The sequence below is a fragment of the Cavia porcellus genome, unplaced genomic scaffold, assembly GCF_034190915.1.
Source record: "Cavia porcellus strain 051 isolate PalLab524CR breed Dunkin Hartley unplaced genomic scaffold, mCavPor4.1 scaffold_30, whole genome shotgun sequence".
In the NCBI taxonomy this organism is placed as follows: domain Eukaryota; kingdom Metazoa; phylum Chordata; class Mammalia; order Rodentia; family Caviidae; genus Cavia; species Cavia porcellus.
Genome location: NW_026947513.1, coordinates 7836365 through 7908082, shown reverse-complemented (window position 1 = coordinate 7908082; position 71718 = coordinate 7836365). Strand labels below are relative to the sequence as shown.

Genomic DNA, 71718 nt, shown 5'->3' with positions numbered 1-71718 from the left:
GCTTTTCTGAACATCATATGAGTACTTATAAAGCTGTCTGTTTAAACACAGATGAAGTTAGGAATACAGACCTTCACTGTCACTGACGCAGAACCCAGACCTTAAGACGCAAGCAACAGAGAATCAGAGAGATGCAATAGGCCAGAGAATCAAGACAGGAAAAAGACTCTGTGGGCCCATCAATATCCAGCTTTTGGTAAAAAGATCAGCACAGGCAGAAATGAAACTGCATGGGCAGATGCAGGATCATTGTAACACAGATATTTACCGTCGTAGCATCTTGGGGTGGAAGGAAATAAAACACTCTGCTTGCATACTGCAGTAGAGTAATGGCTGTGGATGTGGGTAGATTCTGGGTTTAGTACAGGCTTGTTGCCCCTGGGAAATGCCAGCTCCAAACTCTCTTCATGATTTTGGGCTTTTCTGCTTCTCCATAAAATGGAGCAAAGAATTAGCATCCAAATCCCTAAAAGTGCTTCCATGGTGACTGTGTTCATCAACTTTTTCATTGCTGTGGCCAAATGCCTGAGACCAATAACTTGAAGGATGCAAGATGTATTTGGCTCATGGTTTCAGAGGTTTCAGTCCATGGTCCTTTGCCTTCACTGTCTTTGGGCCTGTTGTGAGGCCGAGAACCGGGGTGGCAGCAGTGGTGAAGGAAGCTGCTCACCTCGTGGCAGCCAGGAAGCAGAGAGACAGGAAAGGGCCAGAGACAAGGAATATGCCCCATGGAGACATTCTCAGAGTACCCTCTGAAAGGGTTTTGGCCCAGACAGGACACTGTAGCCAGTGAAGCCTTACAGGCGGAACCAAGGAGCTCCTATCTCCCCCACCCCTAGGAATTTACCTGTGACTCCATCTTCCCCGCCCCCTAGGAATTTACATATGGTGCCAAACCAAGACCAATGGGCTACCCGTGCATCCCTGATGCTCCTTTACGTTCCACCCCAAACCAAGGCTACTTACATACTCCCCACGCCACACGTCTGCCAGAGAGAAAGCCGGACTCCAGTGGTCGGGGTGTTTTGGTTTTCTCTCTCCGTGTTCTCAGAATAAAGGCCTCTTTTGTTTTATACTTCTCATCTTTTGGATATAATCTTATCACCCTCCCTTCAAGTAGGCCCCACTCCATTGTTTCTATTATCTTCTAATAATATTATCAAACTATGATCAATCAACTGACTGATGAAATCAGAGCCCTCGTGATCCAAACTCCTCTTGAAAGCCCCATCTCTGAACACATGAGACTCTGAGGCACGTTTTAGATCCAGACCGTAAATAGTGCTCAACTCTTCCAAGCTGTTTTCAAATGTCACCAGCACAAGCCTCTGAGTATCCTGCTTAAGCACAACCTTTGCACAGGAAGATGTTTCCTAGTAAGAAAGCTGCCCTTTGCTCAGCTGCCTTCTACATTAAAGAAAAATATCCTCATCAAATGGTCAAGAGAACAGACCAGCTAGTGACCCTGTTATAGCACAAATGGCCACCATGGTTACATTACTCAGTAACATACTCAGTTCCTCAGCTTCCTCACTGTGAGGTGGTGATGATGGTGGTGGTTATGATGTTATGGTTTAGAGGGTGATTGGATTATAGGGGTGCTATAACTGACTTGCTCTTAGGAGGCAGGATCTGTGAGTCACTGGAAGTGTGACTGGGAAGACTGTATCTCCCTCTTCAGCTCCTCTCTCTGTCTGTCTGCCTGTCTGTCTCTCTCTCTCTCTCTCTCTCTCTCTCTCTCTCTCTCTCTCTCTCTCTCTCTCTCTCCCTATCTCTGATTCCTGGCCACCATGATGTGAGCAGTTTTCCTGCAGGAGACTCTTCCCCTACACTTTCTGCCGTAGAGCAAACTGACCATGGACTGAAAATGTAAGCCACAGTAAGCCTCTCCTCCTTTAATTTGTGAGTGACAGGTGTGTTCTAGCCATGAGGAAAGTGACTGAGTCAATGACATTAGTACCTATCACATATAGTTGTCATAAAGTTTAAATTAGATGATATTCACAAGGCACTTAGAAGATAGCCTAATGTATACCAGAACCTCAACAATTAACTATTATTGATACAACTTTCATCCCTTGATTAAATCACACTTTCATCCCCGTTTGTTTTTAACTTCATTAACCTGTACCTTAGTCATCCCAGTGATCCATCAAAGCACCAGCCACTGCCCGGGTAGGTCTGGCCTCCTAGATCTCTAGCCTGGGCAGGACTCAAGGCCCACTCTTGCTCAGGGCACTCACACTTGGTTTAACACTCTGAAGTCTCCATTTGTAGTTCCAGGAATTTTGTAACTTGGGGCCATACTATTTCATTTTGCATTGAGTCTTACTGATTGTGTAACTGTTCCTCCCTAGAATATGGGCAGTGCTGGCCCATTGTCTTCACAAGTCAGCGAGAATGGGCAGGGCGGCTTCCAGAAGACACCAGTCTTCCCTCCAGGCATCTTCCGCTGCATGCTGCAGGTGGCTGAACCTGGGGCTCCAGTATCCAGGTTATGACCTTCCACCTTCCCCATCCACACTGTCTCTCCTTACCCCTGACCTCCCCAACCCCTCCATCTCTTCCTACTTCTGCTTGGCAGCCAAGCTGAGAGCTGTATCTCCTGCCTCCAGATCCATGCCTGGCCCACAGAAGGGCTCATCTCTTCTTTAGGGTTATCTCTCTCGTTTCCCACATGGATGGTGGAAGTGTTCCACATTATCTTCTTGTTCACCTGAGGTGGTGAGCATGCACATGAAGTCCCAAAGACTGTGGAGAAGAATTCCAGTTTCCTGTACCTATAAGTGGGGTGTAAGAGTTGGCAAAAGCTTCTTGATCCCCACCCCTGAGAGAATGACCAGGGGCATGGGGCTTTGCTCTTGACCATCAAGAAAATAGAAAATAATCTATTATGGTCACCAAACTAGAGAACTTACTCACCCATTATTTCTGGAGGACATTTCCTGAGGGTCCATTGCAATCTCACTGTTCTTGTGACTAAGAAGGTAAGAAAACTGGGTTAGTCTTAAGCAAATACAGCGGCCACCAGGAAACTGGCTTTAAGTGCCATGTTAGAAAATCTGTAGGAGAAAAGAAGTGGAGTCAAGTTGACACAAGTTGGCATGGCTTTTGTGAAGCAGAAAAGACGCTAAAGGCACACACACTCACACAAGCATGGAAAGATCCGCATTTGGAGAAGACTGCCCCCACCAAGTGGGAGAAGACAGCCACCAAATAGACAATGAGAGTATGTCTCTAAGCTCAGCTGTGGGTGAGCAGGAAGGAACTGCCTCAGTGGCTCCTAGAGTAGGAAGAGGAGACCATGCAAGCTCTGCTACACCTCATGCTGGGCAGCAAAGCCAGAGCTTCGCCAGAATTTAGCTAGCACTTACATAGACTCTATGAAGTGGGGAAATAATCAGGCACGAGGCTGAAGAGGCCTAAGAACTGCAGCGGGAGGAAGGAAATTCTCTTTCTCACTCGAAGGGACTATTTCAGCTGGAGAACTGCTCCCGAGGTACACTGCATGCATGGCTCCATTGACCATGACAAGGCAAAGTTGTCTCCAGATTGCCCCAGTAACCAGAGACTCCCAACATGGGCTGGGGTTTATGCTAGGGAATGTCACAGACTCTGGGGTCTGTTCTTGCCACTATGACCTACTCCCATGGACCCAAATGGTCAGGGGTTCAGGATGGCCTTTGCAGCCAGCTGACAGTCACCACAGTCCAGCAGGCTCTACCTCAGGAAGGCTTGATGTCAGCTGCTGCAGAGCCAGGAAGGCAGCTGTGCTCAGCATACCACACCCTGGGATGCGAAACTGGGACTTGGTCCAGAAAGAGGCTGTGGGTGGATGGGCAGCTGGGTGGGCAGGACCACTGTATTGCCCAAGGTCAACCCTTGGGCTGGAGCTTTTGAGCTGTCAGATCCTTCCTGGTGTTCAGGGATGCTTGGGGACCTAGCCCGGCAGGACAAGGGATAGGGGAACTCTAACTCCTGGCAGGCATTGGGGTGGGGACAAAGAGACAGGGCTCAGCCACAGGCTACAAGGACACAGCTCAAGGAATGTTGACCTTGCCGCTGACTCCTTGGCAGAGCATAGAACAAGTCACTTCCCCTTCTTGCCCTGGTTCCTCATTCCTACTCAGCAGGTCTGCAGCAGCTTCCTAAGGGAGCATCCAGCTCTGGTTTTTGATGATTTGAGTTTATGGTGTCCTGAGCCATGGATAGCTTCTTGGGAATGAGGAAGCTATAGAGGGCTGACTGGTGATTTCCCCTGAGAGTCTGGGGCACCAGGGAGGATCCCTCTGCAGTAGACAGCCAGGCCCTACATGGCAGCTGTCAGCATAGGATTAGCTGAAATTTTGTAGAGGAAGAGAAACAAGCTCATTAGATTTACCCGTATAAATCGGTGCCTTTCACAGCTGAGTGTCCTGGAGAGGGGAGGGTTTGGAAGGCAGCTCAGCAGGGCACAAAGCCCTGTGTCTCAAGGCCAGGCTGCCATCAAATGAGGCTATAGAAGCAGACTTAATGACACAGAAAAAATGTTCAGTGATAAGGTGAAAAAAGCAGTTATAAAAAGCAGCATATGTAAGATGATCCTCTTATTACAGGGAAGAAATATTTGCCTTTAAAAGTACACACACACACACACACACAGAGAGAGAGAGAGAGAGAGAGAGAGAGAGAGAGAACCCCTAAAATTCAAGGAGTGATTATCTCCAGGTGCTGAGATTTTCTGTGGCTTTTATTTTCTTCTTTTGTGCTTTTTCTATACTTTCCAAGCTTTTTATAATCACGTAGAAATACTTTTGCCACACAAAGCTTCGGACACCAACCCACGGAGTACACTGGCCTTGTGTACAGGATGTACACTACAAGAGGAAGCCCTGTCAAGGGGCCAGTTCTTAGGCTGCCTAATCTTCATTTAGACACACCCATTTCGGCATCAGAATTGCAGAATTGGAGACTTGGGGACAATTGCATTGGAAAGGAGAAATTGAAGCTATATTTAAAACAGAATTGAGACCACATCAACTGGTCACGTAAGAGTGGACAAGGGTTAGAATTGCCACAGTCTTCTCCTTGGGGTCCGCCATTAAACTTCTCCCACTCTCCTGCCTGTCTCTTCCCGGGCAGAGCTGATTGGACCAGGGGTGATCAGCTGACCCAAGCACAGCCAATCACTGGGTTAGTCCATGCCCTGAGCAAAAAAAAAAAAAAAGATATCTGGACCATCAGATTCCTCCCTAGTGATTTGCAATGAGAAATCAGTAAACAAACAGCCAGGCAGTTAGCAGCGGGAATAGTAAACGAAAGGATATTTAAGGAGAGACTATGAGGAGCTGCAGATGGTGCATGTTAAGCAGAAAAAAGATGTGAATATTAAAATGAATAAGCAAAAGACATGAAAAAGCAGCCAGAAGGTTTTAAAAAGGTTGTGCACATTAATGGAAAGGAGATGTTGAATCACTGCAAAAAAGAGAAGTGAGCAAAGCTGAAGAGAGCAGTTGTTGGGTTCTTGGTTTGAATTCACCCTCATGCTGACTCAGATGACAGTGACTGAGTGCAAGAGACCAACTGGGAAGAGGTCCTGGGAATATCCAGGAGAGGAGCTGGGGTGGACACAGAGAGGGAAACGGTCAATAAAGGACAAATGGAGCATCACTGAGCCAGCTCAGGCAACGGGGAGCTTTATCCTGAGAGGAAACTTTAGCATGCACACTTTGGACTTATACTTAGCCAAGTGAGTTAGGACATTGGTACAGTGACTCAGAGAGTCCTTGGTTGATGGCTGCTTGTGAAGCATTAGATTCCCTGAGTCCCCAACCTCATGCTGTGGGAAGAGCTGCCTTTTAGAGTTTTAGAAAAAGTTCACAGATACAGACACTAGTGGCTGCAATTATAGGATGCTCATCATGCAGGCTGCAGGATAGAGACAAGGCAAAAGGAGAGAGAGAGAAGCAGCCAAAGGGGGAGAAAGCAGTCAGCTCCCGGATGTGCTGTTTTCACAAGGCTTCTTCCTCCTTGAGCTTCATCACCATAAGCCCCAGGGCTTGAGCTAAGTGTGGTGAGCCTGACTAAAATACCACTGAGGAAAGAGGAAGGAGCCGCATGTTTTCCAGACCTCCAGGCTTCCTTGGCATTCCACAGGGAAAAGACTGTTCTGGATAGATTATCTAAGCCTGGGGGCCATAAAAGGTTAATTTCATCTTGGATTGATTCTTAAATAACAGAGTTGTGATTACTTACATAATCCCTCATTCCCTCCCCTAATTTGCAATGACCATGCTAAGAAATTGCACAGCACTTCCCCAGCTATGGGTAAAGAAGCTCTAAAAGGCTCCTATTCCTGTTTCCCATCAAATGCACCATGATGGTTTCACTGGACAAGTATCATTGTTTGGGTCTGCTGCAAGCCTGGCATGTGTCTAGTAGACATAATGGGACCCCATAGTCTAACGGCGCTGGACACTAAGCATTCCCTCATAATGCAGTGACTGTTAAAACACAGCTGTGTTCTCAGTGATAGGAGAATCAAAACAGAAGAAACGAATTCTGTTTATGGGAATCCAAGAAGTCTTCGCAAAGGAGACGCCTTTTGTATCAAGTCTTGAAGGAAGAGTAGAAGTTTACCAGGAGAGAAAGATGGGGTTAGATTCAGCCAGGGAATATGGTGCAGCAAAAACACCAAGCTAGGAGTCAGTCCAGGTGGTTTGATAAAGACAGCCGAGGCCAGAGAGGAGAACCCCTCAGACTGATTGTCAAGAGCTTCCCATGTTTCACTTTCACTCCGTGATGACTGGGAGCCCACAAAAGTTTGCCCAGGGACAACTATAAAAAGCCAACGCTCTAGAGGGTAGCAGCCATCAGATCTCAGAAATAACAACTGTGTCACAGCACTTCCCCAACTGAACACTGGAGAGAGCAGGGCACCGAGCAAACACCCGTAAGCACAGCATGCATCACATTGAACCCCACAGCACTGGGATGTAAACAGTTATTACACACCACTCTCTAGCTTAATGTTACATCAGAAAAATTAGAGAGACCAAACCCATAAGCCTAAGATTCAAGAATGACTGTGGTGACAGGGAAATTTGTTATTTGAAGAGCTAGAAGTGAATTCTTAGGAGAGAACTCATCTTTGTTCAGTAGAATATTATGTGAATCCTATATACTGAGCTGAACAGCATCTGCCCAACATTTATATAAGGGGCTGATGATGTAGCTTAGTGGCATAAGTGCCTATCTGGCAAGCACAAGGTCCAAGTTCGATTCTCGATACCCAAAATAAAGAATATGAGTCCAAAGTTTACATCCACCTAGAACCTTGCATGGTGACTTTATTTGGAAATAGCATCATTGCAGATGTAATCAACTTAAAATGAGATCATAATAGGTTAAAATGGGCTCTAATGCATTGATCCTCATCAGGACAGGGAGACACAGAGACACACTAGAAGGCTAGGGGATTGTGCAGGGAGATATGGAAAGATATGAAAGGTCAGGAATTGCCAGCAATCTCCAGAGTGCAGAAGAGGTAAGAAAGGTTTTACCCCCAGAACCTTTCAGAAGGGCAAGCACTGCTACAGCTTGCTGATCAGATTTCTGGCTTCCACAACTGAGAAGGAGTAAATCTTTGTTTTTGTTTTGGGGGGTTGTTGTTTTCGGGGTGTGTGTGTGTGTGTGTTTGTACCAGAAATCGAACTCACAACCTTGCACTTGTCAGGCAGGCACTGTGCCAGAGCTGTATCCCTGGCCCAGTCTCTATCATTGAAAGGCACTCAGTTTGTGATAATTTGTAAATTAATACACAATTTGAGTGGAAAGAAAGGGCTTGGACAACATATGAAAGGCGGCTGAAAATTGAAAGAGATGAACTGCTGTGCATGGAAAAAGGAGAGTCAGAAGTGAGGTGGCGGAGTGTGTGGGAGGGAAAAGGGGTGGGCACTGCAGTGGGAAGGCAGCGCCTGAAGCTAGAACACACTTGGGCACACCAGTGCCAGTGACAGCTGAGGGACTTGAAGGAAAGCAATGCCTAACTTGTTTGCTAAATGCTAGGATAGCCAGGTGGATGGCGATTGCATTTCCTTCTTGTGTCAGGAAACATCCTTGGAAAAGGGAGATGAAAACTATCTAACAGACATGTCTTGTGCCCAGTCTGAGGACACCTTGCACCCTGAACTGCAATATGTGAAAACACAAAACAGACGCAGGAAATCGAAAGGGATAAAAACCAGCCTCTTGGTTGAAACAGGGAAGGTAGACTTCCAGGAGAATATGGTGGATAGATAACAGCAGCTATGGAGGCTCATGAGATAGCCAGCTTAGATTCCAAGAATGGTGCGGTGTGGGGAGTCCTAAGCAGGGGGGATATACCCTGCCAACCCAGGAACAACCTAAGCTGAGGGAAACCAACTGGAAATGCAATCCTGGTGCTACAACTAGAACAGTTAAGGCCTCAGTGCCAACCGAAGCTGGAACCTCATCTCTAGAAACCACAGCTTGAATTTCCTACCACCGCTGCTGCATCTGAATCGGCACAGCAGGGATAGAGACGCAAATGCTCTGAGAGCGGGAATCGGCAAACCGAATTGAGAGCAGAGCTGGCGGGGAGCCCTGCTTGGACCTGTGGTGAGTGAAAGGAACGGGGACCCTTCCATAGACTAGGAGGCTCCAACAGAGGACATTCTGGGACTGGGCAGACTAGTTGGAACAAGATGCTGCAGTGACTACAGTCACAGATTCCCCTTTCAAGCAGGATTGGTGGGGAGTGCTTGACCTGGGTGACATCGCAGACTAAGACCCAGTAGGCTAGCCCAAACCAGGTCCCTGCACCTGGCAGTGCACCCTAATGCATTGAAGCCTGCAGCAGGTTGACTGACCTGGAGGGGAAGGCCCAGCATAGACTTCCCAGGTCTGTGTCTCCCTAGTACACTGCAGTGGGTGGGAACACCTAGCTGACACAATTCAAACAAACTGTAACCCACAAAGAAAGAAACTGGGCCTCCTATATACACTTGTACAAAAGGAACAAAAAGTATGGGAAGAGAGAGCAATGAGAAAGGGTCCTCAGTCCCCAATCCTGAGAACATTGATCCAGGAAAGATAAAAGCAAAGGAGAATGAGGGCAGAAAACATGCAATATCAGGCACGGCACCAATAGACATAAAGCGATATCTCCGGGACCTCATAGATGAGTTCAAAAGTGAAGTATTTAATCAAGTAAAGCAAGATATAAGTAGAATAGTTAAAGAAATGCTAAGCACCTCTCAAGAAAAAAACAGATGGTGGAATGGAAGAACAGGAAAAAAAGGGGAGAATTGTTTGATGGAGAAAACAGAGAAAATGTAGAATACATGAAGCAGGTTCAAAGAGATTACCAGGAAACTAAAAACTCTATTGAAAGCTGGCATAACAGCTTGAAAGAAACTAAGGATAGATTATCTGAACTGGAGGACAGATTTGTAATGTGGGAGCATGAAAGGAAAAACTTCTTAAAAATAACAAGGAAACAAGCAGTAATAATACAAAGGCTAGAAGATGATACGAGGATCTATAACTTAAGAATTAAGAAGGTAAAGGAAGAAGCAGGGATACAAACAAATGAACTGCAAAGGCTATTCACAGAAATAATCAAGGAGAACTTCCCTAATATGGGAAAAGGTAAAGATATTCAGATCTATGAGGTATACAGGACCCCAGCCACGTACAACCCAAACACAACTACACTCAGGAATATAAAAATCAAAATTCTAGAAATCCAATATAAGAATAGAATATTAAAAGCTGTCAGAGACAAGAAACAGATCACTTACAAGGGAACACCCATCAGAATTACAGCAGACTTCTCGGCACAAACCATCAAATTACCAAGAGCGTGGGGCGAAATAATACAAGCTTTGAAAGACAATAACCTCCAGCCAAGATTGATATATCCTGCACAACTGTCCCTAGAAATTAATGGAGAAACAAGGTGCTTTCAGGATAAAGAGGAACTAGGGGAATTTGCAAACACCAATTCAACACTACAGAGAATACTGCAGGACATTCTAAAAGAGAAAAATACCAAGATTCCAGAAACAGTGGCAGAGAGGCCACAATGAATGGAGTAGAAAGTGAAATGAAGAAGACAAACTGACAACTAATGACAGAAAAAGAACTCAATAGAATTGAGGCAGAGAAGGTTGGATGGTATGAACAGCTATTTTGGAGAAAACAAGACATCATAATAGCTAGTGCTGATTTAATATCATCTTGTTTTGAAGTCCCATCAAGCTTTTGTTCTTCTGTCTCCATCGGTCTTAACAAGTTGTATCTTATTGGATTTTATTATATGTGATAACACAAACAAAAACTTTTATAGACAAGGAGATAATACAGAAACCATTGTTCATTTTCTGTTAGTTGTTCTAAATACCCTGTAATACTGTCATTCTCTTGAATGGCTTTACATTGTCTTGATATGTTTGATGCTATAGTATATGAAATTATACTCAAAGATTTCAAGGAAAGAGACACTATGGTAACTACTTTTATGTCAGGGTATCTTGTGGTGAAACACTATTTTGCTTACATGGTTATGTTCTGACCTGTGCTGTTTTGTTGTTATGTCCTCTTTTATCTCAATCTCCTTTATTTATCTATTTTTTTATTTTTATCTTTTTAATTAAGGAAATAAATAAATTTAAAATAGCAAGATATTTTATAGTAACCCACTTTGATTTCCTATTAACTTGATTTGAAACCCTGTATTGCTCTCACCATCTTGTTTTGACTGATTTTACTCTATTCTGTTTTGGTTTGTATTACCAAGTTTGAGAGTATAGGCAACAACTGTGAAGACAATAAGATTCACTATGATGCCCATTCTGGTTTGACTATTATCTTCTTTTGAAGTCCTGTAATGTCTCCAATGTTTTGGTTTTATTGGTTTTGTTCTTTACTGTTTTGTTCAATTTTATTATAACTGATGATATAGGCAATTCTTTTTAAGATAGCAAGAGGCATTATAGTAACCATTGTTGATCACCTTGTATTCTGTTTTTACATTATGTTCTGTGTGCATCCTTTTGATTTGACTGACAGTTTTGTTATGTCACATTTGGTTTTATTCTCTTCAAAAAAAAGTAATAAGAACTGTGGGAGTAATAAAACCCAAAATGTATAATTATCATTGTAAAAAAGAGAGGAAAAGAAAGTACGCTAAAGGATATAACTGCATGTATATTTAAGCGTGTAAGATAGATAACCATATTACTGAGTTTTTGTTGGATCATTGAACAGAACTGTTTGCAGTCTCACTGATTGAATGTCCACTTTATATGCTTTAACTTTGTAACTTGAACAACTATTTCTAAGATGACAATATGTAATCTATTAACTAGGGATTTCCCTACTGTTTATTTTTTTTTTTTAAATTCTGTATAACTTGTACCCTTTTTCTGTTTTTTTTTTCTTTTTCTCCTTAAATAAAATTTTTAAAAAACAGGGAAGGTAAAGCTGGGGGCCTGAGGCGGATATTGCTGAAAATGGGTCTACTGACCACTCTGCACACAGGGAAATATGTGAGCAGGAACAGAAAGGAAGACCATGAGTTAAAATGTGACATTTCTTCAAAAAGATAGATAAGAAACAGTTAGACTTCTAGATCCCTCTCCTGCTTTAACAGTTAGACAACCATCCCCAACTCTCTCTCCAGGATAGGCAGCTCTAGAAAAAGTGAGAGATCCTGGAAAACAGGAGGTGGAGCTCAGATGCAGGACTGAAAACAGGAAAATGACACCTGTTGGATATGATATTCTCAGCTCCTCCCCTTGCCCACCTCTGGAATGGGCCCGCAGACTCTGCTGTTGAACATTCTTCATTGAAATAAGCAACGGCTTCTCATTCACACATAAGTAAATCCCAGTTTGAACAGAGATGTTAATAATTTTTGACATGTAATGAACTTTTAAAAACTCTGATCTTAAGACAAGTAGTCAAGGATTATTAGACCTTCATATTTTTTTAAAAAAGAACTCTGAGAAATTAAAAATATAAGACCAGAATTTAAAAATTAATTAAAAATATTGTAGGAAAAGGTCAAATTTCTTATCAGAAAGTTGATGAAAAAGATAAAATGGAAAATATAAGTTTAAATTTTTACAAATAAAAAATGCAGCTAAGAGGTGACATATAGTTCCAGTATCAGCGTTCCCAGGCTGAGGCAGGGAAATCCCAATCAAGTGAAGTAGGGAGACCCTGTCTCAACATAAAAAAAAGTTAGAAGATTTTGAAAGAGCAAAATGCAGATGTATCAACATAAGAAACCAAGATATAAAGCATTAAATTGATTGAATCAAGAAACAGTAGATCATGGCTCATGTGAGGAGAAAAACCCAAAAGACTGGCTGCCTTTCCAGAGAAAAATATGATGGACGTGAACAAGGCATGACTACTTCTTTTGTTTTCAAATTTTTATACTTTTATCTTTTGGTTCCTATTGACCTTTAAAACAATGATGTGATATTTTGATTTTTAAAAAGTAATTTAAAATATAATGTGTAAAGCTAGGCATGGTGATGCATGCTTGCAATCCCAGCACTTGGGAGGCTGAGTCAGGAGGATCACTGTGAGTTTGAGACCAACCTGGGCTGCATATGAGTTTGAGGCAGCCAGAACTACACACTGAGATGATGTCTAAAAATAAAATAGATAGATAGGGAGAGAGATAGTAATTTTTCCCCGTACAAGTACTATAAGACCAAAGGCTTCCACCCTGTGCATGCTGCTGTGAGGACCAGTAGGGCAGGAAGCACACAGCGGCTGGTGAGCAGGAGGCAGGAGCAGGGCAGCAATAGAGGGCGTCCTCCCCTCATGGCTGACGTGGCCAGCCTTGAGTTGGCTAGCTATTGGAGAGCAGGTGGCACAGAGAGTGACCACCACGTAGCTTGGGGAGCAGACCCCTGTGTGCTTGTTGCCTAGGGAAGATGTGGGTGCCATAAGATGTGGGTGCCGTTCAGTAGGGTTGAGCATCTCTCTCAGGCTTGCAGGGGATGCTCAGGCTGCTGGGCTGCAGTCACACAAGGAGTGGCTGATGAAGTCTCAGAGGGGAAAAGGGACCAGGCCTGGCACCTTGAGGAGGGGAAGAGTTTGCTGCAGCCAGGCTTGGGTTAAGCCAGGAGGGAAGGAAGGTAAGAAAGGGAGAGGTGGATGGGGGACGTCACAGACACCCCTGCCTCCTCCAGGTTGTTCTGGCCAGCCCTGGCAGGGTCTTCAGTGTTTTTCTCTGGGCACAAGTGTCCCAGTTAGCGAGAAGCCAAAGGAAGAGCCGCTGGTAGTACCATGGCCCTGTAGCCTCAGCCAGCCCGAAGGCAGCCCTCTGTGATCCACAGCAGGAATGAGTGCTGGAAACCACCTCTGCAGGGGGAGCCTGACCTCTGGGGTGCTGGGGGTGGGAGCTGAGCCTGGGGTTTCAAATGCCTGCCTGCCCCACCCACTCAGGTTTTGCACACCAGCTTGGCCTCCGTGTCTCACATCTGACCTGCAACCCATCAGCCCTTAGCAGCGGGTCCCGGGGCTAGAAACAGGTTCCTCCCAGCCTTCTACCCAGGAACAGTCTGAGCCAGTAATAAGGGCTCCGAGGCCACTCAGCCAGTAGGAACAGTGTGAGCAACTCCTATTTAAAAGCACAGGAGTGCTTCACGCATATCGACTCATTTATTCCTTCTAATAGTGTTACTGCCCTACTTTACAGATTCAGAGACTGAGGCAAAGAGAAGCAACCTGCTGGAGACACACGATTACAAAGTGGAACTCAGACTTGAACCAGGCATCTGGTGGAGGTTTCAGTTCCTCCAAGAGGCTACGTGCCTACAAAATAGTGAAATTGCATCATGCGTGAGTTTTGAAATTTATATAAGAGAGAGATACAGAAAGAGAGAAGGAGAGAGAAAGAGGGAGGGAGAGACTATTTTAAAAAGCAGGCAATTATCTGCCATTCTCAATTAGCCATGCTGTAGAGAAAATGTACCATATCTGAGAGTCTCTTGGTCCGTTTCAATTCCTTCTGGTTTCTCAGATCTAATGGTGCAATATCTCAGTGCACTAAATTCCATTCTCATTTAAAGACGTGTATCTTTTCAGGCAGGACGAATCCTTCTGCGCAAGCCAACTGCTGCTTCCTGTGCTCCACTAAAGAAACAGCGATCTGTTCCAATGCTGGAGGAAAAGCTGGTGCGTGGGACTTACTGAAGGATGATGTAACTGTGACTCTACTCGGGTATCACTTCTCCTGTTGTTCCTCTCAAATGTACAGCATTTTCAGTTCACACCTGATCACATGCGCTGGCCCTGGCATCCACCGCACACCTTTACCTCCTCGGCTGGGTGGATTTTGATTGCTGTGACTTCTCTTGTTCTGTTGTCTTTTGAAACCCAGCTCAGCAGGCATCAGCCCTCCTGGAAGCCTTCTTAAGTCCTGATGCTGTTTTCCCATAGAATCCGTTGCTCTGCCTGGTCAAGGTCTAACTTGTTTGGTTCCTGCACCATTAGGGCCCATAACTTGAAGGCAGCTCCAAAATCTCAAAACTAATGTAGGGCCAGTTCCACTAGGCTTTCAAGCAATGTTTATCGGGGGTAAAGAGACCAAGCATGTGCCACCTTCCCTATGGGGCTTCCATTGTCTGGCACACGTGTGGGTGTGCACACACCCACCCACATACACACTTTGTCTGCAGTCCAAATCCCATGCCTCCTGCAGTCCTCACTCAACCTCTTCTAGGTCCTTTGGCTACACACACATCCTACACCGCACCTCCTTTTTCTAAGACATGGCGCTCAAGGGCTTTTTATAGTGTTTGTGTTCTTGCCAGGCTGTGGGTCTCTTGGAGACAGAAACCTCATCTGCTGCCACCTTCAACACTGTCATGGCATGGGCACTGAGGAGGCACTCAACACTGCTTAACAAATGATCAAAAAAGTTTGAGGACGATAGTTGGGAGTTCCCCGAGATTCTTTATGGAAAATCAAGACTTCCATTGTCACCAATGCTCTGCTTGCCTTCAAAGAGCTGAGCAAGAGAAGTGCCAAGGACACATACTTTAAGAAGGTGGTCACCCTGGGTACCAAACCTGCTCTCTCACGAGCCTGAGAGTGGAGCCTCCTTCCTGTGAGCTGCTGGGTACCCTATTGGCTTAGCCCCAACCCTGGCCTGCTTCCTCTTCTCTCCCCAGATAACTCAGGCCTTTTAGATGTAGGTAACAGAAATCTAACATACACTTACATGTAGAAAAAACCCAGTTTTTTCTCCTCCCGTGAGTATTCTTTTCTGACAGCGTAACACAGGGCACTTCTAGAGCAGCAAGCGAGCAGTTCTGCAGGGGTTCTCCAGCAGCACAGTTGTGTGTCCTCTGATTCAATTTATTTCTGACCCTGTCTGCTCAGAGACATCATCAGACCTCTCAGAATGAGAGTTCAGCCCTCCAAAATCACCTCCTACCTACTTCAGGTTGGTCTTTCAAATACTTCACCAACTGGCTATAAATTGGGGTTTCCAAAACGCTCCCGCGGGTTGTATTAATTTGCTAAAACAGCTCACAGAATTCAGGGAATTGTTTTGCGTAGTTTATCCATTTATCGCAGAGGATGTTTTAGAGGACACAAAGGAGCAACCAGATGGGCGGTCCATTGCACAAGCCAGGTGGGAATGGAGGAGCAGACTCGTGCCCTGCATGCAGCCACCGCCCTCCAGGGACAGCCACGTGGCCAGTGCTCCAGAGCTCCCAGCTCCTTGTCCTTTGGGGACTTATCAAAGTGTCACTCCCAACAGCAGTAGTTAAAGCACTGTCATTGGTGATTAGCTTAATCAGCAGTCCCCTCTCCATTCCTGGGGGTGGGGACTGAAGAGCCCCTACCTTCTCCCTGAATCCTGCCTTAGTCTTTTCTGGGAGCAGCCCGCTCCTGCAGCTACCTGGGGGCTGCCAGCCAGCTGTCCTCTCATCAGCACGCAGGGCACTCATCTCTCCAGGTATCCCAAGGGGTTTAGGAGCTGCTCGTATGCCATGAAACTGGGACAAGGTCTAAATATATATACTTTATTCAGAATCACAGTATCACAGCCTATTAAGCCAGAAACTGGAAACTATTGTTTCATGTAGTGAAACCACAGGAAGGGCAGGAGCAGAGTGTGGCTTAGGGGCCCTGGAGCCAAGATTCCAGCATTGCTGGCGCTTTCTCTGTTTTCTCCCCATCCATGTCCCCATCTACATCATTCTCTCAGATCAGCTTATTTCCTGCAGTAAGAGACAAAATTGCGTATAAACTCACACATTCTCACACCTCCTTAGCCAGGGCAGAAAGCCATTTCTGTTTGCCAGCTCCAAGGCAAAAGTCTTGGGGAAGACTGATTGGCCTGGCTCAAGTCAGCTGATCAAGATTAGGGCCAATCACATGGCCAGAGGCTCAAGGGGCTCTGGTTGGCTCAGCTTGGCTCTCCTGTCCTGCCCTGTAGTCAGGGCCAGCAGCCTACTACCTGGAGGGAGGAGAAGGGTCACAGAGATCACGGCCCCTGAGGAATCAGGCAAGAGGCCCAGGATTTGCTGTATTACAGTTCAAACACAGAACTTGGATGTGTGATTCTAACCTCATGGTAACACCACTGCCTAGCTAGCATCCTCGAGCACCTTCCCTTGGGTGTTAGTAAAGTGCCTCCCAGCTTCTGAGCAGCCCTTGCCAAGCTGAGGTCACTAGCAAGCTGACACATGTGAATTATTGAAAGCATGGTTTCCTGGCCTGCAGATCTACCATGGTGGTTATTTTCAACCAGAAATAACCCTTCTCCCAGGAAGCCTGTAGTAATGTCTGCAGGCATTTTTGCTGTCACGAAGTGGGACAGATAGTGCTGGCACCTAGTAGGTGCTGTTAAAGATCCTACTATCTGGAGGACAGCCGCCCACATCCGAAATCATCAGCCCAAATTATCAATGATGTCAAAGGCATGGAAGCCAGCTGTGCAGGAAATCCAGTAAAACAAGGATGTTAATTAATTTATGTGTCAACTTGATCAAACCACAGGGTGTACAGATGGTGGCTGTTATTTGGGGTGTGGCTGCGGGTTTCTGGCCAAGATTAACATTTGAATCAGTGGACTGAGAAGAGCAGATAGCCCTCCAGATGCAGGCGGGCCTCCCCAGCAGCTGGAGGCCTACTCAGGGAGTACCTCTTAACTGGTGGCCCAGCTGGGTCACTGGTCTTTTCCTCCCTCAGACTCGCACTTCGAAACCAGTCTTCTAGGGTTTCCAACCCACTGGCCTTTGGATTGGCACTAACACCATAAACCTCCTGGGTCTCGGCCTTCACACTTGTCCTGAAGTTTCAACCTGGCTCTCCTGGCTTGCTGAGTGCACATTTTGGGATTTCTTAGACTTCATGATTGCATACAGATCCTTTGGTCTCTGGAGGATCCTGATACAGTGCTGATAGAAGTTTGGGGAGAAGATGGGGTCCTGGCACCAGCCCCTTCTCCTGTGGGAAGCATTCAGTGTATAGAGATGGTGGGAGTCGCTCCCAGATGGCCCCTGCTCTGAGACACCCCCGGTCCCCTCTTTTCCATTTCAGGATGTGATGTGCAGACGACTGAGAGGGCAAAGGGGGCCCTGTATGCTGCAAAGGGGTGCAGAAGGCCCCCCTCCCAGAACACCTGTTCCAAATATTGCAGGGAGCAGCCGGGGCGGGGAGGGAAACGGCTACAGATGAAAAGCAGCAGCTGGCACTTTTCAGAGGCGCGGTGTCAGGAGGAGCAGGCTGGTTAGTCATTCTTAGCAACAGACCCGAGCTCATGGAGCACTGTGTTCTTTGCAGACAATGGGGTCTTCAGGAGAAGAAAGCAACTGGGAACACACAGCAGCCCAGCTGTGCCAGCCTCTCCTGCCCTTGCACCATGGTTCGTTCAGGGTATTTCCAGACTGTGAGAGAAAACCAAGCCCCTCCCTCACAGTGCTGGGACCAGCAGAGCTCTGGCCAGACCCAGGAAAGCTCCAGCTTCCAGTCCTAGCAGCTGGCGTGTCATGAGACAGCCTCTGGAAACCTCAGTTTCTCTCTCTGTGGGATGAAATCACCATGGCTCCCGTAGAGATGCGATGTGAGGTTCCTTAGACAGGGCAAGGTCACAGCGGGTTCTCAGCAATGTCAGTGAGGGCTCCTGAGCTCGCCTCCCCGATGATGGGTCAGAGGATGCAATTGACTCAGGGAGGTTGAGGAGGCTCCGTCCTCAGTGCTCCTGGAATCATCTGGAGATATCAGAGAGTCTGAATCAAGAGGTCTGGGCTAGGGCCTGGGAAGACGTATTTCCAAGTCACCTTCCTATCTGAATCAATCAGGCTGCCAAAACAGGGTATCCTAGACTTGGTGGCTTAAAGCTTTGGGGGCCATCAGAGTCCATGTCTGGGAAAGGTCCTATTGTTTTCTGCAGACAGTCTGTCTTTTCTTTCTGTCTTCACATGGCAGAAAAAGAGCGAGCACATCTCCAGGGGTCCCTGGAAACTAAGAGCACTAATCCCAGCCACATGACCTAATTACCTTCTCAAGGCCCCAGTGTAAGACCACCACATTGGGGTTCAGCGCCAATGTGTCGATTTGGGGTGGGGTGGGACTGGGCACCACGTTGGGTCCATAGCACAGCCACAGGCAGGCGATACAGATGCTGCCACCTGGGGGATGCACTTTGAGAACAGGTTTCCCATGCAGCAGTGTCCAGCTCCAGCCATACATTAGCATCACCAGAGAACTTAAAGCCCCGCTCTCCTGCCCCCCATCCTGATGGAGTGGTTTCCGGTGTGGCCTAGGTATCAGGGATTACAGCTCCCCCATTACTCCCATGTGAGGCTGGAGGTCCTGTACTGACTGCATCTTGCTATTCAGTTCTCTCTGTGGGGGTTTCCAGGCCAGGAACACCGCTGTCCCACAGGCCCCAGCCCAATGTGGGACCATCTGTCCTCCGGCGCCCAGGACGGTGTCTCCCAGCTCGGCCTCGCTCAGTACCTACTGCTGCAGGTCCAGCTCACAGCTCTGGCCTTCTGCTCCTCTGCATCTTCATCCCGAGATGCCACAGGCATGAATTTAAAACACCAGCAAGAAGCTGAGAGCTAAAGCCTGACATGTAAATCACAGAAAGGAACTCTCCTTACCCTGATGTGTGTAACACAGACGGATGGGCACCAGGCCTGGTGCTGACCTCGGCACCGCAGTGCCTCAGAGAAACCATGCTGTGAGGCTGTAGTGCTTCCTGTCTCTTTAGAGCTGTGCCCGGCGGAGGGCGGTGTGAAAACTGTCCCCATCCCTCCATGTCCCTTGCTCAGTCCCTGGTCCACTGCCTGCCCCATGCCTTCAGTCTGGTTTCCCCACTGCTGCCCCTAGTGCTTCTCCCCTGAGACCTAGGCACTCAGGTGGCCCCGCTGGGACCCTGGGGCACAGTCAGTCCCCAGGGATGAAACAGTAGGCAGTCACGTTTTTATTTCCTTGAATTTGCTCCTTATTCCCAGCTCTCAGTGGGGCCATTTTCTCCACTGCCAAGGACTTCCTGGGCCCAGGCCATCTCATTCTGCATGGATCAGGGTGTCCGAGGCCATGCTGCGCAAGTGTAGATCTCCCCAGATGGCCCAAGGATTAACCCAGCAAAGGTTTCTTCTCACATTCTATCAGGTACAAGTTGTGCATTCCTCCTCCAACTCAAGTCACTGCATTATGGTGTCACAGGGACCAAGGGATGGACAGAACATGCTCATGCTGGGTCTTCACTGCTCTAGTCAGCAAGCGATACATGCATTTCTGCTCATAGCACCTCGATCTGAATGCATCATGTAACCCCACTCAGACTGTGGGAGGGACCCGGTGGATGCTGACTGTTATACCTGCCTGGTTGGGCAGCCTGGGGCACATGGTACCGTGCCCTGTCAGTGCTGCCCTGGATTCCACGGTAAGGTCAGTGATAGGGGAATGCCATGGCTCTGTGGTGGTTTGTCCCCCCAAATGCCATGCTGCAAGCTTGGCCCCCAGTGTGGGAGGTGAAGAACTTCTAAGAAGAGGAGCTTGGTGCACTGGAGGGCACTGCCCTTGCTATGAATTAATGCAGTTCTTATGGGACCCTACTTACTTCCCTCAAAAGTGAGTTATCAATGAGGGAGCCGGAGTCCCCTGAATTTCTGCCTTGAATGTGACCCTTCGTATTCAAGCTCCACCATGATGCCATAAGCCATAATGACATGCAGACAAGAGAGCCCTTACAAGAGGTAAAACTAATTGGGCTACTGATCTCAGACTTTAAGTCTCCAAAATGTAAGCAAACCTCTTTTCTTTTCAACCTCAGGTATTTTGCTATAGTAACCGAAGACAGACTAATACAGAAAGTGTGCTATTAATTTTCCACTTACTCCTAGGACCCATAATTTGTCTGAGACCCGGAATCCACTGGATTTCTCTGCTCTTTGACTACCATTTTGGTGTAGCCAGTGGAAAAAGACCCCCGGGAAGCCACCAGCAGGAAGTTGGAGGAGTGGGGTGGGGTGAGGAAGATTCTGTTACCTCTATTCTCTCCCTCCTGAGCCTTGGTTAACAAGTAGCTGCTTCCTCTCTCTACTGCTACAGCACTGGTGAAGCAGCCTCATTTCCTAAACTCTAGCCAGAACTCCACCTCCCCACCTAGCTTCTCCCAGGTTCCTGCTGGGCCAGTTTCTGGCACTTTTACTATCCTTTACCTCTGCTCAAGTTTCTGAAAGTAGTATCTTCTTTAACTTTCCAATTTGCACTTGAATGAACTGCCTTGCTACTTGGAAAGAATCATCGCAGCAGGATTACTGCCCAGCTCCACCCCAAGAAGAATAATCACTAACGTGCAGCTACTGGGATCATTTGAATCTCTATTAGAAAACTTAATTCCCCTGATGACCTTGTGAGGCCCTAATATCATCTCCAGTTATCAGATAAAGAAACCAAAAAAAAAACAGAGCAGCCAAGTAACTTACATGAGATCACACAGCTATGAATGATAGCATTTGGATCTGAACCCAGAAAGTCTGGCTCCAGAGCTTCCGTTCTTACCTACATCTGCCCCACAGCCACACACCGAGCCACTGGTTGGAGAGTAGGCCCTCATTCCTGTTGGAACAGTGAGTCCCAGCCCCTTGGGGAGCTTGCCCTGTGTTCTTCAGTTCTCAATCTTCTAGTTTTGTTAATGGCTCTGACTTCTAGGTGTGGAGAGACTAGAGCTGTTTTGACTTCTGAGCCTTTTCCCAGAATGTGACCTCAAATGCACACTTTTTTAATCTCTGGAGTTAAGCAAGGTATCACATTTGTTGTGGGTTGAAAATGTCTTCCCCTCATAATATGTAATAGTCCTAATCCGAGTAACTCAGAATATGCCCTTCCTTGGAAATGGGGTGGTTACAACCCTGACCTTCTGGGAAATAACAAAATTCTGCCCTACAAAAGCCAGTGCCCCAGATCAGTTTAAACATGGTCAGCATGGAGTAGGTGGGGAGCCATCACCCCAACATGAGCAGTGTCTCTAGATGGAAAAATAGGGACACACTGGAAGACCATCATGTGCAGATTGAGTGCTCTATATGCAAGCCAAAGAATGCCAAGGACTGCTGTCACCGAAAGCCAGGTGCAAGGGTCAGGGAACAGTGTCATTTCCCACAGCCTTCTGAAGGACCCAGCCCAGCTGACATGCTGGTGTCAGATGTTTGGCCTTCAGAACTGTGAGGTAATAAATGTGTGTTGTTCTAAGCCCCTCTGTTTGCATGGCCCTGAGAAATGAATCTATTGTTTATCACCATGGTTACTATCTCCCTCCGTATCCTCTACACCTTCCCTTTTTCTGAGTCCTCCATTCATCTTGCTTTTTGTGGGGACCCTAAGAAAGTTTCTGCTTTAAGGTCTTTGAGTGGCTTGACCATGGGTGACCTCTCCGGGGTGTTTACATGTCCCTTTCCTAAATGATAACTTCCTACATGGTGCAAGTTTTAAAGAGTACACTCACTCTCAAGCAACCCCATCCCTCCGGGAAATTACTGGTCTGTCCTATAAAAATCAGTGCTTAAAAATCTCAATGAACAGTCACTAGAAAAGGCAAAGGCACTGTGAATATGCCACAGAGGAGCCCACATCCCAGAGCTGTGTCCATCAGCCTAGCCTCCCTCGCTGTTTGGAATTCTTCGCTGCACTTCTTCACGTCAGAAACCGGCTGCTGAGAACTTGAAAGTTTACAATATGCCTATCAGAAGAGTGTCTGGCTTCAGTGTAAAGAGAAGCCAATAATGAACATCGCGGTACACTTGGAAAACACAAAACCTTTAAGAAACTGGCAAACTTGTGAAGGGCTATAGCAGGAAACTAGGATTGAAGACAATGGACCAAGTCAAGAAGAAGAAATGGGACATCAGGGAAATACAAATTGAAACCACAATGAGATACCACCTCACAATAAAAAATAAAGCAACAGAAAACAGCCAGTGTTGGTGAATATGTGGAGAATTTGGGCCCTAGGCACTGCTGGGAGGAACGAGAAATGGTGCAGCTGTTGTGGAAAACAGTATAGCAGTTCTGCAAAAGATTAAACATTGAGGGGGAAGGAGCAAAGATGGTGGATAGAGAACAGCTGGCTACAGAGGCTCCCTGAGATAGTCAACTTAGAATTCAACATAATACAGCATGGGGAGTCCCGAACAGAGGGAGATGAATTCTCTCGTCCCAAGAAGAAACTAAGGTGGGAAGAACCAATCGGAAACAACATACGTTCCTGGTGCTACTATTAGAACAGCTGAAGGTTCAGTGCTCCTGCTGCAGCACCCAAATCTGAGTGGTGGCGACTTACCAAGCCATCAGAAATCCCGCCACTATGACTCACTGGAAACCCACTTGCACTGAGGACAGGAGTCAGTAGCCAAACAGAGAGCTGAGCTAGCAGGGAACCTGCATTGACGTGTGGTGAGTGATGGGAATGAAACCATTCCACAGAGAAGGGGGTTCCAACAGACGACATTCTGGGACCAGGCAGGACTGGCAGGAGCAAGGGGGTCACTGAAGCAGTGACTTCAGTCAGTTGTTCCCTTCCCAAATGAGATTGGTGGAGTGAGCTTGGCCTGGGTCACATGACCTGGCTGAGACCCAATAGGTTATCTGAAATCAATTCCATATGCACACTAACACAGTGAAGGCCTCAGTAGACTGACTGATCCAGAGGGGAGGGGCCAGCATACGCTGCCCCTGTTTGTAACTCACTAGCACACTGCAGTGGAAAGGGTCACCTAGCCAGCATGCTTCAGAAGAATTGTAACCAACAAAGAAAGAAACCGGGGCCTCCTGGAAGAAACAAAAAAGATGGGAAGAGGAAGCAACAAGAAAAACTCCCCAGGTCCCAATCCTGAGAACACTGACCCAGGACAGGTAAATACAAAGGAGAATGAGGATAGCAAACATACAATATCAGACATGGCACCAGTGGACACAAAGAGATATCTTTGGGACCTCATACACAAGTTCAAAAGGGAAATATTTAGCCACATAACACAAGATATAAGAAGATTAATAAAAGAGATGCTAAGCACCCCTCAAGAAGGCACAGACAGAAGAAGAGAGGAACTCAAACAAAGGAGAGAATCATTTGATGAAGAGTATAAAGAAAATATAGAATACATGAAGCAGATTCAAAGAGATTACCAGGAAATTAAAACCTCAATGGAAAGATGGCAAAACTGCTTGAAAGAAACTAAGGAGAGAGTATCCAAACTGTAGGACAGGTTTGCAATGTGAGATTATGAAAGGAAAAACTTTTTTAAAATAACAAGGAAACAAGCAGTAACAATACAAAGGCTAGAAAATGACAAAAGGATCTATAACTTGAGAATAAAGAATGTGAATGAAGAAGCAGGGGTACAAACAAAGGAACTACAAAGGCCATTCACAGAAATAATTAAGGAAAACTTCCCAAACATAGGAAAAGGAAATGATACGCAGATGTATGAGTATACAGAACTCCAGCCACCTACAACCAAAACAGAGCCACACCTAGGCATATAATAATCAAGATCCCAGAAATTCAATATAAGAACAAAATATTAAAAGCTGTTAGAGACAAGAAACAGATCACCTATAAAGGAAGGCCCATCAGAATCACAGCAGACTTCTCAACACAAACCATCAAGTCAAGAAGAGTCTGAAACGAAATATTCCAAACCCTGAAAGAAAATAACCTCCAGCCCAGATTGATATACCCTGAAAATCTCTCTCTAGAAATTAATGGAGAAACAAGATACTTTCAAGACAAAGAGGAACTTGGGAAATTCACAACCACCAATCCAACTCTACTGAGAATACTCCAGGGCATTCTAGAGAGAGAGAAAAGTACTAGAATTCCAGGAACAGTAGCAGAGAGGCCTCAATGAATGGAGCGGAAAACAGAATGAAGAAGACAAGCAGACAACTGATGGCAAAAAAAGAGCATAACAGAAATGAGGCAGAGAAGGTTGGTTAGAATCTCTAATATAGATGGGCTTGATACACTAAATTTAAAAAAAAAAAAAAAAAAAAGAACCACACTTAGAGTAGATCAGGAGGTAGGGTCCCCCGAGATCCTATTTTTAGGAAATATAATTAACATGAAAAAGAGTACATGGACTGAAATCAAATGTGAGAAAACAATGTGACAGAGAACCAGAGAGTAATAGGGGCAACTAGACCAGTATTTGTGGATAGGTTGGAAACACAGGCTTTAATAGGTAAAGGAATACAATGAGAGATCAAGTCCAGGAGAGAGAGGGTTTGGAACCACTTAGGTAAATAGCAGGTTGCCTCCCCCCAATTTAAAACCAAGGGTCTTGGTAAGACCCAAAAATGCACAGCATACCCTAGGGAAGTGAAAGAGGAGGGAGAGTCTTTAAAAAGATGGAAGAAGATATTGTTAATAGTGTATCGGGATTTAAAACCCATATTACTTGCACCACTCTGCTTAGATAGATTTTATTCTGTCCCAGTTCGTCTATTTACATTAGATTTGAGGGCACAGACAGCTATTCAAAAAACATCAGGATATAGCACAGTAATCATCTTTAATTTCCTATTAACTTAATCTGGAGCCCTGTATGCCTTATACTGTTTTATCATGACTGATCTTAGTTAAATCTGTTTTGTTTGATTGCTGTTTGGTATTGACAGATTTTATTCAAAACTGATATGATTGATAGTATCAAGTCTGAGAGTATAGGCAACTACACTGAAGATGACAAGACTCTACAATACACATTCTGGTTTGATAACTGCCTGTTTTTGAAGTTTTATACTATATATGAAGTTGTGCTTTTATTAATACTGTTATGTAATGATATATTCAATTATACTGTGTCTAATGATATAGCCAATTCTATTGAAGATTACAAGAGACAACACAGAAACTATGGTAGAACTCCTTGTACAATGGTCTTATATGTCTTTTTCATTTCATGTGTTTATAGGAACGTTTTGTGTTGTCTTGCTTTGTTTTGTTTCTCCCTCTAATATAGAAAGGCTAGAAATACATGTTAAGATTCATGCATGTGTATAATCTATAAATCTATAATCTATAAATCATAAAATGAGAACAGATCTTATGACACATGATGAAATGAACAAATACTTTGAAGAAAAGGAGACACTAAAGTACCCAGTGCTGATCCTGGAGTGGCATAATGTGAAACCCAGGGATAGTATTATTCTTTGTTCAGAGTGATATTAGCCTGCTTGGGTTTGTTCAATCTCAACATAATTGAAGATATGGATAACTGCATGTATGTAGGATTGATAACCATATTTCTAAGTTTTTGTTGGATAGTTGAACAGAACTGGTTGCAGTCTCACTGTTTGAATCCCCATCTTATATGCTCCACTTTAGTATCTTGAATAACTATTTGTAAGAGGACAATCTATAATCATCAACTAGTGATTTCTTACTGTTTATGTTTTCTTTGAATGTATGCATTATTTCTTCCCATTTTCTGTTTTGTTTAGTCTTTCTTTACATAAAAATTTTTAAAAGTTAAACTTCAAAAAAAAAAAGGTTAAACACAGAATTTGGGCCTGGCATGGTGGTACACGCCTGTAGTCACACACTCAGAAGGCTGAAGCACCAGAGTCACTTCAAGTTTGAGGCCAGCCTGGGCTATAAAGTGAGCCCCTGGCCAGCCTGAACTGCAGAGCAAAACCCTGTCTCAAAGAGACAAAAAAACACCACCAAAAGCAAAAACAAAAACAAAACCATAGAATTAATATATGATCCAGCAATTCTGCTTCTGAATATATATGCAAAAATTAACTGAAATAAGCGTCTCAAAGAAGTATTTGTACATCATATTCATAGTAATATTATTCCTAATAGTAAAAAGTAACCCTAGCACCTACACTGCATGAGTGGATCAACAAACTGTGAATAACTGGTGTACATATAGTGGAATATTACTCAGCCTTAAAAAGGAGGGGGATTTTGAAACATGCTGTAATAACTTGGGGATATTATGGTAACTAAAATAAAGTAGTCACAAGAAGATAAATCTCCACTTATTTTAGGCCCCTAGAGTGGCCAAATTCATAGGGACAGAAGGTAGAAGGATGGTTGCCACAGGGGTTATTACAGTTTAGATGTAAGACAGTACCCAAAGCCTTGTGTCTTTGAAGGTGAGTGGATTATGGGGCTGTGGTACCTGACTTGCTGTTAGGAGGTATTGTAGTCAGGTTTACAAGGGAAAAGATCTAACACAGAACACATGATTTATAGGATTATTTTATAATAGTCACCCAAAGAGTCAAATGCAAAAGAGTACAAGAAATCTGTCCACATATTAGAGACCCAAAGAATCCAGCTGAGGACCTGGATCTCATGGCAATGTCCTGCATGAGTCCAGCTGAAGACCGAGAGCCCATAGCAGCATCCTCCATGTGTCCTGCTAGAGGCCTGAAACCCACAACAATGTCTCAGGCAAGTCTGTATCAAGGATGTGTGCTGTGAAGGCCGAAAGGCCAATAGTGGAAGCCAGAAAGTCTGCACCAGTGGGATAAAGGATCTGTGCCAGCAGGCTGAGGGGATCTGCACTGGAGTCAAGAAACGATGCTCAAAGTAAGGAACAGTGTTCCCTCCTCAGTGACAAGAATTTGAGCTCCTCCACAGATGAGAACAGCAGAGTTCAAATTAGGAAAGCCAGAGTGACAAATTCCTCCAGGAGAATCAACAGCGCACCGTCCTCCCCTCCAGTCCTCCGTTTATGCTGTTGGCTACATCCTCGGGTGGGCCTTCCACACCCAGCACCACGCTGCATCAGTTCAGCTTGGTGCTACAAGTTGACCATTAGTTAATTCACCACAGGAGGTAAGGTCAGTTGGAAGAGGGGGTCACTGGGCAGTGTCCAGGAAGGGCCTGTCTCTTTCCCCAGCTCCTCCCTTCTCTCTCTGCTTCCTGGCTGCCATGACATGAGCAGCTTTCTCTCCTCTATGCCCTTGTCCCATGCTATCCTGCCTTATAAGGAACTTATCAGTGTGTTTAAGAAATGATGCACGCAGACAGGTCTCAGAAAAGGGCAAACGGTTTCATCCTCCATCCAGACAATGCTCTGTGTCACACCGTCACCTCTGCTCTGGGAATATCTGTCAAATGAAAACACTGGGGTGTGTCTGCATCTACCTTACTCATCAGATTTGGCACTGAGAAACTTCTGGATCTTTCCCTCCGTCAAAATGACTATGAAAGTTAAACATCTTAAATCATTTTAGGACATCAAGGCATCTACAACAACACAACTAAAGACACTCGTGAAAGAGGACTTCCAGAACTGCTTCAGAAAGTAGCCAGAGAGAGGGGATAAGTGAGTCTGAAGGGAGGGGGAGGTATTTCAAGGAATATTCATGTCTTTCTCAGTAATAAATTTTAAAAAATCAAACATTCAGTGTATGCTTTTATCAGACCAAAGAGTATATGATACAAAAGTAAAAAAGATAACACATTGCATTTGATTGTTATGTCTCTTAATTCTCTTTTAATCTTAAAATCCCCCTCCCCTTTTTATTCCATACTGACTAAATTTAGTTGTCCTATAAATTTATCCATGCTCCGTATTTGTCTCCTTGCGTCTTTGTATGTCACGTATGTCATGTTCCATGTTCCCCACCTCTCCCTATTCCCTGTGAATGACGTTCGCTCCACAGCTGTGATTGATGTTTTGGCAGGAACACTTCTGGATGAGCCTGTGCGCGGCCTATTGTATTAACACAGAGAAACACAATGTCCTGCTTTCAGTAACATTAAGATTGATCATTGGTTCAGGTAGTGACAGCCTGATCCCTCCGTGGTCAGGCTGTTCATCAGCCGTTTATCTAATGTGTTCTTCCACAGTCACTGTTGCGATCAATTATTTTCCTAAGAGTTGCAAAATGATGCTTTTCTAATTCTCCCATTCTTTCCAAACATAGCAGACAGAATTCTTCTGCCTGCTTTTGGGCAGTCACAGATCACCTTTTCTGCAAGCCTTTGCTGTGAATGACTTAAGGCTATTTCTAAAACTCATATTAAACCCCAAAAGACCTCATTCTTCTACCTTTGGGGACACTCCCAAAAATGCCCTAGACTGTGAAAGCAAGTCTGAGCGGGGAATCCTAAAAATGACCATGCTGGGCTGACAAACTGTCTAGCCATCCAAGGGCCCGATCACATAACGTATCACTTCTAAACATTCTGCTTAAAACAGAAGCCACTTGGATCATGTTATCATCACACACATGAGCAACAGATCAAGAATTAAATTTTCTGTCCCTGGAGATTCACCTAGTGAGGCCAGGTCATATTGGTGACGGGACATCCTGCTGAAAGCTCTGCAGAGATGAAGGTGAGAACACCACTCCCCCTGAAGCAGTCTCCTCTCTTCAGAGAGAAAAAGAAGGATAAGAGGGAACCCGAGACTTAGCCATGCTGTTGCTTAGGAACTCTTTTTAGATTTGTCAGATCCAGGACCTGGTCTCACGCAGGTGACTGTCCCCATCACCTTTGCTAACGGGGAGCAGGCCTCGGGTTGTCCCTGCTGTGCTGCCCTCACTTCTATTTGTCTATTTGATGTTTCTTTGCTCGTTGTCGAGCTGCTTGCTTGGGATTAGTCCAACTGAAAGGAAAGTGTCATTTTATATTTACTTCAGTCAAAAAAAATCAAGTTCAGAAACAAAACAATTTCAATTCCAATAAATCAGAGCATGTGAGGTTTGGAAGAAATATTCCAAGTAGGCCATGAGCCTTGGAAGCCTTAAGCTAAAAGGGGCTTAGAGAGCTTATAATCTGTTCTTCATTTGCAGATGTACAAACTGAGGCTCAGGGTGCTAGTGTGAGTTACTCAGGCTCCCATGACAACGTTGAGTTGAAACTGGGTCAACCACATTGTGGTGGGTTGACAGCTAGTGGTCAACTGGTAACAGGCGGTTGAACTAAACCAGAGTGGTGCTGGGTACAGAGGGCCCACCTGGGGATTGATGCCCACAGCATGAAAAGGAGAGCTGCAGAGGGAGAGGTGGTGCTGTGGGTGCTCCTGGAGCAGCTTGTCCCATTGGCTTTCCTGACATGAACCTGGCAGTTCTCATTGTCAGAGGAGCTCTGGACCTCATTATCACTGAGGATGGCTGTGGTACTTTCTGGGGGGAGCTCTGGGTACTTACTTTGTGCATCAATTCCTGGCTCCAGTACAGATCCCTCAGCCCGCTGGCACAGATTCTTCACCTCGTGCGCATGACTTTCTGGCTTCCACCACTGACTTTGGGGCCTTCCCAGTACAGATCCATGAAACAGACTTGCAAGAGACACTGTTGTGGGCTCTAGGCCTCCAGATGAGCTTGTGCAGGATATTGCCAGGGAATCCAGGCCTTCAATTGGATTCTTTGGGTCTCTAGTGTGTGGACAGACTTCTTTTTGACTCTTTTGGTAACTACTATAAAATAACCTATAAATTATGTGTCCTGTATTAAATTGTTTCCTTGCAAACCCTGACTACAATACACGGAAACCATTAACTGTCCCCTCCCTTCACATTAGGATAAGATGCAGAGGCATCCTGGGTCTTGTCCCAGATGGGAGGGTTAGGCACTGAGAATCTACTATATTCCAGGTACCGTGCTAGGCATGTAATTACACCATACTGCGTCTCGAATGAGCGAGTGTGTCCTCAGTACTATTCTTCATATGCCATGCAGCTGTTTCCCACAGAGAAGCTCATTTGGTGTTGGAAACAGTCAGCATTTTTCATTGCAGTTAATTTATCTCCTAATGGGTAAATTTTACTCACTGTGCTTTTTAAGGAAAATCTTGGCTCTGTCAAAATATTCTCCAGATGAAACGGCAACTCCAGATTTTCCCCCAAAGTATGCCTTTCTCTTCCAGGATAAAGTAGGTTATAACCCCTGGGCCTTTGCCCCAGCTGAGCAAGTTGGCCAAGCCCCTGGTCCCCGCCAGCCTTAGACGCCTCCTGTGTAGAACGAGGGGGTGAGAGAAGGTTCGAGGTTTCTGCATGTGCTTACACCAACAGCCCTTCCCTGGAGACAGTCCTTCAAACTCCAACACTTCTGATTAATCAGTATCTTGTCTCTCATTTATTAAATATAGTCACATCCATAACCGCGGTAACTTTCAATTAGAATAATACGTCACAAGGTGAGGTAGCCCCAGCCTGAAAACCCCCATGGTTGTGAGGGGGTTCCATGGGTGTTTTCATGCAGGCTTTCAGAATCTGGAGAGCAGTTCTCAGATTTCCATTTCTACCTTGATGGAACACTTTCTCTGACCCATCCCAAGAAGTCCTGGGATCTCCTAGGCTAAGAGATTTCTGTAATCTCGCTGTTCTAAAATTCTTAAGGGTAGCCCATAAAATTCTTCAGGCAAAATATTTCATGTTTCACTTGCTGATCAATCCCAAAGCCTATTATTAGGAATATGGCTTGCAATTTATTACTGTGTATACTTGTGAATGTTTCTCTGAAACAAAATCTCTTTTGCCCCATAGGATGATGGCCTTGGCTAGAGGCTGAATGTCCCGCTTGGCTTTCCTTTGCCTGCCTTGCCCTACCACTCCCCTCCAGGCCTCCAATGCAGCCCACTTCTACTCCTGCTCTTCACACCATCACTCAGGTCTCTCAGCTCCCTGCTGCCCTGTGCCCTGGCAGCACTCCAGCGATACTCCCTTCTTGCTACCTAGTGATTTCTACACCTTTTTGAATTTGTCCTCTACAAAAGGTTTCCCTGATCTCCCCAGCCCGGGAGGAGGTCCCTTCCCTCCAGGTTTACCAGCTCCTTTCCAAGTAGGTGGCACAGCAACCTTGGTGTTTGACTGGATTACCAGCAGGCATTTGCCATGCACCTACTCTATTCCTTTGTTGAGGCTGGATTGCAGAACAAAGGACCACAACACAGACATTGTTCTCACACTTCCAGAGGCTGGAAATCTTAAGACCATGGTGTTGTCTTCCTCTGAGACCTCTTGGCTTGCAGACAGTGCCCTTCCTCTTGTGACTAGAGGCTGAATGTCTGTGTGTCTGTGACTTAACTTTTTCTTATAAGGACACCAGTTTTGGGGGGATTATGACCCAACCTAATGATCTCCTTTTACCTTAAATACCTCTTTAAAGATCCTGTCTCCAAATAATTTAAGTACTTTGTAGGCATGCAGCTCATCCTGGAACACCTATGCACTGTTCAATCATGCTAGATATTCTAGAAGCTACAGAGGCAACTGCTCTCATCGTCTTTCCATTGCTTTACCAGAAACACATGCAGTGTCCTGGGGATCGGCTGCCCCAAAGCCCTGGCACTCAAAGCAGTTACTCACATCCTCACTGGAAACCACTGTGCAGGTGCAGAGTAACAGGGAGCCAAGACAGCACAGAGCCACATGTGTGGCCAGAGAATACACAGAGGTGAGCCCATCATACACAGCTAAGTTAGACAGAAATTAATACACAGGCCTCGAAGGCCTGGGCCTTCGAGGAAGTCAGCACAAAATTAAGGACATCAGAATCATGGTTGGAGGCGCTTCTGAAGGCCAGGCCTCAAAATGGAGACCACAGGTGAGACCTGTGAGTCTCCCTAAGGATAAACAGCAATGTGAGATGTCATTGTAACTAGCACCACCTGGTGCAGTCAGTCCAGCTGGGCCTCAGACACCCAGTGAGTGACCAGAGCATCGACCCATCATCCCTTCCCAGAAGTGCCTTTGTCTTAGCCACTGGCACTTGCTACATGATTCGTTTCCCTAATGGACCAATCAATATTAGTTAAGTGGCTACACTTGTGAACCAATAGGTCTATTGCAGATGTACCCACATTGTGACTTTGAAGATGTAAACCACCCCTGACAAAGGGCCTTGGTGGCCACCCATTAAGACCCCTCCTGGAAATCCAGGAGCTAGTCTTTCCCTTATTTCCAATAAAACTCTCCTAAACTCTTTTTTGGTTGTGAGAGTGCAAACTTGGCACATTGACATCCAACATGTCGGAGTTCCACTTTCCCTATATCAACCCTTTCAGAATTCTTGGTCCTCTGCAGGTCTAGCTTGTTCCCTAAAACAGCAGACCCAGAGGCAGAGGACATCCCAGACCAAGAGATGCTCTCTTGATTATGAAAACCAACTAATGGTTTTGTGCTTGGTACTTTGTGTCATATGTCCTGAGTCCACACTGAACCAGAGGAACTCAAACAATTTTTAAATAGCCATTTTAGCAAGTAAATTTTGCTTATTCCATGAGACAAATCACCAGGGCTGCCATTTTCCTAGTAATGTTAGAGCCAGATGCTGGTTGGATTTTTGTTTATTCTAAACACAATTGTCTCCGTTTGAGCTGCTCTGAGGGGGTGTGCCCCTTTGGGTCTTCACTCAGCCCAGCGGAGCAGCATGCTGCGTGCCCCTTACTCGTGTTTACCCAATATTCCAGGATGGTGTTTATGAGCCTTAATGGCTCCGATGTATTCCGGGGTGCATTTTCTTAGCAGGAAAGAGCAGAAGCAGGCAATTCACATTTGCCCAAATTGATTCCCCATCTGCCTTAAGTAAACTACAAGCAAGCTCCCCGCTCCCATCCTTACAAGACAGTGTATGTTATTAGAGAGGGGAAAAAATAAAGACCTACTTTAGAAAAGAAGAAAAATAAGGTGAAGGTCAGCCTGAAGTTCACACTGCCGCTGCGGGTTATTGTTCCTTCTTTGAAGACTAAATAACTTGTTAAATTATAAGACATTTCAACTCTAGCTTTCTTGCTCCCACTGCATAACCCTTTAATGTGAAAATCTTGTTAAAGGGGGAAAAAATCCCAGAAACACCAGGAAACCTCATCTATCCAGAACAATGCAGTCACAGAAAGCAAATACCAAAAAACCTTGGGGCGGCCCACGCATCACAAAGCCTTTGCATTTTATCCACACCAGAGCCTCTAAACCCACATTAAAGGCATTTGCTTTCATTTCATGCCAGATTCCAGCCTTTGGGCTCACTGCTCTCCAGTCCCACTACAGACCAGAAGCAGCAGATCACAGAGGGAGTCGGAGTCTGCTCCCCACTGCTGAGACAGAAAAGAGAAAACCAGAAAAGCCAGAAATCTCAGGGGCACTCTACATCTCCCCACAGAAGGAACAGGTAACTGATCCACACTGTCAGTCCCTCAGGCACGACCAGTACAGTAACACTAAGCCTGAGGATAAGGAGGAGGGGAAATCATGTTTAACTTTCATTTAATATGGAAATAATGTGAGGATACATTTCAGAAAAATGATCCAAATCAGGTATAAAAATGGTATCCCGTATTAGACCAGATTGATTGCAAGTGACAAGAACCCTACCTAAATTGACACAAAAAGGAACTTTATTAATACAGAGATGTCTTTGCTTTGGACACAGATAAATCCAGGTTTGAATGATATCTATCTCCTGCTGATCTCTCCCACTTCCATGTCTCAGGCTGGCTCTGTCCTCAAGGTGTCAAGGTGCTGCCAACAGCTTCCATCTGATGAAAGAAGCCTGTAAGCTGACCACACAAACCAAAGGCAAGATGAATACTGCCCATTCTGAATTCAATCCCTGAGGCCAGAGCTGATAGGATTATTTCCAAAAGATGAAAAGTATAAAACAAAAGAGGCCTTTATTCTGAGAACACGGAGAGAAATGACTGGCACGCCGGCCGCTGAAATCCAGCAATCTCTCTCGGGGACACGTAGGTGGGGGAATATAAGTAGCCTAAGCTTAGGGCAGTGCCCTAAGGCCATTAGAGATGCACAGGTATTTCATTGGCACACGTTTGGCACCAGGGGCAGATTCCAAAGGGTGGGAGGATACAGGATTACAGGTAAATCTCTAGGGGCGGGGAGACAGGAACTCCGTAATTTTGGCTGAGGCTTTTTCTGGCTACAGTGTCCGGTCTGGATCAACAACCCTTTCAAGAACCAATGTGCCTACTCTTGCAGCATGAGCTGAAGTCAGCTCCCCTACACAGCAGAGAGATAAAATGGGAGATGATGGACAAGCAAAAGTGGGTTGGGGGGTGGGGGACAGAGATGTTACCATGACAGAGGATAAGATGCTGGGCATAAAGAGCTAGATGTCCACCAGGACAGGAGCACTGTCCCTAGTGTATCTAGCACACCCAACACAACTCCATCTTGAGGTCCCTGGGCATCCTTATCCTTACTGCTTTGCTTTGTTTTTCAGGTACACATAAATGTTTAATCAGTGGGTGTGTTAATGGCTGTTAAATGGTAGTTGGTGAAGTTTCAAGATCCTTAACATCATACAACACATACGAGCACATATAAACATACATAAGAAGTTGTCAAATATGCACATCATTAGAAGGAATACATACTCATTAAAGTTTTTGAAAAATAAAATTTAAACAATTCAAAATGATCAGCCTCATAAGCCATCAAAGCTTATGTAGTTCTAAAATTGTTTATAAATTTTTATTAGAATCCTGTGAACATCTTTGTATATCAAGCTTTTAAAAAAAAAAAAAGTTGTACTTTCAATTATTGATTCATGGAAAAATCCCAGAAGTTAAAAATGTGAACACTTAAAGACTATTGATATGATTGCTTCTTACATTCGTGAGTGACAATAAAAAATGATGACGGAGTGTTCAGTTACATTTGGGGTTTGCTTTTCTGTCACTTGCAACCAAGAAAGCCTGGGAATGTATTCTTATCTTTAATTTTATTTCATTTATATGTGGTAACAGGCCCACCTAGAAGGAAAGACCACTTTGGGGTCTCTATCAAATGTGGACCCACTCAGGGGTGAAAGGGAGACTTTCATGGGTGAGGTCCCTGGATGAAAGAGTGTACATGTGCAAGTCGTCAGTAACAACAAACAGCAGACAGCATGGAGCAGAGAAGAGCACAGGAGTTGCCTGCACCCTTATTGTAAAATTCTTATACAGGTTGCTACCACATATTTACATTCTTCTGTAGTGCCATAATCAGCACGTGTGTTTACCTGTGCTAAGTCACCGTGACATAACTATGTCCTACGGTGTGCTTGTGCTTGACAGGGAGGTCATGTCCTCAGGTGTCCTGAGAGCCCCCTGATCTTTGAAGCAGTCTTAGTGTTGTTCCCCACATCAAGAGTCCCCAGGGGGAGGTGAGTTCTCATTTCTCCCTAATGGGAGGTCTAACCAGAAGAGGCTGAGGTTCTGGCTGAGATCCCCTGCTCCAGGGACAGAGCAGGAAAGGCCAATGCAAAGGCCCCTGCAACACATGTGCACAACAGCCTATCCAGGTGCTCCATCTGCTGGCACCATGCACAGGGGATGTTAATGAGCTGCGGGCAATGTTGCCAACAGGCAGCATCAGCTGCAGAAGGGCTCACTGCCTGGAGGCTCCTGGAGGGAGTGAATACCCATCCCATCCATAGAGCCCTGCCCAGAGCATCTGCTGATGCTTCAGAACCCAGCATTCCTGCAACAGGGACCTCCTCCAGGATGCTGCGCACAGAGAGCTTCCGAGCCCAAGTGGCTGCCCGGAGGTCCGTGTCTCTCAACCTAGCTGTCCGGCTGAAGCCCAGTCCATGTTAATGTACAAATAGCAGTATACTGTAGACATGATATACAATGTAACTGTACTGTTCTTTTTTTTTCCCCCCTTTGATACTGGAAATCAAAGCCAGGACCTCATGCTTGCCAGACAGGTACTGTGCTGCTGAGCTATGTCCCTGGCCCTGTACTGGGAATTTTAAAACACAAGCAAAATACAAGCCCCAGTTTTTCTTTATCAGATTCAAAAGTTTCTAAATGTTCTTGGTTTCTGATGGGACTTCACTGGGGACAGGAGCCAGCCTAAGTTAGTCTGGCCACTTATGATTAGAGCTGCTCCAGGGGAGCCTCTAGCTTTGTTTTCAAGTTTCCAGGGAGCTTCCTGCTTAAATTTCTTCATGCTTCCTACAGTGTGGGAAAGCCAGCAGCTTGGGTGGGTGGGCACCACTCCCTCCCCTCAGTAACTCATCCCTCAAGCATCTTTCCACCCGATGGCAGGAGAGGCACCAAGTGGGAGGGAAAGCTAAGTCTAGGACAGCTAAGGCCCATAGTGGAGAGGCAGAAGGGTTTGCATCTGCCCAGGGTCAGCAGCTACTCTACGTCTTCAAAGGTTCTATTACTATCCTATATTCAGACGATTTTTTTTTTTTTTTTTTTTTTTTTGGTACTGGGGATCAAACTCATGACCTCACCCTTACGGGGCAGGCACTTGTACTGCTAAGCTATACTCCTGGCTCCACATTATGATTTCGTTTGTGACTTTATTTCATCTCCCCCCACTAAAGGTTTCTTTCAACTGAGTATGTGTTATGTCCTGCCTCATTTACAAACAAGGGATCTAACATATAAGAGAAAAAACTAAAATGAGACAAAGGAAGAAAAACAAAGAAGGGGAAAGAAAAAGATGAAATGAACAAAAGGGCCCTCATCCCTTCCACAAGGCCACAGGTACTTTTTTAAAAGCCAGATCACAAACATGTTTGTGAGCATCCTGTCAGCTAGTGTACAACTCAGTGTTGACAGGATAAAATATCAACTGCTCAGAGATGGTGCTATTTCTGGAATTTTAAAATATCAATCTAAGTCTCCAGAAAGAAGACACAATTTGGCATTGGAAATGAAGGATGCAAACTTGTCTTCAAAAATGTAAGAAATGTTGTCAGTCTTGCCTCCCTTTAACTTCCTTCAACAGGAACACGCTGGAACTAACTCTTTGAGAGAGTTACTATTCCAGCAAAGTCATTTGTAATTTTTGAAAGGTCTGGCTAAATCCAAAAGGGGTCACAACTGCACAGAGTATGGTGCAGCGATCTCTAGGAGTCTCTGGAACATTTCCTGGGGTCTGTGTGGTCAGAACTATTTTTACAATAATACTTTGGCCTCTTACGAGTCCAGAAGCCACACAGAGGTATTGCAACAGACCCAATGCAGAGCAGATGTGAGAATTCAGCCATGTTTTGTTAAACCAGGCACTGAAGAGATTTGCAAATTATTTTTTGTCTTGACAAATTTTTCACATAAAAATATGTGCTATGATATGGATGACTGCTATTCTTCAAGGATGCAATATTTTTTACTTTTGTTTCAATTTCCAAGACAGCAAACCACAATTGATATAACAGCCTATTTAAACAGAATCACTGTGGAGTTCTTGGAAATTTTTGAGAGTGTACAGGTGTCTGGAGACCAAGAAGTTTAAGAACCTCGGGTCTAAAACAGTTCTCCTTTCTGCTGTGAATCACAGAAAGTCAACTGTGGAAAATGCTCTGTGATCCACACGCTTGGAAACTGCTGGGCCTGTCATGGAAATCAGATCAGAAGCCAATAAACCCACCTGCCATTCCAACTGTGTCCTGAGGCACTTGGCTAAGGTCCCCTTTCCAGGGCTCCCCTGATTCTCCAGGGCACACGCAGGGACTCACAGTGACTCATAAGGCCTGGTCATCCCCCATGGACAGCATCTCTTGCCACTCACTTCTGTCAACCGCTGACCACAGCCTTAAGTTACCAGTCTGACAACATGAGAGTGATCCCGGTACAAACAGGAAGGTAATGAGCAGGAAGGACAGCCCTTCCCCTCTGCAAAGAGGTCACCCAGGTCCAAGGCCCCCCTCCAGAGACTATTCTGGGCCTCTCTGCTCAAAGACAGCCAGGCAAGGCCCCAAAGGACTGAGACACTCAGACACAGTTACTTTAGGGTGGACATCTCCCAAAGCAGATGGCGCCACACACACTTGCCTCACTCGTAAAAACAGCCCAAGTAAACATCTGCAGAAGGGTGACTTTAAGTTACACAACTCCTGGGTGCCCCTCCAAGGGAAACAGCGGGCAAATGTATCCCTAATTAGTCAGCTTCCTCTGCTGGGCTGTTAACAGCAAGTCAATTAACTGTTAGGGAATGCTTACGAAAAATGATGACTTTAGTTTCACAACTATCAATCTTACTTCTTTTTGACAGTAATTACATAATTGGGCCAGTTGTATATTAGGAAAAATGCTAAGCTCCTAGCAATAAAATTACTGTATGTCATCAAGCAGCTCGCCTAAGGACAGTAATATGCATGATACTCTATTATAAAATGGAAAAGGTGTCTCTTTGGAAGCACATTCTGTAAGGGGCTGGACCAGGCACAGAACAGGACAGAACAGCACAGGAAAGAAAGTTAAAGAAAAGAGGAAGGAAGGTAGGAAGGAAGGAAGGAAGGAGACAGGAATGGAGGGAGTGAAGGAAAGGGGGAAAGAAAAAGAGTTCGCACTCCCATCTGGTAAAGTACCTACAGAACTGGCATTCAATTCAGTAAATATTTATCTCAATAAATATACCATTTACCTTTAAGATGTTTACTTATATACAAATGTGTAAATAAATGTATGCTACACAAATAATAGTAAAATACAATCTAATCCAATAGTACTTCTTGATGCTGTATCTACTTACCTTAACAAAAAAAGATTTATGAAGAAAAAAACATACACTGTTCTAAAATAAAAACAAATCGTTTTAATAGACCTATTTTTCACTTTCGTTGATTCACCCCTGATTTGTACTACGCCCATGTACCTGTGCGGTTTGACCCGCTTTATACTTATTTATTTTTCAGCATAGAGCAATCTTCAACAGGAGATGGTTCAGCGGAACTGTTTATTCTTAAACAGCACAAGTACCTTGTCCTCAAAGAGCTTTATCAACTTGAATATTTTCAAAGAGCCCCAGGAGGCAGCTCAGCATGGTGGTTCTTCCCTGAAGTCTCCAAGTCGGAAGGCTGCAGAGAGGCTGTGCACCTCCACAGACCCAAGGGCTGCTTGCATTCCTATCACAGCTTGGTAAGGGATAAACACTGAATGATAAACAGGTCTCCTGCAAACAGCCCCACAGCACAGCTTCATTTTCGAAAAGTCAACCAAATCATGCTAACCTTCCTAATGGTATAACGTGTCCAAGGGTTCTTTTGATATTAAAGAAGGGAAATATCCTGGTGCAGAGTCTTTTATGACAAGTACTCTCATTGACGGCATTTCAGGGTTTTCTCCTCCAGCCACCCTTCCATAGTGAAGTGATTTATTGTGTTCAAAGCAGAGTTGAAAGCATGAAGATGTCTACTTTCATAATCAGAGCTGGTGACAGCCTTCTCATTTCCTGCCAAATGGATCAGACCACACTTTTAACCCTATGGAAAGAAACATGAATAAAACAGGATTCATTTTGAAACACCCTAGTACTCCCCCTAACTCCAAGCAAACAAAATGACACTGAAATTGAGTTGTGTAATTTCCACGTGGCTGAGAAGTGAGAGCCAGCCTGGATCCCTGGAATGAAAGGGCCGGGAAGCAATGGCAGCTGAGGGACTTTCAAATGGCTCAGCTGAGGGACTCTGAAATGCCCCATCACAGGAAGATATGTCTCTGGCCTAGTTAGAAAATAAATAAGTAGAAAAGAATGTTACCACGGATTACAAAAGTTTTGGTGAATAAGCTGAAAACCTCTTATTCCAGGCCAACTTGGATCATCTTAAAGGAATTATCCATTCACCCATCAAGGGAGCTTTCTGAGCTTTTGTATAATGCTGAATCTCATATCAATTAAAACAGCTTACAAGTAAATACTATTTTCCCATGAAGGTAGCTTTAAATAGGTGCTTGGTAAATAAGTCTGCAAAACAGCTATTCACATTTTGTATCTAATTGTGCCCCGGTTCCATTTTTATGCCCACTTATCAGATGTTACAGAGGGATCCAGCAAATCTGTAAAAAGTGCTCCACAGATGAAAATGAAGTCCTAAATGGCACCTATAAAATGGCAACTATTGCAAAATAAATAGCAAAAGCAAGTTTCTAAGCTAAAAAGCACTCTCCCTTCTCCACAGCAAGGCAGATGCACACAAATTACACAACAGCATAAATGAGGTTCCATTTTGACGTTTTGACTTTAGGTTTACCTGGTGGCTGCACGTCTTCCTGAACAATCCCAGCCCGATTTATGGCTTGCTCCTTCTCTAAGAAACATAACAGAACAATTATTCTTTAAAATGGAGGAGAGCGCAGTCTTTGCAGTTCTATGGGCCAATGACATGGGACGATTAGGAGCAGTATTTATGAGTGTTTTAAATTTAGCAGTGCCATGACTCAAAGCTTTGAATTTGTGGAAGTTAGATCCTTCAATGCAAAAAGATTGGGTACATTCAAGAAAAGAAAGAAAAACTGTACTTCAAAAGAAAAGCTCCCAACTCACATAGATTTCCTGTGATCTCAGCATTTTGGAAAGCCAACAAAACAACAGACAAACAGCAATTTGGAAAGGACTGGTGGGCATGATACTGTGAGCGGAAGGCTGCTGACAGGGAGGAACAAGTGTAATTAGCAAGAAAATGACGCGGTTCATATGGCTCCAACGCACTCCACTGAAGGGCGAGACTCGGAGCTAAAGATGCTATGTTTTTGATAGGAAATAGAGCAGAAAATTAATCTTTGGTGGGTGGCTTTGGTTTGGATAACTGAAGCTTCCCTAATTGACTGCAGGTGCCCTGCCAATTAGCAAGTGCACTGCAGCACCAGTGGCTACTCCAAGCTCTTTGAGATGCTCACCAGGCCTGGCCAAAAGAAACGGCATTTTATGACTGTGGGCTTCAGGCACTCCAAGGCACATCGTTCTAAGAGGCTGAGAATAAACTCAGGTCTGTGGCAGCAAAGATTTGTTCAAGTCACTTGACAAACAAATGGCACTTTTTACATGACTTGGAGCCAAAAAATATTTATTACTAGAGCAATTATATGTTGTAATCGGACTTACAAAAATTTTTTTAATCCACAATTTTTGTTTTGTTTAATATTAGACCATTGGTCTACTTTGGTCTCTGGATGCTCATAAAGGTCCACAGGGCTACAGGTACAAAAAACAGTGTTTTGCTACCTCTAATGGTCAATGCACTTGCTTCTCTAGCAATGTGACAAGAAGTCAATCTGAAATGGCCTTCTTGATAGTTTCACCATTGCTAAATTTTGCTTAGCAAATAAAACACAGGATATGGAGATTATGGGACTCCCGACAGCCAGTCCTAAGAGGGAGGGGCCGGCAGAAGACACAGCGTACGGAGGCCAACCTCAGACAGGGGCCTAAGGATTGCACTGCACTCAATGACAGCACATGAACCGCAACCAAGACCCTCTGGACCCACATACTGAAAGCTGAAGACTTTTTCCAAATCCAGGAACAGTGTGGAACCTCTAGGGGGTTGCAACTCCTCCAAATAACTCCTCACAAAACAGACGGGTTGCCATTTACTGTGTGTAGGTTCTTGTAGGAGTGAGTCGCACCATGCTGTCCATACACAGATCTCAAAGTATGGCTGTCTCCCACACACTTGGAACACACCGACTGGTAAAAGATGGCTCTGAGTCTTAGCAGAAGCAAATATAAAGCTCCAGACCTGACAGGTCTATTCTCTGATACTATGAAAGTAAGAAGAGATGAGTTTTGATAACTGTCAACAAGCATTGCTAGACATGTGGGTTTAAGAAAATCAGTTGCCCTGGTGTACGGAACAGGTTCTCTGCGAGGCAGGTACCGCAAGCCCGGGCGCCAGCAGGCTGCCGAGCACCGGAGGATGCTGACTTCCAGCGCAGGCACAGAATGTCTAATTGTGTCCTAACCTCTTATGATGCAATGGAGAACCCAGGGCGAGAAAAGAATCCCTGTCTTCACACTTTCTTGCTAATTGCTAATGAGGCTGGCGAGAGGCTGGGGATTTGTCTCAAATAGACCGTAATCTCTTCCTAATCCTCATCCTCATGCAACCACCTCTACAGGACGGCTTGGACAGGCAACTTGAACCAGTTCCCACCGAGTGATAACCAGGTATTAGCAGCCTATCTACATCCGCTGGTTCTTTAATCCACTAATGTTTTATAAATACTCTCAGGCCAAAGCAGTCTTATGTAAATTCTCGATGCCACACAATGACACTTCATTTGTGAATGCAGAATATGCTGAAAGCCCAACAGAAAGTGGTCTCTCAGGATTTAGCAAGTGTATGTTGATGAGGCTGACAGGTTCCTCCAGAGAAACAGCAAATGTACATAAAGCACAGGGAAAAGGCACAGGTAGAGCCAGGGGGTTAACTGTGAGACCGAGGAAGCTAATTATGTACGGACTTCAGCCGTGGGTGAGCACATTTCCATCAGGAGTGAAATGATGAAAACCCAGCCATGGCACTCTGCACTAGAGAGCCACACAATTTCCCACTCCAGTGTCTTGGCAGGCCCGACTCTGCCCCCTGGTGCTAAGGCAGTGGTTTGATTTGTGGCTTTAATTGAGAGTCATTACCTCTAGTCAAAGGGCCAACACGCATTATTAAAGCTGGTGATACACGCAGGACTGATTCTTGTGCGGAGGTGAACGAACCCCCTTAATAGTTTTTAAGTCTTCGAAAATGAAAACATATCTTTATAGTAAATGTCCCTATTAGGAAACAAATCCACTGAGTGACTTTTTACAGTAACAAAGACAATCACAAACAAATGCAGTCCTCTGTGCCTCTCGCCGCCCTTGTAATTGTTGGGCAGGCTGCTCGAGAGGAGCAGCAGGTAGGAACCCACAGTACACAAGCAGATAGCAGTGTGTGGCCATCCACCTCCCCACCTCCTCCTGCCAGTGAGCAGCTGAAATAAGAGCAGCTCACATCTCGCTGGAATTGGGACAAACGTTAAAATGTGAACAGGCTGCGTATTCGATAATCACAATGGACTGGTGCTACACTTGCTAGCCTGGGTGGCTGCACTATAATTATGTAAGAGAACACCCTGGTTCCTGGGAAGCTCAGAATGAAAGCTCCTGTTTTCAGCTTACACGGGTAAGTGTAATTCCTTAAGTACCTGGGCATCTACACCACTTATGGGCGAGAAGGCAAACGTAGCAAATGTTAACAAGTGGTGAATCTAGGTGAAGGGTATAAAGGAATTCATTATGCCATTCTTGGATCTTTTCTGTCAGTTGCATTTCTTCTTTACAAAAAAAATAAGCGACTCCTAAACATACACATAGGTGCCTAACGGTGTGACTGTTCTATGACAACTCCAAAGTGGTCATCTTTTTTATGACACTAAATACAAATTTTTAGAAAACAGTCTTTCTGCTCCCATTTGGCCACCCTTGGCTGGACTCCTACTTATTTGCCAACAGAGGAATCCTCAACTAGGTGGCACTGGTGGCAAGTATGAACCGCAGGGCCACACAGCAGGAGTGAGCCAGCTGGCTGAGGGCAACCAAATGGCTAGCGCATCGGCTATGAACTAGAGGCTGAGGAGAAACCACACCAGAAGTGTGAGCCAGCGGCTGACAGGACGCAGACAGCCATAATGGTTAGTGTGAACTAAGTGACTGAGGGGACCCAAAGGACTCTAACGGCACATGCGACCCAGAGGCTGAGCACCCGGTATCACTAAAACAGCAAACGTAAACACAGGTAAAAGAGACCAGAACAGCCACCAAACAAATGTGAACCAGAGCTTGAGGACAAGCCATACAGCCCAGCAGCCCATGTGAGCCAGGTCACCGAAGGAGACCAAATGACCTCGCAAGTCACTGACTGCTCCTGGGCTGCCATCATGACCATCTGCTCAGCAGAGCAGCTGGGCGAGTGCAGTGAGCTCTGTAATGCCAGTCAGAAAACAAGGTTGGAGCCTGGGCACTTCATTCGATCTTATGGTGAATGGAATGAAAAGCATATTCTAAGCACAGAGCGTGTAACAGGGGAAACAGCCATGCATGGTAAGAATTACTTCCGTGCTGAGTGAGTTCTCGTAACCTTGTGCCGAGCGTACAACACACTTTCGGCGGGGGCAGCGAAACAAGGACATGACGGAGCTGTGGAACGGGGGCCCGCTTAGCACTCCTGGGTCCCCTTTCACTTCGCTGACTTTGAAACGCTCTTTATTTTCTTCACAGCACTGTGACAGGGCACTAGGAGGACAAGGCCAGGGGACGCTGGGGCTGGTGCTCACCCCACAATTAACAGGCTGAATGACCTCGGACAAGTCACCTCCATGAGAGCTCAGAACACTTCTGGTAAAACCCTACAATTTTATGCTCCTGCGTATCTAATTAAAAGTAAATATGAACAAGGTCACAGAAATGATCTACTATTTTTGTCTTGTTTCAGCACTTGGGCCTCAATGCCTAAACTGCAAGTTATTGGGAAAAAGCTGCATCAGGATCACGGTCTGCTTCTAGGCTACAAAGACTAATCAGGCTCCTAGTTACAGCCATCTGTGCTCTTCCCAGCAGTGCCCTCCCCTCAGACAAACGTGGTGGGATGACAACAAAAAGCCATGCCCGATGCTCCCTCCAGAAGCACGGAAACCTGTCCCTAAAGCCCCGCTCACCGAACCCAAGGCCGCCCCCGCCCAGCCCCAGTTCTCACTAGTCTCCAGGGCTTCACCATGGCACTGCCTGTGCACTGCAGGTAACACTTGTGAGTCCTGCTCAGGTACTCAGATAGACGCAGATTACACAGAATGTCAAGCCAGGTCAGATGAGGTAGCCTGTGATGGTGGCCCACCTACTCAGCAATCACAGAAGACCTCCTTGCCTCTGCTTTACCCAAACGGCCTCTTCTTTTCTGCTCCCTGGAGGCTAAACTTACCTGTCCCCACACACAAGCTGGGGCCCAGGCATAGGATCCAAAGGTGGCCTACACAGCCTGCCGCCTCCTCTGCCAGCCTCTGGCTCCACAGGCAGAAGAGCAAAGCAGAGAGCAGATGGGAGGCTGGGCGGGAGAGAGGGTCTGATCTGAGTGCATCCCGTTTCCTGTGTGCCATCACCTAAAGCAGCACAACCTGCCAACTTCAAACCCACCTCCAGGTGCGTCCACCCTGAGGCAGGGAAAAGTGCCTCGCCCTGGGCCCGAGGTCTTCCTCGCCCTGAGCCAGAGGCTCCTGCCACCTCCCCTCCACCGCGGTTGCCTCTCCAGTGCCTCTGTCATCTGGACCCTCCTACCTCCCCCAGCAAAGGTGAAGGTAAAACACATCCGCCCCAGCCTCCTTGAGCCTCTGCAAATACTGCTTTGCTATTCTCCTCTTCAGCAGCTCCAAGATTTTTAAATCCTCAATGTAACAGGCTCTCTGTTTACTCTTTAACTTGCTACAATTCACCTTTTGCCTACTTCCAAACCATGGACAGCATTAACAAAATAATCCGTATACTTTTACCTTTCTGCTAACTCTAATGGATATTTTTGTTTATCCTCCTTACCATCCCCAAGCAGCCACAGCCCTTTCACTGTGAGCTGGCCCATGGGCTCATGACAAGGCCTCCTCCGTTCCCCATCGCCAGACCTTCCCCCTGCAGTTCAGGGGCCTCTGTCTACCGTGTGCCTGTGTGTGCCCACCTGTGGGCACTGCCTCTGCACTGACTGCATCTCAGCTCCAGCCTGCTGATCCTGCATTCTCTGGGAAGTCCCCACGCAAACCTCCAGCTGTCCAGATGTGAACTGACTGGTCCTCCACCCCAAACCCATCCTCCTATGATTCCTAACAGTGAGGAGCAGCCCCTCTCCCCAGCTGCTGGAGCCTGGAAACTGAGTCCCCTTCCCCTCCTCTCCCTTCCGTGCCACTGGGGCTCATCAGCCTCAAATCCCTGCAGAGTTCACCTGGTCTCCCAAACACAGTCCTTCCTCCCCAGGCCCACAACCTCTACTCTAGTTCAGGTCAGTTCCCTCTCCTTGAAGTCCAGGGACTGACAGAACTGGCCTGACCCTGGCCAGCCTGGGGACAAGACACTCCCAGCACTGCCCTTCTCCACCGAGCAAATCTTACCACTCTTCTCTCCCTGTGAACGCGCTTCAGTAACTCTCCACTGGCTGCAATTCGAGAAAGCAGTGGCTTGCTGGAGTGTGTCAATAATAATCAAGATGATCAGATCAGAAGAACAAATGGAGACACAACAGGCTTTTCAATGGCAGAGCCAAAGAGCAAGGAGAGGGATACATCTCCTAACAAATCAAAACAGTTTCCCAGTTAAAAATCCTAACCCAAGAAACACTAACAGATGTACTGCAAAAAAAAAAAAAAAAAAAGAAAGAAAGAAAGAAATTAAAAAGGGGTGAGAGGCAAGAAAGATGGGTAAGAATGTGTGCAAAAGCTGGGTATGATGGTGCACTGCTGTAATCCCAGGACTCTGGGAGACTGAGTTAGAAGGATCTCAAATTTGAGCCCAGCTTGGGCATCTTAGCAAGACTTACTTTCAATACAGAAAATAAAAAGCTAGAGATGTATCTCAGTGCAAAGTCCAAGGGTTCAATCCCTAGTACTGCAAAGGAGGGGAGGAGGGAGGGAGGGACAGAGGGGTAGGGCAGGGCAGAGCAGAGAGGGGAGGGAGAGGAGGAGGGGAGGGCAGAAGGGGAGTGTGGTAAAGATAAATAATCAGAGACTATATAAACAGTGGTGACTCCAACTGACGGGGTGGGGAGTGGTAAGCACAGGCAGAACTAAAGAATACGGACGCGTTCTGGGTTAGGAAAGAGTGAGGTGGGGAGACCTCTGGCCATCTTGCTTGGGCAGGTACACCAAGCACCTAACAGACTGAGGTTCACAGTGACTGCTAAACTCCAGGTTCTAGACAGATCTTTAAAAAGCAGCTAAATAAATGCTAGTTGAAATGAACTAAAGCTTCTTCCAGAGTGGGATCCCTTCACCTGAACATGGACCCCAGATTAGTGCGAAGGCCCATGAGCCCTGTATCAGTGCACAGCTTGAATCTCTCCTCTCACATCCCTGCCCCTGTAGCTCCTTATTTGTCACATGTTTTTAAGGAGAAGATTACAGTAGGAGCTTCCACAACTACTGCCTTCTTTAATCTATCCCAAACCTTAAGGGATAGATCCAATGATGATGAGGAAACAGGTTAGGTTCTGAGAAGTAACTCACCTTAACGTCATTCCTCTACCAAGACACCAAGGGGACCTTTATCTGTCTCGTTTCCTTTTCTTAGATAGGCTGGGCAGTATAGTGCATCCTGCTTTAGAGACCAGAGGCACAGCTTAAATCCCAGGCCTGTGACTCATCAACTGTGGGGCTGCTGGCAAGTTACTGAACTGTAGTTTGTCCACATATGAAATGGTGACGTTCATGCAGCAGCTACCGGCTGCCACTAAATGGCTTACCATAGCATTCAGTGCTTACAAGAATGCCAAATACAGCTTTTCAATAAAGATTAGCTTGTTTAGCATTATTATTATTGTTATTATTATTATTATTTTGGTACTGGGGATCGAACTCATGACCTTAACATTATTTGTCTAAGGAATCAGTTATGACTCTCAAATATAAACTGGCCAAATTAATGGAAACAGAACCAGAAAAGTAAGCAGGCATACACTGCCTTCCAGTTTCAAATGCAGCTACTGTGGTTATACTCATGAAACATTTATTTACCCCAAAGGCCTGACTTAATGTCCAAAGCAATTTAGACAACCAAAGATTCTGGAGTGTCCCTTTGAGACTACTGTAGGGAACACATGACACAGACCCACACCACGTTATCTGATCAGAGAGGAATTGTGAAGCCAACATTTGGAGCTAGATAATTCTTTGGCATGGGGGCGCCTATCCAGAACATACCAGTAGCACAGTTACCTCCCTTTCTTTCCCTTAGCTGTGACAAACAAAAATGTCTCCAGAGAGAGCCTTATGTCCCAAATGCCCCTGGTGACAAAAACACTGCTAGAGAACCACTGCTAGAGCTTCACAAATGACATGTTCCTAACAGGACCCAATGCAGACCCTAGTTTACCTCCAGAGGCCACAGTAACATAGCCACCACAGACAGTGAGGGAACATAATGGAAACACTCCACACAGCTTCACACAGGCCCACCTTCGCCCTCACACATGGCACAGCAAGTGCTAACAGGCTGGAAGGCGGAGTGGACACCGGCCTTTTCAGCCTGGGCTGGGGAAAAGAAACTACAAGGAAATCTAAGTGTGTATTCTAAAGCTTCAGCTCTACAAGCTAAATGCAGGTTTCAAAATGGGCAGAGCATTTACATGGAGCTTTTGCCGTCAAATCGCCAAGCTTTCAGCCTCAGCTAATATCCTCCGGGGACAGGGCTGGCCCTCTTCCATCTTCGAGATGATTCAGGTTTCTTGGAGAACAAAATGAGCCTCTAATGCCTAATATTTTCTCTCTGACAGATGGTTTCAGATGTATCAAAGTGCTAATCCTTGCTGAAGTATAGGTCTCAAGGAAGGAGAGTTTGGCTTTTAGAATGATAGGCCTTGAATGATTAAGGAGGAAAATTACTCCCAGGATATCCACCATTGTCATGTGAGCGGCCAGCTCCAAATGAAAAAAACCAGCAGAATCTGATAAACGATTTGAGGAAAAACCGAAAAACCCAGGTTAACAGTTTCAGTCTGAAATATTTCCACTTAAACACATCTTTGGGACTGGAAATGAAGCGCAATAAAAACACCTTTCAGCTCAGGTTGATCAGGGTTTCATCTGCCTGCTCCTAGATCACTATGGGGGAAGCTCTGGAGACAAGAGGCCTGGGTTGACATATTTGTCTTGCCACTTACTAGAGGTGTGACCTTAGGCAAAGGTATCAGACCTCAAAACCTCGGTTCTCATCTCTAAAATGGGTTACAACATCTACCTAAGGGGAAGTCGTGCAAATAAACGGGTCTAAATTTCGCCCAACCTGATGCATAAGCGCTCATTACTAACTGTGAGCGTGAGATAGTATTTAGTGTCGACCCACTCTGTGCAGGCTGCTTTCATACACATCACCATCTCTGAGACACTCAAGGAGCTCCAGTTTTATCTCTGATGGTGCAGACATTGGTATTTATCGCTGGAACCCTAAGAGTCCGAGGGAGTGCGCCGCTGGTCCGTGATCGCAAAGCTGGACACGGCAGAATTTGAACCTGGCTCTCCTTGGGCCCTGTTTGTACACAGCACTACGTGCAGCAGTCACTCGGTGGGGGCTGAGGGAGCCGAGCACAACAAAAGCTCTCCCGCGGCAAAGGGCCAGTTCCTGGGGCCAGGCCACCGCGCGGGGTTAGAGGTCACTCACGGTACTCCTCCAGCCTCATTAGGGGCCGGAAGTAGATGGGGTAGAAGGCGGCGCCGACCAAAGAGATGAAGCCGCCGAAAATGAGCGCCGTGCGCAGGTTCCGGGACATGGCGCCGGGCGAGGGGCTGTGCTGGCCCAAAGAGGGCACCCCACGCGGGAACACACTGCTCCAGCTGGCCCGGCCGTGACCTCGCTCGGAAGTGCAGGGGCAGCTTTCGCTTCCGGGCCTTGGAGGCGGGGCTAGAGGCAGGAGTGGGGCAGGAGGCGGGATTCAGATTGGAGCTTTGGAGGGGGTGGGGCCGGAGTGGGCGGGGTCTCCTGTGGGTGGGGTTGGGCGGTGGGTGTGGCCTCTGGCCCGCACTCCACCTCACCCTCCCTCCCTGGCACGGGGTGGTGCTAAAGCAGGTGGCCCTTTGCCGCGGGAGAGCTTTTGTTGTGTCGGCTCCCTCAGGTTCTTTTTGCCCCCTTGCCTGCCCTGAGCCTGGTTCTTCTCCCCATCGCCCCCGTTGCCGCCCTTCAGACCTTTTGCCAGCCACGCTTCTCATCCTTCCCCGTTAATGTGGTATTTAGTGACTGCCCTAAGGCTCGCTCCTGCAATCAGTGGGCTCAGGTTACCGTTGAGGAGACCGCAATTTGACTGTGTGGCTTCGGAAAAGACACTGGCCCTTTTTGAGGGCAGATTGTGGGAATGGGAGCCAAATCGCCTGGTCCGCAATGGCATGAATGGTGTTTCTGAAACCCGAGCCACAAGAGCTTTTGACACAAACTGACACCCGCGTCCCCCACCCCTCCCGCCCCGTGTTCCCACTCCTTCCTCTCGCTCAGTGCCCTGTGCTAGGATGTCAGGGATGCCAGGAAGGACACTAGTCCCACTGATGGGACCCCAGGGCGCTGGGTGAGGGCCACTGAGGTCAGACATCTGATTGCCACCTTGCACCTCTGTCCCTTTCCTCCTCACAGGTGGGCTGTGCCTGAATATGAACTGCCCAGGGGATTGGGCAGCTGGGACCAAGATTCCTGGGCCTTCACTCTGACTCTTGCAAATAGCAATGATTTCAAAAGCTGGGGCTAGAGAGCAGAGAGTGTATTTATTTTGACCCTAGAGACATTATTTAGTCCAGAAAAGATGCACAATTTTTCTGAAATGGTATGAGCATGGTTTTCCTTTTTCTTTCTTTCTTTGTAGTTTTGTAGTTGAATCAAGATAACCATCTACCTCCATTGCTCTAGAAGCACATAAATCAGTCTTTCGATCTCTCAGCAGATTTATGGACTACCTGCCATGCCCCTACAAGGGACACAAGATGAATGAAACGTGACCCCTGCTGCCTAGAATCCTACTATGGAACAGGTATCTGAAGAGATAACTGATGACCCCCACAGCCTGTTGCTGATGAGTGATATGGTCCTGGGGCTACACAGGTACAGAGCAGGAAGACAGATGACTGTGCCATGAGGTGGCTGCTCCTCAGGCACCTGCAAGCATAAATGGATAAGGAGAGAAGACTTCTCAGCAGAGGGAACTTGCAATACAAGCTTTTATCACATGATAGAAAATCCCCAGGAACAGTGTGCATTTGTCATTTTAGTATCCCAGCATCCACTTCTCTTTTCCTGTTAATACCTTTTGCAGAACTGCAACTCTCCCAATCTTGGTAAGCTGGGGTTGTACTCTCCTGTGAGGTAAGCAAGGGCTCCCTGCCTTTATCCTATTTCTAGCTCTGAAAGTTAAGCACGTAAGTAAGCCCACCCAAGCTTCCTTGCACATGGATTGGTTAGCACAAGGCTTAAGTCAATGTAGTTGCATCTTCTTGGTCAGCTGGTCCATAGTCTCAGTTCTCCTGGAAAGATGAAGTTGGAAATAAGATGCTGGAGGTATGGGAGAGGCACCACTACTGACTGAAAATAAGGTCAGTACAGTAGGGGAAAGAGAGAGCAAGCTGATACTGCATCAGAGGCAGTCATTCCTGAAGGAAGGTCTACCCCGGACTGCTCAGTATCAGCCAGTGGAGTTGCCCTCTCGCTGAAGCCAGTGTGACCTGGGTTCTCTCCTTTACAGGACAGAGTCAGTCTTAGTTACTTTCTCATTGCTGAGACAGGATACCCACTGGACACCCTAGAGGAGGAAAAGTTTATTTTGGCTTATAGTTTGTAGAGTTTTCAGTTGACAGTCAGCTGTTTCCCAGGCAGGGTGACATGGCAGAGGAGAATTAATTGTTCATGACCTGGCAACCAGGAAGCAGAGGGCAGTCAAGGGAGGAGAGAGGGAAGTAGACCCTTCCAGGCCATGCCCCCAGTCACCCACCTCCTCCTCAGCATCACATTTAGCTATAAGTTCATGAGAGGACTAATCACCGGATGATTATCACATCTCCAAGATCCAGTCACATCCCAGAAGCCCTGCCTATGGATGCTTAAGGCTTTGGGTGGCTTCAGATGCAAACAATGTTCCTGATGAAACACCCACATATAATTCTGCTTGCTTCACACTGCACAAGCTACAAATCGAGAGCGACTATTTTCTAGACATGGACACTGGAAGCCAGAGAACTGAACTTTCTCAGGGGCACACCTTGGTAGGGAGTTTGTCTCAGGAGTTCCTGTCCCTCTGTGAACGAGGTTGGCAGGATATCTAGTCAAGGCCCAACCACGGGCCTCTGCAAGCCAATATGGACGATGCCAGGAGAGTGAGGCATCCTGGGATGTATGGAAGCAAGCGCAGGACCAGAGTTCAGATGAGGCATCTTCTCTCCAGGTGATCTGACAAGTGACTCATGGTTTCTCTGCGTCCTTCATGCTGATCTAAAGGCATGAGCTGTCCAGTAGAAATGATTAGCCCATCTATGCCATTTGTCTAGATTATTAATCTTATCACATCAGAAAATAGTGACTTATCACCTGCCAAGTCCCACCAACCACAGTTATCTCTTTGATCCCAGGGTGCTCTGTTTCTGAGGAAACCAGGCTTGTCTGGTCCCCACCCCACACTATCCTATCTATTCAATCAGCACAGTTTTTTGCGTGCCTCCTCCAAGCAAAGCATTGTGGTTGCTGATTAGGAGTACAAAGAGGGTCTTTCAACATTCTAGAATTCAGCCACGGTTCACCGAGGCCGGCCCAGGCTGCCAGACACTGCTCAGGTGCTGGCGGATGCGGCAGTGAATACAACAGCAGAATCTTCATCTGCAGTCTAGTGGAGGGATGAGGTGTAACAACTGCCTCCCATCCCTTAGGACAGCTTCTGATGTCCTCTGGAGAGTGACCTTTCATCTTGGCATTTTTGGTTGGACTGTGTTTTGGTTCAGTTTTTTTTTTTATCTTGAACTTGCAGTTCTCCAGGCTCAGCTTCCTGGGGTACTGGGATTATAGGTGTGCACCACCATTGCAGCTCTGGTTTGGCTCTTAGGTGTCCCCCCAGAAGCTCCTGTGTTAAATGGCTCCTGCTGATAGCGTTTAGGAGCCAGGACCTCGTTAGAGGAACAGGTCACTGAGGATGTGCTTATGAAGGGTATATGAGGACTTACCTCTTTTTTCTTCTTTTTCCTGGCCACCATGAGGGAATCCATTTCCTCTGCCACAAGTCCCCACCATAGTGCTCTGTCTTGCTATAGGCCCTAAGGCAAACTGGCCAAAATACCATAGACAGAACTAACCCTGTGAAACTATGAGCCAAGCTGTTTATCTCAAGTACTTTGTCATAGTAACAGAAAACAGTAACACACACTCTGAATTTAGGGTCCCTGTGTACTCCAAAGCAATACAGGTCCAACACCAAGACTGAGCACACTCTTGCCCTACCAGGTCACTATCATGATGTACTCATTTGCTGCTCGCCACACCTGTGAATAGTTGTCCCCACATTCAGAAAGGGAAGCCACGCCTACCAAGAATGACTTGCCCTAAGTCACGTGGCCAGTAAACGGTAAAGATTCAAACCCACACTGTCTGGTTCCAGAGTCCAGCTCTTAACCAACAGTCTCAACACCAGTCTAAACTGCCTGGCAAAGTCAGTGAGCTTGTGTCACTGGGTGTGGCTATGGTCCACTCTAGTCCAGTTATTTTTTGTTCTAGAGATAAGAATCATGAGGATCTGCGTGAATCACACACAGATAGCACAGTGACAGCAAATTTCTTCCCTTGCCAGTGTTCAGAGATGATTGCCTGTGTTCCATTCGCCTGTACTCCTGGCACTTCCCTGGGTGTAAACAGATTCTCAAGTGCCCATTATGGCCGCAGGTCACTCCATGTGCGCTCTGTGAACTCTATTTGAACTTCAGTTAGTCAGAATTGGTTTCAGTTCATGCCACCAGGAGCTCCAACACATACAGAAATCAGCACAGTTACCTTCAACACATGGCAGAAACAAGGAGCTTGGGGCTTCACAACTGTGCTAATATTTGAGAAAACCAGAGGAAGTTCAGGTGTAGGGGGAGGAGTTCCTTCGAAGAGAAGGCAAGCTCAAGGCAGGATGCAAGTCAAATATGCCAGCATCCCCAGGGTGCATATTTTCATCTCAATCACTGAAAAAAAATTGGTCTGGGCTCCCATCTGACTCCTTCTCCTTCTTCCCTTGGATGTGAAGATTGATGCTTGCAGGGAGCAGACCGCCAGTGGTGTCTCGCACAGGGCGCAGACAGACATCAAAGTTAATCCTCTCTCTGATCTAAGCAAAATGGTGCTGAGGTTTTCCTGGGACAGTAGCTCCACTAATCATGGCACTGCAGCCCAGTGCGTGTGTTTTAGAATGTTGTGGATTCTCCAGAAGTATCATTACCGGACACTCAAGGTTGAGAACAGAGCCATCTCATGCAGAATCCGCTGGGCCGGTGTGTTAAGAAGAGAGGGAATAAGCAAAGGCTTCGGTGTCTTTTGGGGAACTAGGACTCTCCTGCATCTCTGCTTATCTGTGGGTGCATCTATTTAGATCACATCAAGTTTGTCTCCTTCTAGCTGCCATTTCTGTGTAAGAGACAACCCCAGGTGCCTGCGTGGCTTTATGTTTTACCATGCTTTATAACTCCATTTTAACTCGTGTTACTATGACTTCCAAAGTGTGTCAACCCGGCTTCCTGCTGAATTCTGCACACATGCCTGGTGGACAGCTTCAGGTTCAAGACTACTTCCTCCTATGCTGTCTTCACTGTGATGGACCCGCGTGATACGTGGCCTCATCTGCTCTCCCTGGCCAAGGCCTCCCAACTCGTCTTGCATGTGCCCTTTCATCACTAAGCCATCTCACAAGGGAGCTGCCTTAGTCTGTGTTCTGTTGCTGTACCAAAATACCTGAGGCTTGATACTTTATAAATAAAAGTGAGTTATTTATTTAGTTCACAGTTCTGCAGTCCAGGTTTCAGCCATCCCATTGGCTGAGTGAAGGCTTCAGTGGCCAGGAGGCTTCAAGGGTAGTGAGAGAGGGGACCAGAGACTGGGCCAGGGTGGTCTCACTGATTTATAATAACCCACTCTCTGGAGAACTGACCCACTGTCTCAGGAACCAGATCTTCTCTGAATTCCTAGTTAGATCATCTATGACTATGCAACTAACTACCCAAACTTTCCTGCTTAAAAATGAAAATTGAAAGAATTTGTAATTCCCCCCAAGGGTGATACCCCAAAGACCCAATCACTCCCTCTAGGCTCCTCCCCTTAAATGTTCCTCCATCTTCCCCCCAGCCACACTGAGACCAAGCACATGAAGTTTGGGGGCCTCGCTCAAATCATGTCCAAACCACAGAAATTGCTAAAATTCACATCAGAAACAGATCTGTTCCATTGCAGCATTGCTCAGAAGCCCTTGGTGTATCCCTGGAGCTTGACTTTCCCCATTGTGGCCATCAGGATCTGGTCAACAGGTCCTGAAGGCACATCCAGTGCTTCCTCCGAGTACCTGTGCCATGTGGAGCCATGGTTCCCACATCTGGGTTACCAAGCTTCAGGCCTTTGACCACAGATAATTGAATCCACATGGACATCTGATCCAGGCCACAGCCAAGGGGCAAAACCTCTGGCTCTGTGGAAAAGAGGCTGACCCAGTCATATTCCCTTCCTCTGGAGTTTCACCTGGAAAGTCAGGGGAAATTGGGAGGTTGCCCAGTGAGCAGGAGTTGGAAAAGGCCCAGAGAGAGGCCGCAGCAGCAGACAGGAAGCTTCGAGAGCTGGGATTATGAGTGAGCAGAAGCTGGGAAAGAAAAGCCCTGACCAAGCAGAGGGTGAGGGAATTGTCTAGGATGAGCAGGAAGCACAGCACGGTGGAGAGGAAGTGGGAGGCCCTAGGTGGCCTGGGATTGTGTGTTCATTCATCATTGTTTTCTACCGTTGGTGTCTGGGCACCTTCTGTGGGGCAGGAGCTCTCCCAAGCATAGACAAAGCTTGACCAAGATGGAAGTGACATTCCAGTGGGGCAGATAAATGGTAAATAGATATTTTTCAAAGGGAGTGATTAGTCATAAGTTCTGGGAGAAACTGGAGCAGGTAAGGGATGGGAAAGGCAACCATGCTTTAGGAAGTGCCAGACCCCTGAGGGAGAGACCCAAGGATGCCAAAAAGTGCTGCGCCTCCTTGGGGGTCAACGAGGAGTCCAACATAGCTGGGTAGAGAGGGAGGAAATGCTAGAGGAAGTGATGTCATGTCAGCCAGGCAGCCGGGCGGGAGCACCAGGCCGAGGACCTCAGAAACCACTGGAGGATTCCGGATCTGCTGCATCAGGGCTGGCCAATCCTGACAGCCTTCCAGTTCCCCGGACTTTCTGCGACGTCCAGTGCCTCCACGGTTCTGTGCTTCCTACGGACTCCTGCACTGCTGACCTACACAGCCCCACTGTTTCCCATACTAGGAAAAACAAGAATGAGTTTTGCTTCCTGACAGCAAAGAGATTGTTGCAGAAGTCACCAGGACTTGATCTGAACAACTCCTCGGTTTCACTTTCTTCCTGCCGGTCCCTGTCTCCCACCTTGATTTGTGTGCTGACCGCAGCTCCCCCACCCCGCTCCCTGTACCTCAGGCCTTTTGAGATAGGGTCTTACTAAACTGCTAAGTTGCCCTGGTTGGGCTCAAACTTAAAGTCTTCCTTCCTCAGTCTGTCAGAGAGCTGGGATTACAAATGTGCGCTACCACATGCAGCTTGAAATCAGCTCTTCTAAACTCCTACTTGGATCATCTATAGCTCCATAACAAACTATCCAAAACTGGCTGCTTAAAAAGTGTCATGTGTTAGCTCTTGAAGCTCTGCAGGCTGACGGGGCATCCTTGTGCGGTGCTGGGAATGCCAAAGCCGTCTGGAGCACTGGCTGGCTGCACAGTTCAACCCCCACACTGCCCAACCCCCACAGCTGCTACTTGGTGTCACTTGGGTGCCAGCTGCAACACCCATGGGTGACTTTTCTCATGTAGTGGCTTGGTCCTGAGACGGAGCACCAGAGAGGCTCAGCAGCCATTTGACTTAGCCTTGGAAAGCAGCCCAAGGGTGCTCAGCCTCATTCTAGGAGTCAGCAAGCCATGGGACCAAACTAGTTCCAAGGGGACAGCAATGAGACTCCAACTCCAGAGAGATACAGTGGTGAGGAGTCTGCAGCTCTCTTCAATCCATGTGGCTTTTACGGTGTCTTTTCATATGCTGATTCCAGTATTTGTCACTTTCACCTTATGCTATAATCACATGTCTATCCCAAAAAGTAGATTTTAAGCCCTAGGAGAGACAGTACATCTTATTTAACCCAAAGCTTTTAAGGAGATAACCATAATAACAAATATTAAAGAAGTTCTATACCATGCTCCCATCTAATGGAACCCATGATTGTCTATCCCCAGTAGGATAGACATTATGCCCATTTTACAGATTGAAAAACTGAGGCACAGTGTGAGTCAGCCTTACCCAAAGCTGCAAAATTCAAAAGTTGCAGAGGTAGCATTTGAACCCATTTCTCTGTTCTGTTCTGCCATCTCACAGTCTTGGCACTCACTAGTCAGTTTGAGCTCCAATAGCAAATTACCACAGACTGGGTGGCTTCAACAGCAGACATTTATTTCTCACAGTTCTGGAGGCTGGGAAATCCAATGTTAAGGTGCTGAAGATCTTGAGTCTGGTGAAAACTGTCTTCTTTGCATTGTACCCTCACATGGCAGACAGAGGGAGGGGGAGCTCTTTCCCGGCTCTCTTATCAAAGGCACTAATCCAGTGATAAGGGCTGCACCTTTGTGACCTAATCACCTCCCAAAGACCCCACTTCTTTCTATCTCAGTGGAGATAGGCTTTCAACAAACAATGGGGGCCTGCCACACAAACACTCAGGGCATGTTAGACATCAAGGAACGCGCACAAATCGCTCTGCTGGTTGACTGGAGTGTCGTGGGGAAAAAGAACAGAGAGGAAGGAGGGAGAAAGAACACAGAACCGAGAATGAGTGGTGGCACCGAGTCATCACTGGCAGTTACCACCAGGGGCTGCCATCAACACTCTGTCCAGGGTTTCAGTCCTGAGCACCCCTGGTAGCCTGGTAAGTGGGGTGCAGAGACTTTGGAAGCACAGCAAGGAATGAGAGTATTTATTGGATCTGAGTGTGTGATGCAAAAACATTCCTCCAAAATTCCAATTTTCTATCTGCCAAGATAAGTGATGGAGGCCATGGTTCATGTGGCACTGTCACCCGGCCCGGGCCCTACCATTGTGCATCTCTGGCTGCTTCCTCCCTGCTGGAAGCAAACCTACACTTACTTGCCTTTAGGAGCCCGCACCATTTCCCTGCTTGGGAACATCCTAATCGTAGAAGATTCCCTTTTCATCCTGGGAACATCAGTCTCGGTGCACACAGCCACTCAGGTGGAGCAGGACGCACTGAGAGTGTTGGAAACTTCATATCCAGAGATGCAGCAAATACAGTCCAACCTGCTTTACACTGAACAACCTCTTCTAGCATTGTCCTTTTAAGAACAGAGGGCATTCTTGGGCCCAAAGTCTGAAAAATAACAATGTGAATGTGAACAGTTAGTGCAAAAGAGCGGACACGTAGGTTCATTTTTGTCTCTCTGCCTGCAGTGCCATCTCTATAGGTCTGCCCCGTGTCATTCGTAAGGACATCACCCATGTGTAGTGGCCCCAGGTGTGGACATCACCAAGCGAGCATGTCCTCAGGGCGCAGTTAGACAACCTCTGTGCGTCCCTGGCCTCTGCAAAGCCTTTCCATGTGCAGCCTGCTCAGCTGACATCTTAACCCTTTCCAGCCAGTTCTCCTGCTCCAGGTCCCCTCCTAGTGTTTAGGAAGTAACACGGCCCATGAGCTTGTTAACTGACTGCCACGATAGCCTGGGAAGTCTGCAATGACGGAAGCTTGTCAAGCACTGGAGAATCCCATTCTGAAAATACCATTACTTGTATACTTAAGGTCACGGGGGCAACTTCAAGGTCAGCTCATGTGGACTGCTGTCCCCACCGAGTGTTTTTCTGCTACCACCCTCACCGCTGTTCTCCACGTTACACTCTGTTAACAAATCCAACCGGATTATACACGACTTCCTCAGACAGCCCAGTCTGCCCAGTCTCCTTGAGTGGTGTCCAGACATCTTGCAGAAGGCTGCTGGTAGTTTGTCCCCACCAGCTCCTCCGATCTCCTACACTGCTAGGTTCCCCTGCCCAGGTGTCCTGTGGGTCCTGAACCCATCCAGGCTGGCCGGGTCTCTGGGCCTTTGCACCGCAGCTCCCTCTACTTGGAACACTCTGTGCTTTGGGTCAGTTTTACCTGTCACTTGAGCATCTGTTCCAGTGACACTGCTGCTGTGGTTTGAACATTCTCACCAAATCCATGCTGAAACATCACCCACTGTGAAGTACGGGGTGGGTGGGAAGCCAATGACTCTGGCACTCCGAGGTGGGACCTTGGGAGGTACCTGCGGTGAAATGAGGGGGATGTGGAGCTAGCCATGAGTCCCCAACAGCCAGCAAGGCCCCGGCACCGGGGGCCACCTGATCTAGACATTCTCCACCGTCAGAACTGTGACCCAGATCACCTGTCTGTGGCGTTCAGCTATGCAGCTGCAAAAGGGTCAAGATGACTATGCCAGAGAGCTGTCCCCAACCTCACGCGCTCGCGGCCCTCCTCTCCGTTGCTTTTCTTGCTTTCTCCTTCCCGCGCCCTCACACTGCCCATTTGCACGTTCACTGTTGTTCCTCCCTCTAGAAGACAAGCCTAATGATTCTGCCCCCATCCTGGCTGCGCCTCCCTCGGAGCGCCTTCCCAGCACCTGGCGCGCAGTAGGCCCGCAGTGAATGAAAAGAGAGACCCATTTTTCTGTTGTCCAACCATTGGAGAGAAGATACTGCTGGGGGGATACTTGGAAACTTAACCTCTCTTGGGAAGAAAGGAGAGTCCCTGCTTCTCGTGAGTTATTTAATTACCTTCAAAGCTTGGGGTTCCCGGGAAGGTAAAAGTCTTCCTCACTCCAGTGGTCACAGGCACGTGCTCTCTGGCCGGATCACAGCACCTGTGTCCCTGATGCTGCTTGCCTTCGTGGGTCTTCCCTTGGGATTAGCAAAGGAAGAGCGCATCACACCTGCACAGCTCTGGCATCTTTTGAGATTTTAATTAACAAGTTTTTTTTCCTTTCTCATTCACAGGCAGGATTTTGATTAACTTGAAAGTGGGAGTTTTGTCACTTTGAGGAGGCGGGAGGGTGCTGAGGGCAGGGAGAGCCCTGGCTGCCCTCAGTTCTGGCAAAGGGCCAGCTGCGGGCCAGGTGGCTCCCGGCACCCACACCAGTCCGCACCCCATATGGGGACCACCCTGGCCGCAGCCATTGGCCGCAGAGTTGAGCAGGGCCTCCCTGCTTCCCGGCCTGTCCTGCTGCCTACAGTGCTGTTGGGAACACAGAGGCCCCTCAGGTCAGCAGGGGAGGCCAGCAGGCAGCACTCAGTGTGGCATTTTGCCAACTGGGCACCTTTGGGCTTCAGAACTGCCAAGGCCTGGAAAGAATTCACCTACAGACTGGGCAGGCAGGGAGGCTTCTCAGCTCTAGCTGAGGGCAGATCTGAGCCGCCTCCACCCTGGGGCCCTGGGCCGCCCCTACTTCCCAGGGCTACCTGAACTGGAGCGAGGTGGTGCAGGGGTTCTCTGCTGAGCCATCTCTCAGCAAGAGCATCTGAACTGGAGTCTGATTTATTTACCTCTCTCCCCCCGATTTTATCTGTCCATGGGGGTGACCGTTGTCACCTAGCTCCCAGGTGAAATGAGGGCATTGCACGCAGCGTTTGGAAGAGGAGATGTTGAGGGGTTTGGTTTGGATCAGGTGATTTGAGTTCAAGCCTATTTGTGATACTTAGGAAGCTTTCACCTCCCTCAGACTCTGTTTTTCCTCTGTAAAGTGGACACAAAGCGTCTTGTGATTGTGTGACAATAAAATGAATACACCAGAGAAACTGTCAGGCATCATATAAATGCCACCAATTCCAGCCAGCCTCGCACATCTACCTCTGCCTGTGAAGTTAAATTGAATTTATTTTTAAAAATACTAAATAGGGGCATGTCATTGGGCTCGCTGGTGAAAAAAATCTGTAAAAGTATAGAATGCCATATGCAAACCTCATTGGAATTCTTTTTAAAGAAGAAGCAAAGAGTATTAAAATGATTATTGCATGAATGACTGGACTACTGTCCCTCAAGGGAAAATATTTCCCAGTTTGCTTAGAGTAGCAAAAAAAGAGGGGGGAAAGATTGGATAGTTATTTCAAAGCAGACTCCCCAAGGGAAATTAAACCTGAGGTATGCAGTATTTTTCATAAAACCACAGTGTAAAACTAACACAGAAAGAACCATGCTGGGGTGGCGCTAAGTGGATTTGGACAGGGTCCTCCCCGGGGCGGGACTCGGGGATCATGGAGAGTTCGCTCACACGCCCACCTGGCCTCACCTGTACCAGTGGGACCTCAGCATCCCCAAGAGGAGCTACCTCCCGAGGCCCTGTCCCTGTCCCCCTGCAGCGAACTCCCGCTACCATCAGTTGATGCATTAGAGGTTCTCATCCTCCTGTGGCAGCCGCCAGGGCCTCCCATCTCTAGCCTACCCGGTCACTACTCCTACCTTTACCCCTACCCCAACAAGCAGTAACTTGTTGCTTCAGTATAAAAATACTATTTTTGAGTATTTGAGCACTATGTTTTGAAAATTACACTCAGTACTTTTCCAAAAGCAGATTGCTTTTAACCTATTTATTTTCAAGACAATGGGCTGTTTCAAGGTCCGGGTGATTTTTCTTTAAATCTCTCTTGTACTCTTTTCTGAGACAGGCCTCTTCTTTCCTGCAGGGAACCCATTTCACAGCAGCCTGACTTTGTCACTCTCCATTCACATGACCCAGAACGGACCAATTCACATACTCCACGCTCCTGGACATCGAGGCCATTCTAGGACAGGCACAGGGTCTGAGCAAAGAGAACCAGCCTCTTCTTTGGGTCATCTCTGATCCTGCAATCAGAAAAGTTCATCTCTTTCTCTGGGGTTGTCAGGCTGATAAGATTCCCTTTTGCTAAGGGCCATGTGCTAAAGGTCTGTCCGAGAAACACCGGGGGAGCCCAGACAGCATTATTTCAACTTTGGCTCAAGCCCTTCCTGAAGCCACTGCCACTGCAGGACTTTACATGAGCCATGGCAATGGGATTGGAGTCTGTTACTGCACACCCAGAGCATTTTTGATTCATGCAGTTAGCTGAGCCTAATATATATTAGGATTTTTAAAAATTGTGTGATGAATCAATGTGATGAAATGAATACAGTATCAAGGACAACACAGAGATGTCATGCTGGGTTAAACTCAGAGTTTCCTTTTAAAATAATACCTCCCATTCAGTAGACACTCGCTAGTTGCCAGGGATTTCATGTGCAGTTTTTCTGCTCCTTCCACCACCCTGCATGTTGTATTAACCCATTTTAGAGAGAGAGACATCAAGGCCCTGAGTCTTTAGGAGACTTGCCAAAGACCAGCCAGGCATGAAGTAGTGGAGCCAGAATTTTGCGCACAGGTTTCTTGCCCATGATACAAATCTGGATAAGATAATTGTTTGTTTATTCATCATCATTTATTGGGCATTAATTATGTGCCAGGCAGGTGCTAGTACCCGGGCATATGAAATGAATAAATAGTACCCACCCTGAAGCTGCAGTAAGTCAAGAGCTCTAATGACCCAATTATGGTTGTTATTTGGAAATGGCCTTATTTGGAAATAGGGTGGGTGCAGATGTAAGAGAGTGAAGGTGAAGTCCTTGGGCTGGGCATGATACTGGTCAGCTTTTTATTACTGGAACAAAAACCAAAGAGAATCAGTGTGTGGGAAGGGAAGTCTCACTGGGCTCAGTGGGATTCCATGCAGTTGGCCCAGTTGCTAGAGAGCTGCGCTGAGGAAGGTTATTTTACAGGAGCCCACCGCAGAGCCATTGGCCTTTGGGCAACGTTTAAGACACAAATTCACCGGGTATGGTGACGTACTTCTGTAGTATCAGCACTCAGGAGGCTGAGGCAGGAGGATTGGCTCAAGTTTGAGGCCCGCCTGGGCCATACAGTAAGTTCAAATCCAGCCTGGAATATTCAGTAAGGTATTGTCTCAAGAAACAAGCATAAAAAGACCTAATCCCTGGTGTCCCAATTTAAGAAGAGGAAAATTCAGACACGCAGGCACACTGTTTGAATGCTCTGTGAAGATGGGGACGCAGAGATTGGAGCAACTCGTGTGCAAGTCAAGGAATAGTCAGGCTCACTAGACTTCACCGGAAGCAGAGAGAGAGGCCTGTGAGAAACGCACCGGAGCACTCAGAAGGAAGTGGCGGTGCCCACAGTGTACTCTCGGACTTCCTGTCCACAGAGCTGCGAGATGCAAGGCGCTTCTGTTGTTCTGAGCAGCCCGAGGGAACCAACGCACACAGTTACGCCTCCCAGAGCCCAGGCATGTCCAGATCTCAGGTAAGGATGCATCTGGCCAAGACCACATCAGCAGCCAGCCAGCGTCTGCCCTCCCCACCTGCCAGACCTGGCACATGGGGTCGTCCTTTCTACTGCGCTGCATGAAGCTGCATGTCCTTGGCCAGCCCAGCACCAGAACCCACCCCGCTGTGACCCTGGGATCACACCCAGGTCCACTGTTGCTCCTTGTGTTTGGTCAGGCCAGTGGCCAGAGGCAGCAGGCCACTAACACCAGAGCACTGCCTTTTCTTTGCATTCCCAAGCAGCCCTGTTTCTAGGATCCTCATCTCACTATTCCTCCTTTTTCCTTCTGTGGAAGCCATTTCTTGATGTACGGTCTTAATAGTATCATGAAGGCTGGTGTAGCCTTTGGCTGCAAGCTGTTAGGGCTATTATCTAACCCACTCTCAGGCCTCCCTCCGTTCTTTGAGTTGTTAACCAGGCCAGATGCAGAAGTCAGAGCAGGGAGGGGAGATCAGCTCGGGGTCAGTCAGTGATTTGCCTCAGGAAGTGACCAGCTGCCCCTTGGAGCTGCCGCCCAGCGCTCTAAGCAATGGCCCCGCTTGCCTTAGCTTTCTCCTCTCTTTCAGTGCCCCCCACCAAATGCTCCTAATAAAATGCATTTACCTGCCAGTGTGTTTGGTGCACAAACCAGCTCATTAAGAATGATAAAGTCCCTGGTAGCTAAAGCTTTCCCCACTGGCAAATTTAAAGTTTCCAGGCTCCCAAAGGAGGGGGCAATGCCTGTCATCATTACCCCCGGTGGGGTCCTTCTGTCAGAGGACACTGTCCTAATGCCAAGGGCAAGTCTCAATCTCACTGCGTTAATAACTTCTACCAAAGTGGGTGCTTTGGGCCTGCTGGTTGGCTTGATTAAAGATAAGGGTTGGATCTGGGCCACTGTGCCCCCCAGCATGCTTTTACAGGAATCACTGTGAGAAGCTAGGCTCCAAGGCTCAGTGCTCAGACTTGGTGGTTGAAAATCATGGCTGGCGGTGTGGCTTTGGGGAGGTCAGTTAGCCTCTCTGAACATCGGTCACTTGTCTGTAAATGAGATGCCAGGAGTCAAGGGAAGGATGTGTCTGAACTGCGTAGCATTCAATAAAGGACATCTGTTAGTAACTGACAACTGGCAGAACCGGAACTGACCCATGTCCAGAGCCCACAACAGTATCTTTTTTTGGAAGCTCAGTGTGACCTGAGTTGCAGGCTTTGTGCTACAGAGAGAGCTGTGTAACAGAAGGTGAGGTACCAGTAGCCACATGCTGAGCATCAGTCAGTCCCTTCCAAGATCCTGGGACTGAGATCCCTGCCCTGGTTCACAGTCAGGAACCCCCAACCTTCCACTTTAGTGGGCACCCCAGAACTCCAAGCAACAGCCTCGCTCCTCTGGAGGAAACAGGTTTCCACACTCCCTTAGACCTGTCTCCCAGGGCCTGGCACAGGCCTGTGTGTGGCTTCCTGCAGCCCCCTACCCTCACCCAGAGTCCATCCTAGACCCGTATTAGGATGCCCAGCAATGTGTCCCAGTTTGTCCCTAGAGCAAGCATAACAGAGTTCCCGAAGCTAGGTGACTTGAAACAGACTATCATCTCACGGTCTGAAGGCCAGAAGTCTGACATCCGGCACCGCAGGGCCTTAGATTATCTGCCAGCTCCGGTTGCATCCTTCCTTACCTCCTGGAACATCTGAGGTTTCTTGGCTGTTGTTCCAACAATCCTGGTCACCTCCCTGCATGGTTTCCCAGAATCTACCTCCTAAGTGTCTGTCTCTGTGTTTACAAAGCTGCTTGTATCAAGATACTGATCATACTGGATTAGGATCTACCCCAGTGACTTCATTTAACTTGATTTCCTCTGTAAATAGTCTGTCTCCAAATGAAATCACATTCTGGGATATTAGGGGCTAGAATTCTAGCGTTATCTTTTTGGTGGGAGAGGGGACACAATTCAAATCAGTACCGCCTGTGATGTTTACTTGTATGTGTCAATTTGGCTAAGCAACAGTACCCCAAAATTAGGTCAAATAGCATGCTAGGTGTTTCACTGAAGTTATTTTTTAAAATGAGACTAATATATAAAACAGTACATTACAAATTAAAGCAGCTGATTCTCTATAGCTGGGTGGGTTTTTTTTCCAGCTACTTGAAGGTCTTAATTGGAAAAAAGCTGAATTCCCTAGAAAAGGGAATTCTTCCCACAGACTGCTTTTGAACTTCAGCTGAAACCCTCACCTGTATCTCCATCCTTGCAGATGACATAAAATCAACTCTCATATCTTTGAGTTCAGCGCTCACAGACTCAGCTGACCACAGATCAGAAATATTCAGGAAGGCATACATAGTGATACACACCTATAACCCTGTTCCTCTAGATGTTACAGCTGGAGAATCACAAGGTCAAGGCCAGCCTGTGCAACTTAGTAAGTCCTTGTCTAAAATAAATTTTTAAAATACCAGGATAAAAGGATGTCTGTAATGAACATGTACAGACTTCTCTTTTTATCATTCCATAAATAATATAGTACAGCAATGATTTACATAGCATTTACATTGTACTAAGTAGTATGAGCAATTTAGAGATGGTTTAAAGTATAAAGGAGGATATACATAGGTTATATGAAAATACTATGTCATCTTATATATGGGACTTGGGCAAATGCAAGTTTTTACATTCTTCGGGGGATTCTAGAACCAACATCTAGCTATCAGAGTGTGACTGTGTATGTTCCATCGGTCCTGTTTCTCTGGAGACCCCCAAATAGAACAGCAGCCAGTGGTCCCAATCATGCAGGCCCAAGAGCCTGGCAATGGTGCAGCTGGGCAGGGCTGGCAACACCTCATCAGGACCAGAAGCTGCCTTTGAATACATCTCATGCTCAACAAATTCTCAGTCCACCATCGAACAAACATTTCTAAGACTGATTTTTATTATCACAGGAAGTTGGGAATAGTTCAGTCCTGGCATGAATGCTTTGAGAGATGATGAGGAAGAAGTGAGAAGAAATTTCTTAGCTTTGTGTATTTAACCCACTCCTGGAGGCTGGTGTTCCATAGACAGGGTTGGAGAAGAATCACGCTTTCAAAGCACTGGACTGAATTCTAGAGCATCAACCACCCTACTCATTTTCCCCTTCCTGACAGCCATGTGACAAACTGTTGCAGACTTTGAGCGGTTTAAATCAGAATTATTTGTTCTTGCTTTTGAGGATCAACAACTTCCACTGGGCTCAACTGGGTGGTTCTTCTGCTTGGTTGTCTCTGGAGTCACCTAGCCACCACTGTCACCTAAAACGTAACGATGACTAGATGGTCCCAGATGGTGGTGATGCTGGCTGTTGACCTAGTGTCTTCTCCAAAAGAGAGGCATCCTTACCTGGTGGCCTGTGTTCTAAGAAAGCCAGAGTGAATGCTGCAATGCCTCTTAATCCTGGGCTTGGAAGTTGCCAAGGAATCACTTCTGTGATGTTCTCCTGCAAAGTCTTCTTAGAGAGGATTGGATTCCACCACTCAGCAGGAGACAGTGCAGACACAGTGCAATCCTAATCTGAGAATTATTACGGCCGACTTTGCAAGCAAGCTACCACATCCCTATCCAGATCACACTGGTGAGTGGGGTAGGTGAGTTATGTCTGGATACATCAGGAAAGGTGATGCTCACACTGCTGCTCAGATCTGGAGATCGGAGGGGCATCTTGAATGTGCAAGGACATTGCTGTTTATTACACATTTGATTGAGAACCTGGCAGGGAAGGTGTTTGGATTCTGCCTGATTCAAAGACTAGTCTATAATTTTTTTCCTGTGAAATTAGATATTTGACTCATTTTTGTTACAGCACTGCCGGAGGCATCTGGTAGGGCCTGCTAACTTATGTTGTTAGATTTTCCTTGGCAGAAATTAATTTTTCTCTTAAGAATTTTTTATTTTTCCTGTCCACGGCTGAGTCTTTGAGTTAATACTGGGGATCTACAACTCATAAATTTATTCCTTTTGGTTCATTGTTTCAAAAATGAGACTTTTAATAGATTCCAAAGACTTAATAAGGGTGCTGCCTAGTCACACAATGAAGCTACTGTACATGTGGTTGACAGGTAGTAATTTATTCTTATCCTTGTTTCTGATAAAAATCACTGTACACAGTGGGTGTCTAATAAATATTAGCTACTACCACACAGCGATGGAGCAAAGTTTGTCCCTTTGTGTCTTGATCATCCATTCACAATGCACTCTTCTATTAATACTGTGTCTATTTTCTGTTAATATCATCAGTTATACGTAGAAGCGAGCCAGGGCTCTATGTCTTCACTATTGTTAGTTTAAATGTCCTAATTTATCCCACTACTGTTTCACTCAGCTTAGCAAGTCACAATATTTTTCTGTCCCTGCAGTGAAAGACTGCAGTCAGTTGATCTTGCTAACAAGGGATAATTATGAGCTTCCTCAAGAACATGGCCCTGTATGCATTGCTAAACATTCCCGGGGGATTACATTATTTCTATGAATTTTGAACAAGACGAGGGAGTGAGGGAGCCGCAGAGTGAGACAGGGCCATTTGAATATTTGTCCCTGCCCCATTTGCATATTCATCAGTGGTCATTTGTTAATGCTGCTCCTGTTCCTGTCTGTGTCACACTGAGAATTACTGCCCCTCTACTGACTGATACACCCAATTCCTAAGTGAGAACCAAGCCAGTCAGAGAGTTAGGCGATCCTGGCAATCACGAAGTTTGCATTCAAGAGCAACTTCTTTGCAGGGTGATGCTTTTCTGAAACGTGAGCAGTGAAATGGCAGATTTTAAGCATGGTTCATTGACGTTCCAGGGTTTCTTCCTCAGAAGAGCAGAGCTATTCCGGGGCTTGCACTTGGGTAGTTTTTTCTGTTTGTTTTGTTGCTGTTGGGAACGTGCCTGGGGAAGGCAAGGAGTTTGAAAATTCGGCGGAGGATTGCTTCGAGTCAGAGGCTGGTCACTGGGGTCTGGAGAGGCTTTGATTGTAGGACCAAGGGTCCAATAAAATGCAAACCTGGAACCCCAGGCTCTATTTGTACTTCGATTGTACTGGATACTTTAACCAACCTCATATGCATTTGTGTGAGAAATGCTTAATTATTTTAATATATTCCCAGTGAATTTTTCTATTTAGGAGAGCTTTAGATAACTGACAAGAAGGCAAATATTGATATAGTATTAAATTGGAGTTCGAATTTGGATGTTATTATGAAACATTTATGAAGTATCTAATTCAATTATTCATCGGTTCGATTTCATCAATCAACAGATAATTATTGAAGGTCCCAGATGTACCAAATGCATGGTGGGTTGTAAGAATGCCAGAAGGGTTTGCAGCCCCCATGGAGAAATACAAGCAAGCTGGTGCTTTTAGCACGATAGCACTGCTGGTAGGGTCAGCACAGAGGGTCCAAGGCAGAGAGACAGCATCTCTGGAGGAGATGGGAGGCAGATTGGGAAGCAAGGCTGGAGGGGAAACAGCAGGAGGGCTAAAGCAAGCCCTGGAGCTTAAAGTCATGGACAGCTGCAGTTTGGAACGCATATTGTGTGTGCAATGCGTACGCAGGTTGGCACCTTCACCGAGATGCAGCGCTTAGAAGGGGTCTCTCAGCCAGCAGGTCCTTGAGGAGATGCTCTTAGGTGAAACTTGTCAGGGTGAGGGAACCTCGAACAGGGCAGGCTGAGATGGGGTCCAGCTCAGCCTGGCCCACAGCTGCCACAGACATCTCACATTCCCCCTTAGCAGGTAGGCATGTCTGTGGGCTGTCCCCTGGGTATAGACAGCCCTCCCAGGCATTTCCAGGTGAACGGCACTTTTCTCCAGGGCGAGTCACAGGAGAAGAGAGCAGCTGTGGGTGGTTAGCAGGTGACAAAGGGGAGGATGGGTATAGGTGCCTCGTCGGACCCACGACCAGCATCTGCTTCTGGAGGGAAGAAGAGCAGCTTAGGGGGCTCTTGACATCCCTGGCATGGGGGAGATTGCTTTTTGTTACTGAAAAGGAAAGAACAAATCAGTCCCTCTAATGGAAAATGCATTAGGCTTTCTAGATGGAGCGGCTAAATCAGAGGCGGGAGCAACAGGACATTACAGCAGCTTGGCTGGGGGCAGGACCTACAAGGTGTCTCCATCAACCATGAAGGAAAGAGGTCCACAATGCAGAATTAATCAGAGGGAAAGGGAGTGGGATTTGAGTCACCGTGAGGTATGTGACAGGCGAGGCAGGGACAGGGCTCTGCCAGCATTCTAAAAATAAATAATTTCCTCCTGTTCCCTTCAGAGGCACTCAAGGTAATTTGCAAACATTTGCAGTCAAGTTTTCACGGGGCTGAACTGCAGGCAGAGCTCCCACTGACTTCACTGGGAGCACCCAGGGGAACGTGTGGCAAGGTGAGGCCTTGGTTCTGGGTAATTAAGACTTACGACACCCTTGTTAGCAAAGAAATCCCGGTGCACACAGTTGAGCTACAGCAGCCCGCAGCCCCCAGCAGCCCGCAGCCCCCAGCAGCCCGCAGCCATTAGAAGCCCACTTGAACCATCATTAAATCTGCTCTCCTGCACTTTCTGAAATCAGAGGATGACATCACTTTGATTAAGAGGGACAATCAAGTTACAGACAATCAGTCGAGTCAGCTGTGCTGCAAGTGCCCGCAGAGCCACTTGGTGTGGTGGTGGTGGTAGCCTTGTGCGCCACGGGGCACAAGGAATAGAAAGAGGTCAGCTCTAATGCTGTTGTTGCCTTCTAAGCAAGTGACAGTCTCCCTCATGCCTTCCTGCACTCTTTCCTTACCTCTCTCTCCTTTTCTGTGTCCCTTCTTGTTCCTTTGCAAACACACACAGGGGCTCACAGGCGGCCAGTCATGGTTAGAAGTTGTATGTGGAAAGATGTATGTGGCACGTCACTGCCGCAGGGTAGCAGGATTCTGCAGCCATACCTGTCTGGGGAAGGGCGGCAGTTGGGCAGTTCAGGAGTTAACAGTGCACCTTGGGACCCAGATGGCCTAACTTTGTATCCTGGCCCTCTCTGTGCCTCAGTTTTCTCATTTGTAAGATGGGAAAAACAATTCTAACTATGTCATAGCATAATTGTGAGGGTAAAATGAACAAAAGAGCTTTACACTCAGTCCGAGCTCAATATATGGGAAAAGCAACAGACATTTCTAGACTACCCACAGGGCTAAGCATGCCGGTGCTTTCTCTCTTCTAATTTGCAAACAACAGAGGAGATGGGTACTATCACTGTTCTCTGCTATGAATCAAAAGTTCTCAGCTGTGACTTAGATCTCAAATGTACCCCAAAAGTCATATGTTCCAAAGTGGAGTCTTTGGAAGGTGCTTGGCTCGTGAGGGATCTGAGTGCACCGATGGGGCAGTCATTAATGGCTTCATAACTTGATGTCACTGTTGGAAGGTGATGGAGACTTAGGAGCTGGGACCCAGTTGGAGGGAGTGGGTCACTGGGGCTTGTTTGGCTGGGGGGACTATTACTTGCCTGCTTGATTTATTTATTTGGCAGGGGCAGTACTTAAGATTCGGCCCATGAGCATCCACCACCTAGCTACATCCCAAGCCATTTTTTAATTTTGCCTTTGAGACTGGATCTTGCTAAGTCGCCCAAACAGGACTCGAACTTGTATCCTCCTACCTCAGCCTCCCTTAGTGCTGGGATGATAGCCATGTATCACTGTGCCCAGTGGGAGCTACTCTTTGTCCCTGGCCCCTCCCTCTGCACCCTAGCAGCTTTCCTGTACCATGTGCTTCCACCCTGATCTTTTTCCTCACCGTCATGAGTCAAACCAAAACACTTCTCCTTTACATCATTATTCTCTGGTATTTTGTGACAGCAACAGAAGCTGATTTATACACGCTCCAACTCTTGTGCAGAAAGTGAATAGCCACTGTAACAATGAAACCTCTAACTGATGAGTAGCCATGAAGGTTCTGTCACTGTGGATAAATCAATTCCATTATGACAGGACCATGTTTATTATCACAGAAGTGGTTCAGTTATAAAAGGAATTTGCCCCACCACGCACACACACACACTGGTGATGCCTTCCCTGTGTTACAATGCAGCAAGAAAGATCTTAGACTTCCTAGGCTTCAGAAATGTGAGTCAAATAAACTTTTGTTGTAAATAACTTTGCCAGTCTGTGGCATTCTGTTACAGCAGCAGAAGACAG

General features: G+C 46.6%; 1 protein-coding gene and 1 long non-coding RNA gene across 2 annotated transcripts; one reads left to right on the top strand and one right to left on the bottom strand.

Annotated features, from left to right (window-relative positions):
* Positions 1–39003: 39003 nt before the first annotated feature.
* Smim20 (small integral membrane protein 20) lies at positions 39004–49825 on the bottom strand. Its single transcript, XM_063240719.1, has 3 exons — positions 49593–49825; positions 40462–40518; positions 39004–39662 (listed from the first exon to the last, which is right to left on the bottom strand). Exons 1-3 carry the CDS (start codon positions 49699–49701, stop codon positions 39529–39531), a joined length of 300 nt encoding a protein of 99 aa, XP_063096789.1. The 5' UTR covers positions 49702–49825; the 3' UTR covers positions 39004–39528.
* LOC134474107 (uncharacterized) lies at positions 43999–46619 on the top strand. The gene is made up of 2 exons (XR_010044718.1): positions 43999–44585; positions 44680–46619. It is a non-coding gene; the product is annotated as an uncharacterized LOC134474107 (long non-coding RNA).
* Positions 49826–71718: the final 21893 nt, after the last annotated feature.

What these genes read in the sequence shown, in the direction of transcription:
- Smim20 (XM_063240719.1), bottom strand. Translation starts at nt 49,701, where the DNA reads ATGTCCCGGAACCTGCGCACGGCGCTCATTTTCGGCGGCTTCATCTCT. An exon ending in AATGAGGCTGGAGGAGTACC is followed by an intron (nt 40,519 to 49,592) that starts GTGAGTGACCTC and finishes TATGTTTCTTAG; the next exon opens with AGAAGGAGCAAGCCATAAAT. An exon ending in GGAAGACGTGCAGCCACCAG is followed by an intron (nt 39,663 to 40,461) that starts GTAAACCTAAAG and finishes TCCATTTGGCAG; the next exon opens with GAAATGAGAAGGCTGTCACC.